General features: G+C 32.8%; 1 long non-coding RNA gene across 1 annotated transcript; it reads right to left on the bottom strand.

The window, feature by feature from the left end:
* Positions 1 to 17850: 17850 nt before the first annotated feature.
* On the bottom strand, positions 17851 to 43273 carry LOC142353298 (uncharacterized). Its single transcript, XR_012761041.1, has 2 exons — positions 42919 to 43273; positions 17851 to 18061 (listed from the first exon to the last, which is right to left on the bottom strand). It is a non-coding gene; the product is annotated as an uncharacterized LOC142353298 (long non-coding RNA).
* Between the last annotated feature and the right edge of the window lie 28816 nt (positions 43274 to 72089).

Genomic DNA, 72089 nt, shown 5'->3' with positions numbered 1-72089 from the left:
CTAACTATAGAGTATTTACAAAATGATGTGGAAATATTAGACTACTGCATGAATGAATATGTTAAACTAAGTATGAAAGAATTCAAGCTCAATCCCCTACACTATGTAAGTCTGCCAGGCTATAGTTTTGATTGTTGGTTAATGTCAAGCGGTGTAACGTTAGATACATTACAAGATAAACAAATTCTAGATGAGTTCGTTGAGGCAAAAAGAGGTGGTATATGTGGTATAATTGGTGATAGGATTGTCAACAATGGTGAAACAGGGATGAAGTCCCATAACAGAAGTATCTGGTACATTAATGCAAACAACCTATACGGCTATGCAATGATGAAAAAGCTACCTTATAGGGACTTCCAGTTTACTACTACTACTACTACTACTACTCTTGATACTATATTAAATTCTCCAGATGATAGTGATCATGGTTACTATATATTTTGCAATATTAATTATACTGATACATGTAAAGATAGAACAGAGCAGCTAGCATTAATGCCCGATAAAAGAAAGATAAATGATAATGAATTGGGATACCGAGAAAGAGATAAAGGCAAAACAAAAACAGAGAAATTAATCTTAGACCAAAACAACAAAACAGAAAACATGGTTCATTATAGGATGTTAAAGTTCTATGTCAAGATGGGAGTAAAAGTAAAAAAATACATAGAGAAATTAAATTTAAGCAAGATTATATATGTAGAGATTATATACAAAACAATACAAATAAAAGAGCAACAGCTAAAATTGAAGCAGAGAAGGATGTAAGGAAAATAATGAACAACTCCCTATATGGAAGAATGTGCATGAATCCCCTACACTTCCTTCAAAGTAAGTTCTTCCATGATGAAGAAAAGATAATGAAAAGTATAAGTAAACCAACATTTAGGAATATAGCTAGATATAAGGATTATAGCCAAATTGAATATATAGAGAAAAAAATAGAATATGATTCTCCAGTATATGTAGGTGTTGCTATCTTAGAATTAAGTAAATTACACATGTATGATGTATTTTATAATATTCTTCAACCATCTCTCAAAGATCTACAACTCCATTATATGGATACTGAGAGTTTTGTATTAAGTTTTGGCGAAGGTAATGCCGACATTAAACACATGGACCTATCTAATGATCCTCCAATTAAAACTAATAATAAAGTCCCTGATAAATTCAAACATGAATTGGGAAGTAGAATAAGAGAAGAGTTTGTGGCACTAACACCAAAGACATATAGCTTTAATGATTACCCCAATAAAACTAAAGAGAAAGGAATAAATAATTGTAACAATGCTAAACCTGAAGAATATTATAACGCACTAATGTATAACACAGAGAGAACTGTAGATGAATGTAGAATACAAAAAATTGGTGATAACATGAGAACAACAAAAACAAGTCAGATTAGTCTAAACACATTTGATGATAAAAGTTTTTATGTTAATAACCTTAAAAGCTCTTGATGAGAATCTATATCTATTCAAAAGAGATCTGGTAAATAAAATCGACGAACCGGGTTTCCCGATTAAGAATGCATCAGTGAAACTGCTTCGCAGATCATTAGATGGAGACAAAGACCTACTTATAAATAATATTAAAGAGCTAACCATTAATGATGATAGAAAGTTAATCCTTGCTGCAATTACACTATATAATAATTTTTTATAAATATAAAAAATGACTAAAATAGAAACACTTATAAAATTAAATAATCTAGAAAAACAAAACAGAAGAAATATACTAGAAGAAAAATTAAGACAACAAGAATATTTTGGTGACATAGAAGAATTATTTGATCCTTTATTTAAAACTTCAAATGCGAACAGTGAAACATGGCTAGCCCATAATGAACACAATCTAGCATTAAGTGAACAAACATTAAGAGCAATAGATTGGCAAAATCAAGAGTTAGATGAACAAACTAAGATGATACAGCCAGCTGGTTCCCAGATCAGTGAAAATGCTTTGCAGATGGGTGAAACCACTTCTCGGATTGGTGAAAACACTTCCAAGATTAGTGAAACGCTAAAGGGGACTATAAAGGAAACTCAAGATATAGCACCAGTTTTTGTTGATACAAAGACAGCCAAACGTCTTCATGACATGGGGGCTCAAACTAATCCTCAATTAAAATTAGAACTCGTAGATTTACCTACTAGAAGATATAAAATGAATGGTGTTAATATAACTCTAGAGCAGGCTGCATTTTTAGTTAGGGATAATGTATATGAGTTTTCAGAAGGATTTACTGATTTTCTTGCGAAATCAAGTGTAACATATTGTGGTAAAATTGAGGAAAATGAAAACAAAATTAAAAGGATTTTAAAGTATATTAGATGTGATGTAGGAAAAGGGGATAAGAAAAGCGCTAGATATAGAACAATAAAACGTATAATGGGGGTAAAAGATGATGTATTTGGCAGGGGTTTAAATAGCAACCCAACACAGATAACCAACGAACTTGCCTTTTAAATGGTTTATTAGAAAGATTAGAATTACTTATACTAGAAACAAAAGCTGGTCATGATGGATTATATGATGAAATGCTAGATATATCTAAGCAACTATTATCTATGAACATCATTAATCAAGAACAATTAGATAATTTTGTTTTAAACTATGGTAAATAAATAATGATTGAAAAACAACAACAACAACAACAACAACAACAACAACTATTAGCTAAAGAAGTATTCAGTCCTCAAATAACAAAGTTTAGAAGAGAAAGAATAATACCATTATATAAAGATGAAACATGGTCAGCTGATTTAATTGATAAGTCATCTCTAAGTAAATACAATAATACTTATAAGTTTATATTAACAGGTTTAGATATATTCACAAAATATGCATGGGTTATTCCATTAAAGAATAAATCTGGTTTATCTATAACCATTGGTTTTAAAATAGTATTAAGTGAATATCCACAGGGTGGCTCTGAAAGTCGAAAACCAGAAAAGTTATGGGTAGATAAAGGTAGTGAGTTTTACAATAAAACATTTAAAACTTTACTTAAAGAATATGAAACAAAACTATAATCTACTTATAGTGATTTAAAGGCTGTGCTTATAGAGAGATTTAATAGAACATTATTAAACATAATTAATAAACCAATGTTCATCAATGGTGATGGTAATTGGGTAAATACATTAAATGATGCGGTCATAACATATAACAATAACATTCATTCAACAATTAATATGACACCAGTTGATGCTTCTAATAATCCTGATAAAGTCAAACACTATGTTAAATCTACCAAAGCAACACCAAAATTTAAAGTTGGGGATTATGTTAGAAATGCAGATAATCATAATATCTTTTTTAAAGGTTACACTTCTAATTGGAATAGAGAACTATTTAAAGTTAATGAAGTTTTGAACACACAACCACTAACATATAAGATAGAAGATTTTGATGGTGAGATTATAGAAGGTAAATATTACGAACAAGAATTATTAAAATCCGAGTTTGAGTTTGAATCTAAATATAAAGTTTTATAATCAGCAAATATAGTTCTTTCTGTTAACAAATAAAAAGATGACAAGAAATAGATTTAACCAAGCAAATAGATCCACTGGGCGCTGGTATCATCAATCAACAAACAACTTAACACTAAGTAGGGCTCGTGGGTTAGTCCTAGAAGATAATGATAATATTGATTTGAAGGATAACTATAAAATTACAAATGTTCATTCCCCGACAGATGAAAAAGATGTTGTTAATAAAGAGTATTGTGACAATAACTTATTATCTTCTAATAATAAAATCGACATTTTAAGTAAAAACATAATTGAGCTAAGAAAAGGTGAATATGATAAAGTCACAACTAAAACATTACAACTAAATGAAACACAAGTTAATGATGAACTAAAAAATGAGTTTATTGAATCAGCAAATGAATTCACAAATACTGTTAAGTTTTGTAATAAAGTTGCTGCTGATACTATCTCTAAATAAAATCAATTAAAACAAGAATTTGATAATAATAAGTTTAATCAAAATATTACTAACATACATTTAGATGACATGTTTTCTAACGGTCTAAGAGAAATGTAAGAATACAATAAATCTCTTAGAAAAGTTATAGTACAATATATAATTGCTATACTTTTACAAAGTACGTTAGATGATAATAAAGAGAAAGCAAGACTTGAGATGCATTATGGTTTTAAACAAAAAGATATAATGAAAGAAATAGAAAGAATTTTCTGACGGAGTCCATGACCAATCCAACAGCACTGAGTGAGAGATTACTATATCCAGATTTGTCATCAGTATCAGAACGATTAAAAAACGGAAAGATTCAAGCTAATAACAAATTTAACAACAATATTAACATTATAAAAGATATTACAAATTATTATGAAACTGAAACTAATCACTATAGTAAGAAGTTAAGTAGATATAAAAATTATATTAACATAGCTGAGATAACAGAAATAGTATTATCATCAATAGCAACAACTGCAACAACAACATCAGTTTCATTAACAGGTATAGGATTAGCTTATTCTATACCAACAGCTTTTGCTACAGCAACTGTTTGTGGTTCATTATCAAAAACAATTAACACTAAAAGCAGAAATAAAATTATAAAGTATTCACAAATGTATATTTTAAGTAAACAGTTTAGCGACAAGTTTAATAAACTATATACTAAATCAATGAAAGATAATAAAATAGATAATGATGAATATAATGAATTAGTCAAGGTATATGAAGAATATGAAGAATTGGCGAAGCCGTAATTCCGTTGATAAAGAAAATAAGTTAAGTGTTTTTTTAGATTAAAGCTATTAGTGTTTAGTATTAACAATGTTTTTAGTAATAATAATGTTAGTATTAATATTTATCCGCGAAGCGGTTACACTGATCCGGGAGCCTGCTTCGCACATCGGTATTATTAAAGCTATAACTTAAAATATAGTCTTACTCTTAACCTTAGTCTGAGCCATAAGTAAATTATCTTTTCTTTGTACCTAAGTATAACCGTCTTCTTTTTTGTACTACCTTTATACCTTCACCAGTAGTTGAAAATTTAATTAAATCAGGTGTGGCTGATAAAGCAGCTCTAGGGTTTCTAGATGCAGCTGCACTTAGTATTTTACTTGCTATTTCTAATGCGCTTACAGGATTATTAGCACCTTTCTTTCCGAAGTTAACTGTAGCTTTACCAACACTTTTAAAGAAATCTTTCAATCCCTCCGCTTCTATTCTTGCATCAGATACTGTCATTGATTTATTCCTTCTACATTTAGTGCAGGATCCTCTTAACAATTTAGTACTTTTTGAAGTAATAGCTCCACTTATATTATTAGTACCACTATAATGTCTGCCACCAACACAATAAGAAATAGTTTTGAACTTATTTAAATGACTCATTTCTATTTATTAAAAATAATGGAAGTCAAAAAGTATAATTCTTTTGTTGTTATTAAATCTAAGCCTAAGGCTAAACCATTACCTAAGGCTAAGAATAAGCCAAAGCCTAAAACTGAACTTGAAGCTAAGGGATTGACTCCAGATAATAAATAGAAACTGGATACTATTTATGCTAAAGGTTTTGTTAAGACTAGTAGGAATTAGTTTGATTATCATTGACTTAGTCATTGATTTAGTCATTGATTTGTCATTGATTTAGTCATTGGTTTAGTCATTGATTAGGTCATCAACTATAATTATAATTATGATACAATATCAACCATCTTATTACCATCACTATTAACACTAATAAACTTTCTAGTTAATACTAATGCATGACATATAACATCTGCAACTGCAGCACTAAATTTAAAAGTAAGTTGTATTGGTTGTGGTCTTAAATTGATCACTTTGATATCTAGTATCAAATACATATATTCTATAACTACTTTTGAATGTTCTATGATTTATATATGGTTTTATATTATATGGTAGCCCATTATAATCTTTATTAAAGCTAACAATCTCTTTAAAAGCCTCATTATAATTATCAGTACCATAATAAATATTCATTCTATCCTCGGGATAAAACTCACTACCAATCTTACAATAATATTCAGTAACCTTCATTATATCAAATGTACTTGCATCATGAGTTTGTTCATTAACATTATTATTTTCAATACCAACTATTATATATTGTGGTCTTTCCATACCACTTTCCATACCTAGATCAAACAAGAAGTTAGTAGCATTGGGTACATTCTCATAAATTGTCTTTCTTTCATAATGCCTAAAGTCTATATTATTCTTTTTACTCAAACCCTTTTGCACAATAATTCTATTGTCATTACTAGGATCAATACTGGGCACACAACATGATATATCTCTAATATCTATATTACCATCATTACCAACTGCATCAGCACCAGCAATAACTCTAAATAGAGCTCTATCATTATTATTTCTTTTTAATATTAGTTTAAATCCTAAACCATATATAATCTTTGCTAAATCATTTACAAAACCAAATAGATCACTCATCTTAATCATCATATACATATGACCTCGTTCTGCAGCAATTTGGTCACCTTTAAGTTGATTATCTCTATTACCTTGATTTCTAACTAAACCCCTTTCATATTCATCATCAGTACTAGTTAATAACTTATACATCAATAGATTAGGATGACAATGATCTATATATTCAATAGTCCTACCACAACTAGTTTCAAGCTTAACTGAACTGAATAATGCCATCATACATAATTAACTAATCTGATATTATCATTATTAGCAAATACACCACCAGCATCATCTGATACAATAAACTCTATCTCTAGATATGAATCACGCAAAATTAAATGAATCTCTTCTCTATTGAGAATGATATTAATATTAGTATTAACCGTATTCATTGTTGCTAGACTATTAGGTTTATATTTTGTAATCTTACTTTTGTGTATATCATTATTATAACCACAAGTTGTATCCAAATTAAAGTTCATTTTTCTAAGTCAAGAAATGACTGACAACTTAAATCTATATGAACTACAAAAGATACATGAAACGCTAACTAAAACTGAAGAAGAGCATACACTTAAATTTAGAATGATAAAGCGAACAGAAAAGTTTAAATTTAGTGAACCTATAATTAACTCATCAAAATTAGGTTTAATTAGATTATCTGTTTATAACTCGCAGTTTAATGTGGATAGAAGGAACAATCAATTTTTATATGATACCCAAGGTGAAACATGGACAGATACCCGTATTTTAGCTGTTATACCAGGTGCATATGAATTAATCGAAATAGCAGAATTAATAAAAGAAGAAACTAATGGTAATGTTATAACAGATCCTGATAAGAAAACAAGGAAAAATTTAAAGGAAATAAAACAAGTTTCAATTAACTTTCACATAGAAAATTCAATAGCCCCATTACTAGGATTTAGAAAAATAGTTTATAAAAAAGGTAAATATACATCTCAGAAAATTGTTGATATTATGGGTTTTAGTACTATTAACCTTCATTGTAATGTGATATCTGGTGTTACAGATAATGGGAATAACACAGACATACTATATGCTTTTACTCTAACAGAACCACCGGGTTACTTGATAAATATTATACCAACTAATATCTTGTATCAAAATGTAACTAAAGATAGAATAGAATATATAGTGTTTCATATTAAAGATGAGCATGGAAGACCTACAGACTTTAATGGTGATGTATTAAGTTTTACTTTACATCTGGTGTAGATATAGATATAGATATAAACATAAACATAAACATGAACATTAACTTAATTACAAAACTCTCCAATCCCAATTAATTTTTAGTTTACCATTAATATTTTTATTTTTAGTTATATCAATGACAATATAATTATAAGGCTCTTTCCATACCTTATTACATATATTAGCAAAATCGCTATAACTAAGTTTAACATTATTAAAGAAATCTTGATATATAGATATGAGGACCTTACCTCTTTGTTCAAATAAAATAAATAGATTACAATTCTCTCTAACACTCTGTCTATCTATTGTGAACAGAGGTTGATTAACATATATCATATTGCTATTATTATGTCTACCTCTACAAAAGTATTCTTTAATAACTGGTTCTTTGGCTCTAACATCATCGAATATCATTAGTTTCTTTAAGTCTTTTGGTAGTTGATCGGGAGAGGGTAAATCTTTTATATCTTTAACAAACTCAACATCTGCTTTATCGTCAACAGAGTTGCGACTTCGTCGATTATAACTCTCTACACCTTCATATTGATCATCAGTAGGACCAATAATGTATAGCTTATCAAAGTAAATTCTAGGCAAAATTAGTTTTTTTTAAGAAGAATGTCTTGCCGCATTCACTTGGACCAGATATTATACATCTAATATTCTCTGGGAGTGTAGCTTCTGTAATTATATTATCATCATTTAGCCATGATTATAGATCTTCATTTATGTTCACAGAGATATTGTTACTAAGATCAACGAAGTTGCCACTACGTGAATCAGTATAACTGCTTGGTTTACCACAGACGGAGTCTGTTCGCAGAAATTTTTTGTTGTTAGGTTTACCCCTTTGATGTTTTTTCATCAAATAGATATATAAAATTATCATTAACGTTATCATTAACATTATCATTATCATTATCATTATCATTATCATTATCATTATCATTATCATTATCATTATCATTATCATTATCATTATCATTATCATTATCATTATCATTATCATTATCATTATCATTATCATTATCATTATCATTATCATTATCATTATTAGCAAAGCTACTTCGTAGATCATTAACATTATCATTAGCATTATAATTATCATTAACATTATCATTATCAATATTAGTAAAGCTACTTCGTAGATCATTATCATTAACATTATCATTAACCTTAACATTAACATTATCATTAACATTATCATTAACATTATCATTTTTAGCAAAGCTACTTCGTAGATCTTTACTACAACATAAACAAAAACACTCATTATATATTCCTGGATATTTACATTGATTAACTAGTATATTCAAAGCATTGTTAATTCTAAATCGTCTATCAATAAGATAGATCATTTATAGGCAATATGCACCACAAAAAAATTCGTCATTTTGTTGTATTCTCTCATTAGAGCCTAGATCAACATATTCTTCTAAAAATAGTGGAGGAGTTTCAACACCAAAATTATCAAAGGAATACGCAGGACCACCTTCTCTTCTTATAACTAAAACCCAATGCGTACCATCAGTTGGATGTAGATTCACAATAATGTTGACGTTAGGTTCACTTGTGTTATCTGGGATTTGGTCTCTCATTACAATTTCAATTGGCGTTAGACTTATATCTTTTCCTATATCTTTTTATTCTGATGTCACTCATGGCATTATTATCAGTATTAAATTTATTATTGAATTCCTCAAAAGTTAGGATAAGCATTTTTAATAGGTATAAAATTGGAGACAGGTAGCGCAGTTATAATTTTTATTTTTTTAATTAGAATTTGTTTTATTTTATATGATTCAATACCAAGTAAATATACAAAACTAGAAGAAAGCTTTGGTGGATTTATGAATAGGAGTCTAGGTAGATTTGAATATGAAAAGTCACCATTACATACTATTGTTTATGGTGGAACTGGTACAGGCAAAACATATTTTATTAGACAATACTTAAAGTTATACTTAGATCCAAACCAAAACCAGAACCAAAACCAAAACCAAGACCAAGATGAGGGAAGTAATTTGGTAAACCACGAACAAAGTTTGTTCACTGTTCGTCGAAGCAGTTTGCTAAACCACGAACAAAGTTCGTTCACCGATCAAGCTAAAAATATAATCAGAGTATGTAAAGATGATAGAAATTAGATAGATCTTGACACTGGTGAGTTTTATATTGGATTTAGTACTTGCGATATAAATATGATCACATCAAAAAATAAGTCTAATTTCAAAAATAGTGTATTAGTACTTGATGATATGGGTGATAAGTTAAATAAGGCTATAGTTTATTATTTCTCAGAAGGAAGACATTATAATATTCAAATGATTGTAATGTGTCATAAACCAGCTCAAATAATTAATACAGCAAGAGTTGTGATACTTTTTATTAAACAACTTATAATGGAGCTGATCTATTTAAAAATTTTAATGAAATATATAAATGTGAACATAACTTCAATAAAATAATTAGTGAGTTAAATAGTAACTATTATAATTGTACAGACGGAATGTCAGCTTAACTTCGTTATGGTATAATTAAGTATAATAGGAAAGAGAATACTTTTGTTATTATTGATAAAAATAGAAATATGACATATGACTCGAGAGTTGGTTTCCTTGATTTAAAAGCTCTTAGTTTGAAAGATAAATTAGAAAGTGAAGATAAAAATAAAATTATAGAAGATATGAAACCACTCATGATAAATGCTACAGACAGAAATACTATTAATCATGATAATTATCAGTTCTATTTTAATAAACTTCTTTCATTAAAAAGTATTAAAATACAGAATGATGTTTTAACACAAAAAAAGTTTAAAGCAAATGGTTTTAGGTTAAAATCAACTATTTTAGGAATTATAGGTCCGGGTTTTATGATATATAATTATATTTATCCTGATATGACAGTAATAAATGCTGGACTTGTAGCGATGGGTGGAAGTAGTATGTTAAGTAGAGCAAGTACATTAGTTAATTATGGTTATGGAGAAGATCTGCAAAGCATGTTGGGGAACCATGAGCAAAACTCGTTCGCAGATGATCTACGAAATAGCTTTGCTAATACAATAGAAAAGCTACAAGAAGAATATATAGATGAAGAGATGGGAACTTTAAATAGAAAGGGACAAAAATATTTAAACAGACTATATGGAAATAATGAAGAATTTAGAGAAGAAATGATAAATTTTGTTAGAGATAAAACGGAATTAGACCTTGAAGTGATTTTAAATAGAAGATATAAAACTGATACACTCAATACGCTAGGAAAGGAATATTTAGCTAAGTTTATCCGGTCTAAAAATAATACTAAAGATTTAATTGAAATCTTGGCTAAACTCGTGGATCAGTGAAACTGCTTGGCAGATTTTGACCAATTATAAATGATTATAAAATGTTTAGTGTGAAAACATAAATGTGGACTGCCTTTTAATTTAGCTTTTCTTTATTCAATATATCATGAAGATAAAATTAGTAAATGTGCATGTGGTGATAAAACATTAAGTGGTATTTGTAAGAAAACTGATTGTTCTTTTAAAGATGAATCTGGATATAACTCTAGCTCTAGTATTAACTCTAGCTCTAGTATTAACTCTAACTCTATCTCTAACTCTAACTCTAACTCTAGCTCTAACTCGAACTCTAGCTCTAACTCTAGCTCTAGCTCTAGCATTAACTCTAATTCTAGCATTAACTCTAACTATAACTCTAACTCTAACTCTAACTTTAACACGAAAGTCTTAACTAGAAATTGTAATAAATGTAATTCTGTAAAACCGCTAACTGATTTTGATGAGAGTAGGTATACTTGTAGAAATTGTACTTCAGCTAAAGTTAATTCTCTATGTTGTCCTTCTGTTGTGAGATATGATGGGATAAGAGCTCATGTAAAGAAACAACATCCAGATGTAGAATTAAATAGAGGATTCAGTAGAAATTTAACTGAGAGATCAGCGGATCCCAGATCAACAAAGTTGCGACTACGTGGATCAGTGGAACTGTTTCACAGATCTGTTATTGGCCAAACTGGGGAAAGTTGTTCGTGTAAATATTATAATTTTGTATCATTTCTTATTAGTAATGGAAAAATATAGAAAAAGTAAAAGAGAATATAAATTTATTGAAGATTATAGATAATTTAAAATATAAAATATAGAAAAGTAAAATAAATAAAAATTTATTAAAAAATTTAGATAATTTTGAAAAATAATTAAAAAAGAGGAATTTAACTCTTTAAGCGCGATAAATAGATAGTGATTTTGTATTGGGGCATCATTCCGATAGGGGCGATTTTGCTCTTAAAGAGTGATTCGCTCTTAAAAGAGGGATTTCACTCTCATTTTGAAATTTAATAATTTTTTTGTTTTTTGGAAAACAATTAATTTTTTAAAAAGAAAAAATATGTAAAATTAATTTTCTTTCATTTTTAGCAACCACTAATAGTACAAGAAGTCAGACTATAACTCAAATGTGAATTAGTTAGACTAAAACTCAAATATGTTGCAAATTATGCACAAAAAAACTGAAATAAATTTGTGAGAAATGCTTAAAATATCTTTAGTTTTTCTCGACGAATCTGGTGAATATTCAAAGGGGGATATTCGAGTTTACCATTCCGGCTTTTATGTTAATGACCATAACGCTGGAGTCGTAGAACTTATTTTTGAAGATTTTTTTGGAAGAGAAGATAACATTTATTACTAAACTTTGTTGCAATCTGAAATTTAAATCTAATTATCTCGAAAAGTATCCGTCCGATTTAGTTCCTTCCTCTAGTTCCTTCCCCTAGATTTAGTTCCTTCCCCTAGTTCCTTGCATGTCTTATAATATAGGCCTGTGGTAGTCACTGCCAAGTTTGCTCAATTTTGAACCAACAGTTTTGGAGCTATTTACATTTGAAAAATTCCCCCACCTATTAAGATTGGTTATAGAATTAAAAAGGTAGCCCCACTCCACCTCCTTGGCGTACAGACCTCATTCTCATACAGAGTGTGTATCCAACTAATACTTATCCATTCACAAAGCTTGAATTTGATACCTTGTTTAGCTCTCGAGATATTGCTAAAAATCCGTATATTTCATGTCCAAGTTTTGCTATTTAGTTCGTATGCCTTAATTATGCTTGTTTAATAAATGTTATTGTTCAAAAGAGCTGTATTTTGTGTAGCCAGGCGACAGCCAAAAAGTGCCGTGGAGATTAAAGGTCCCCACATGGAGAATTGTTCTAGAACATTCTTTGTGAAGTAACCTGTTACGCGTTACTGACTAGCCAATCAGAATGAAGATTAGTTACTGGAGTTACAAGCTAGTGGTTGTTTCAATGCTTTATTTTTGTTACGAGCTACTGGTTGTTACAAGCTACTGGTTGTTACCATGCTACTGGTTGTTACAAGCTACTGGTTGTTACAAGCTACTGGCTGTTACAAGCATAATTTACTCGATACTAAGTGAGACAGAAAATGATAGATTTTGAGTGAATATGTATCGGCGAATTTGCAAACGAGCCTATTATTATTTTCTAGAATTAAGCCATTTCATAATTTATTGTTAGACTTAGAGTGAATATGTAGTAGTGGATAAAAAAAGGAAACCAACAAAAAGTAAAATTTGGCCCTATTCGACATGCGCGATTAGCGTTAGGAGAAAGGGTCAAGTTTAACTTGTGGTTGGTTTCCTTGTTTTATCCACTACTTTTGTTGAATCAGAAATTTTCTTGCAAATAGGGTACCATTGTTTAGTTTTAAGAGAAACAAAAAAACCACAACAATCAGCTCGTTGTGAGATCTGATAAAAGGATTAAACGCGTTGCGTCAGTAATTTCGAACAATGTCTTTTTTGCTCGGCTTAAAATAATTTCACATCCAGAATTTTAATTAAATCACACACCAATGAAACATAAATCCTTGGTTTAATAAAACTGTTCGATTTGGCTTTGTTTTGAAAGAATTTGGTTCTTTTTGTCAACTGAAGTCAAATCAATTGCATCCTTGGTTCGTCTTGTTTTCAGTTGTCACGAATTTTTCTTTTCAGTGGCCCACCGACTCCTAATGTCATTGGATTGAACCTGAAACAAGACATAACCTTCATTTACAGAAAAATACCTTCATCGCATCATTCAATGTCATACAGACATCTCCGATTAAGTTTACATATACCAACTGTGATGACAATTATAGAAACAAGACTATGGCCGTACGAGTAACAATTTTGGGACAATCAATCGTTTTCAGAGAATCGGAAAAAATTCAACTTGTTCCGAGATTAAGTACTATTGGTTTTCAGTGCCGCTAAGCGACTTGAAGCAAGTTTTGCGTTACAACTTTGAGTGCGCCTTTTATGGTATTACACTCAGCCGAAGACTTGAAAACCATCTAATTGTTTTTACTGTATTTGATATGTATTGTTACTCATTTCTAAATAGAAAAAAACTTTTCATTATATGTTAGAAGTTTAAAACAAAAATGCATCAAATCTAAGCTGGAATACGACAAATCATCGAAATTCTTCTCATTGCTACCTTTTGAAGTGTATTAAAATCCGCTGATAAAGAATTTCAAAACTGGTTGCGAAGAAAATGTTAATAAAACAGAAGAAAAGAGCCGTCGTTTATGAATTTATCTTCCAGCTTTTACCCTTTCTTATGTTTAAAACTCCGAACTGCTTAAGTTTGTAAGGCTTCCGTAATACAACGCAATGTGGAATTGAATTAAACATTATTTTTCAGTTTTTTTCCAGTTATAATTTTTCTGTAATTCTTTTTCTTATTTTAAAAAATACCCTTGAATCGTTAACTGTTTTCCTCATTTATTCAAAGTAATCATTTTTCAGCGGCTTAAACGGGCTTTTCTTTTTTTGAAGAAATTAAATAACAAAAAATTGAAGTTGGCGAGCTATTTATGTCAGCATTTTAAACAGAAATTGGTCTTTTTTGGTTCTTCAGATGGGAAACTCACAACAAAAAAAAACGACAGAAAAATGTTTTCACCGACACAAAAGCCAATGTGGAATTGAATTAAACATTATTTTTCAGTTTTTTTCCAGTTATAATTTTTCTGTAGTTTTTGTTCTTATTTTAAAAAATACCCTTGAATCGTTAACTGTTTTCCTCATTTATTCAAAGTAATCATTTTGCAGCGGCTTAAACGGGCTTTTCTTTTTTTGAAGAAATTAAATAACAAAAATTGAAGTTGGCGAGCTATTTATGCCAGCATTTTAAACAGAAATTGGTCTTTTTTGGTTCTTCAGAAGGGAATCTCTCACAACAAAAAAATGTTTTCACCGACACAAAAGCCAATGAAATTGAACTATTTAGCTCAAGATGGTTCAAATCAAGGAAAACAATACTTGCGTCAAAAAGCTCTGCTGATCCACTTTTTTATGGTTTTCCACTAATAGTTTTTCTTTAGCCATAGTACTGTATACTATTGTAGTATTTAATTGTACTATTTAAAAAAATAGAAACCTGTTAACATAACGCTGCAATTCACTTTTGAGATTGAGGCCAATTTGCGCAAGATTGCCTTTAAAATTGTGCCAAAATTTATTTTACTTTTTTTTTCAAAATAATAAGTATTTACATCAATACTTCTTTTCTGATTGTTGCGCAGTTAGGTAAATTTTCTTTGCAACAGCTTTGGGAAGAAAAAAATGGCAGAAACGAAAGAAAAGTGAGCATAGTTTGAACTCACAAAAAATTTTGAAAATAATAATTGCTTCAATTTTAAGCTGAACACTTATATTGTTTTCAGCGCTGAATCATAATTACTTTTGCATTAGCTGGCCAATGAATGTCTCAGGACGATACTTTTTAGATAAGAATACGTTGTCATAGGGATATTTTGTTGCTAGTACTCACAAATAATTGTAACCCTGTTTCCATCAATTTTTTCCTTGTTTTTAGTTGAGACCTAACTCAAAGACTTAATTGTTCCTGTGAAAAAATAAGAGTCATTGCAAAATTTTTAATTGTCTTCTTAATACAAAATTAGAATCGGAAGGACGGTTTTATTGATTACCGTTAGGACTCTCTTTTATTTTGGCCAAACTGACACCAATTAAGTTTGTGGATCTGAATTACTTATAGCACGGAGAAAAAGTGACAAACTTGAGTAATTTTACTCCCGAACTCCAAAATAACTAACTTGTTGACACACTTAAAAATTACCTGAATTGAGGCACCAATTCTTGATAGCTGTTCGATCGGATAAGTAGAAAGGTTACAAACAATCAGACGCCTTTTGGGGTATTTTAAATTATCATACAAAGTAAAATCAAATAAAAATATATTTGTCTACAATTCGAAGCACGTTTTAGACCCAAAGAAGCTCGCTTTTGAGCAATTTTAGTACTGATCCTGGTCCCTTTAAATCAACATACAATAAGATGATTAGTTATTGTTTATATGAGTGAACTGTTTCTGATTTTACAACCTATTGGGCGAGAAGGGATGATATGACAACTGTAGTAGTAACGCGTTAATTGGAATTTTTTGAAGTCAAACTTTAAATGTCCAATTTAAATTGACTGATTCTGTATGGACATTTTGGCCGTCTCAATCCGCTAAATGAGAAATCGCTGGGAAATTGGGACAGGAAAGAATGAACTAATGACCTTGCATAACGAACCAAAGCGCAGTGGCAAACCCTAGTCGAGTGGTTGTTGGTTTCTATACATAAGGAATTGTCGGTATCGCCGTTTTTTCTAGCCGACAACGATGAAAGTTCCAACGACTTTGTCGTCGGTATCATCATCATCATTTTACTTCTGTATTTAACAAGAGAAAAATTCAGTATCGCCATTTTTAAACGTAAGAGAGATTCGGTATCGTCGTTTTTCAAACATTGTAAGGTTTCAAAATCGTCGTTTTTAAACATGAGAAATTTTTGGTATCGTTGTTTTTTCAAACATAAGAAAATTTCGGTAGCAGCGATCGCTTTCAAACGTAGGAGATATTCGAGATCGCTCTTTTTGAATGTAAGATTCGGTATTGTTGTTTTAAAATCGAACGAGACTCGGTATGGTCGTCTTCATACGCAATAGATATTTGGTTTCGTAGAAATTAATGTGAGAAAACTCAAGTTGATTCAAAAAACGAACTCTAGAATTTTTCCTGTATTTTTGGCGGTGTTTTCCTCCTCCTTCTCATCCGGACTCATTCCAGCCGAAGAAGTCTTTATCCTGGTGGAGACAATTTAGTTTAAGTTTACATTTTGTTTTTTTAATGATTTATTCAATTTAAAAAAAATGGTGGCATAATTAATTGGGTTTCCAAATTTACCTCAGTGTAACCCAGCTATACATTTTTTATTCATATACACAAACATCCAACCGAACATACCAGATTTACCGAACATTTCTTGCGTCATTTTTGTTCGATGTTCTGGACTAGGGAACAGTTCCAGCACCATTAGATCAGTTCATTGAAGCTTTCAAGTGGACGAAAAAGTACTCGGAGTGAATCAAGCCAGTTACTACAGATTTGCACAACAGCGACAATCAGCTATGAAATTCATGTCGCAAAATCTGATCATATTGCGGTTGAAAAATATAAAAAGTGATTGAAATTGGAGAAAATGATTGAATAGTTGTCACTCAAAAGTGTCCGAAAGGAACTGATTTTGATTGAGCAAAAAGCAAGAAATAACAAAATAAATTCGACAAAAAATGCAACAAGAATGATACTTTTTTACAGTCAATAATTGCAAAAAGAGTTGCGAAAAATTTTACAAACTTTGATCTTGAAAATTTTAGTCTGCAAAAACTGATCAAATTCATTCCATTCATGAATTGCTTGCCAATCCAATGACCAATTTTTGATTCAGTATTTAACTACCTACAATTTCACCTCAAAAATGAATAAAAAAATGAGTTTTTGTGGTCAAATTACAGTTACATCTTGAATAGAAAATTGTAAGAGCACTAATTGGAAGTTGCTGTAGAATTTTCTGTTATTTTTTTTCCTGGTCAACTAAATTTGCTTTCAATTAAAAAAATTATCAGATGAAATTGCACGTGCCTAATCATTTGATAAATCAGAATTTTTTTTGCAAATAGGGTGCAGTATTTGGTTTTAAGAGAAACAAAACACCACAACAGTCAGCTCGTTGTGAGATCTGGTAAATAGATTAAACGCGTTGCGTTAGTAATTTCGAACAATGCCTTTTTGTTCGGCTTAAAGTAATTTCACATCCAGAATTTTAATTAAATCACACACCAATGAAACATAAATCCTTGGTTTAATAAAACTGTTCGATTTGGCTTTGTTTTGAAAGAATTTGGTTCTTTTTGTCAACTTTAGTCAACTCAATTGCATCTTTGGTTCGTCTTGTTTTCAGTTGTCACGAATTTTTCTTTTCAGTGGCCCACCGACTCCCAATGTCATTGGATTGAACCTGAAAAAAGACATTACCTTCATTTACAGAAAAATACCTTCATCGCTTCATTCAATGTCATACAGACATCTCCGATTAAGTTTACATATACCAACTGTGATGACAATTATAGAAACAAGACTATGGCCGTACGAGTAACAATTTTGCGACAATCAACCGTTTTCAGAGAATCGAAAAATTTCAACTTGTTCCGAGATTAAGTACTATTGGGTTTCAGTGCCGCTAAGCGACTTGAAGCAAGTTTTGCGTAACACCTTTGAGTGCGTCTTTTATGGCATTACACTCAGCCGAAGATTTGAAAACCATCTAATTGTTTTTACTGTATTTGATATGTATTGTTACTCATTTCTAAATAGAAAAAAACTTTTGATTATATGTTAGAAGTTTAAAATAAAAATGCATCAAATCTAAGCTAGAATACAACAAATCATCGAAATTCTTCTCATTGCTACCTTTTGAAGTGTATTAAAATCCACTGATAAAGAATTTCAAAACTGGTTGCGAAGAAAATGTTAATAAAACAGATGAAAAGAGCCATCGTTTTGAATTTATCTTCCAGCTTTTACCCTTTCTTATGTTTAAAACTCCGAACTGCTTAAGTTTGTAAGGCTTCCGTAATACAACGAAATGTGGAATTGAATTAAACATTATTTTTCAGTTTTTTTCCAGTTATAATTTTTCTGTAGTTTTTGTTCTTATTTTAAAAAATACCCTTGAATCGTTAACTGTTTTCCTCATTTATTCAAAGTAATCATTTTGCAGCGGCTTAAACGGGCTTTTCTTTTTTTGAAGAAATTAAATAACAAAAATTGAAGTTGGCGAGCTATTTATGCCAGCATTTTAAACAGAAATTGGTCTTTTTTGGTTCTTCAGAAGGGAATCTCTCACAACAAAAAAATGTTTTCACCGACACAAAAGCCAATGAAATTGAACTATTTAGCTCAAGATGGTTCAAATCAAGGAAAACAATACTTGCGTCAAAAAGCTCTGCTGATCCACTTTTTTATGGTTTTCCACTAATAGTTTTTCTTTAGCCGTAGTACTGTATACTAATGTAGTATTAAAAAAAATTAGAAACCTGTTAACATAACGCTGCAATTCATTTTTGAGATTGAGGCTAATTTGCTCAAGATTGCCTTTAAAATTGTGCCAAAAGTTATTTTGCTTTTTTTTTTTCAAAATCATAAGTATTTGCATCAATATTTCTTTCCTGGTTGTTGCGCAGTAAAGTTAAATTTCTTTGCAACAGCTTTGGGAAGAAAAAAAGGCAGAAACAAAAGAAAGGTGAGCATAGTTTGAACTCACAAAAAAGTTTGAAAAAACTAATTGCTTCAATTTTAAGCTGAACACTTATATTTAATCTGACCCTTATTTTGTTTTCAGCGCTGAATCATATTTACATTTGCATCAGCTGGCCAATGTCTCAGGACGATAATTTTTAGATAAGAATACGTTGTCATAGGGATATTTTGTCGCTAGTACTCACAGATAAATGTAACCCTGTTTCCATCATTTTCATTTTGATAATTTATTTAGAATGAACCTGTAATGCTCATTTTTTTTATTTTTACTTGAGACCTAACTCAAAGACTTAATTGTTCCTGTGAAAAAAAAAGAGTCATTGCAGAACTTCTAATTGTCTTCTTAATACAAAAAAGGCGGCTCGTTAATGTGCGTTCGCACATGATGTTCCGACCCGAGCTCATCTACATTTTTGACTTAATTGTCAACCAAATGAAGAGATAACAAAAATAGATGTTTGAATTTTAAAAAAATGCTACATTTTAAGTTAATTAAACACACTAAATTCTGCCTCGATGAAATAGCAATCATAGGTTTCATTCATGTGACATCAATAACTCATCACAATAAGTCGTATGGCAAAGAAAAATACATCAAAACCACGAAATTTTTGAGAAAACTCATAGTATCAAAGTCAAAAAATTCTACAGCTTTCAACGGAAAGCATTTAATACGCTAATTTATGCCTAGATGATGTGACGACTAGGATGTTTGTCATTCAAAATTTATCAATAAGACTTTACAACAGGTCATTGACTATGAAAACAACAACAAAAACAGGCAAAATCCAAAAGTTCGGTAGAAAATTGAGAGAAGAAAGTGCCGAAGCTATTTAAACCATAAGCTTTTTTTCTCTGAAAACTTTCTCAACGATCCATTGAACGTCTTCATTAAGCCAATGGGAACTATTAATATTAGGATAATGTAATACGATTTCAAAAGGAACCAAAATTATTAAAAAAAATCCAAAAATTTTAAAAATTATGAAAACTCGTGCACCGAAGTAAAAATAACCAATAGTTAGAAGACAAAACCGCTAACTAGATAAATTGTTGCTGATGTAGAAAAAAAGCGGTTCTGTCATTACCGAGACTGACTTACAATCCACGAAAATAAGCTGAAGATTGATTTATGTTCAAAAAAAATAAAAAAAATATTTTTAAAGTCTTAACAGCCATTAAATTCAAAAGCTTTCATACGAATTCAATGAATACGCTCAGCTATGCCACGATGTGAATACAAGGATATTTATGATGCCTAGGTAATCAATAAGACAACACAATATTTCTTATGACTATGAAAAAAAAACAACAAATACAGGCAAAAACCAAAATTTCTTTACAAAAATGGGAGAAGAAAGTGTTGAAGCCATTTAAACCATTTTTTTTCTCAGAAAGTTTTATCTATGATCCTTTGGACGTCTTCACTAAAAGAAGATGTAGCCACCAATATTAGGATGACGTGATAAGATTTCAAAATGAACTAATAAAACGAAATGTCCAAAAAATTTTTTTTTAATTTTGAAATCTTGTGGCATTGAAGACGTATAACCAATAGTTATTTGATAAAGCCGCCAATGAGATTAACTTATGTTGCAGTGGTATGAAGGAGTTCAATCCTGTGTTTACTGAGACGAACTTACAGTTCACAAAAATAAGTTTATGATCTACTAATTTTAAAAAACTTTCGAAAATTTACTTTCAAAGTCTTAACAGCCATTAGCTGTCCACTCGCAGCACTAGATAGGTTCACTTAATGCTCATTAGCAAATCTATTGCACCTTTAGTCAACAAGTTTATGCCATAGGATTATAAAACTATAGAAAAACCTCAAAAAATAAATCAAAATTTCATTTGAAATTACGAAATTTGAGATACGAGTCCAAAAAAAACATGAGCGATCCCTTCGAAACAAATTTTTTGTTCATTGGGCTTCATTTGATCGTAGAAAGGGTTTGTCATTAACGGAACTTTGATATTAAAAGTGTCTAGTAGTCTCTAGGTGACTTGAAAAAACAAAAAAATTGCCAAATTTTCTAAAAAAAAGAGCTCCCAAACCTAATTCGAATACTTTTTATGTATTAAACTTCCCTCTAAGACTAGAACTAGTCTTTATTATCTACTTTCGTCTATTAAAAACCTAAAATTGATTTACTTTTTGGCGTGAAATCTAGTTTTGAATTAAATTTTTCGTAGAAAAAACGTTAATTCGAACGAAAATTACGGTAAAAGTGAACAAAAGTGAACCAAATATCCAGTGTTCACATGAAAATTTAAACCCCGATAACTCCTCGAAAAAAACGAAATTGAAAAAAATCTTTTAATTTCAAATTCTACGCCGGACGAGCTTTTTAATGATACCACGCACATTTCTCTACGATGAATATATCGGTCGGCCAAAATTCACGGAACAAAAAAAACCCATTTGAGTGTATAGTTCCTCCCCCCCACAAGTGGGGTCGGAACAATTAGAATTGGGAGGATGGTTTATTTGATTACCGTTAGGGCTCTCTTTTGTTTCGGCCAAACTGACACTAATTAAGTTTGTGGATCTGAATACTTATAGCACGGAGAAAAAGTGACAAACTTGAGTAATTTTACTCCCGAAATCCGAAATTGGCGACGTAATGCGTTTTGTATTTTGCATTGTCAAAATTCAGAATAACGTTGGATTCAAAAAATATGGACTGCACTGCATGAAAAATTCAGACGCTAGTTTGATTTGACAATAGTTAGATTTTCAAGCTTCGCATTTTTAGTTCAAATTGGGTTTTAATTTTGTGGCATTTACAAATCTTTGAAGTTTGTTCAGGTGTTTTCCATTGAAATATGAAAGAGTGCCAATATGTATTTCTACAGTTTTCAGGGTACCAAATTGCAAATTGTTGCCCAAAATTTGTTCAAGTTGTTAGTGTGATTAGGCGGTAAAAACGTGCCGTCAAAAATTCGGGCATCTGAAGCACAATATAAGGACTAATTAACAATTATGTAATTTAACTAGAATTTGCCCTGCCATTTTCAATTGAAAACTGAAAAAACTGAAAACAAGAGAACTAAAGTTACTAATTTTTCAGGTCAAAAAAGCATTTCAGATTAATTTTCAATTTAGTGTAAAAATAGAGAGACAATTTTTCTACTTCAAAACTGAAGGACATAAACTGAATAAAATAAAAGAATCATTGAGAAACACATCCCAACCGGCTCGATTACGAATGGTTAACTTGTACTTTATTGAAAGTTTCACACAAGATCTCACAATGCGATGCATCGTCTGACAATTCTCTCTACCAAAATTTACCAGGTTTGATTAAATTTCATTATGCAACTTAACAATTCTTGCAAGTTATCCATCCGGCATAAAATTTCTTATTAGTTTATATTTAACTTGAAAAAAGAAACGCTTTAATTTTGAAATGTAATGTTACATTTTAAAGTGCAATACGAATCCCCCAGGTGAACAAGTAAAACTGATCATTAAATTTTCTAGTTACAGTGTCTAGTTATGAAATTAATATGTTTGTCACTTCAAAAGAGGAACAACAATGAAATCTGAAAACTTAGAAGCTGATCCGAAATTGAAATGCAAGTAGTAGATAAAACAAGGATATCAACCACCAGTAAAATTTGTCCCTTTCTCCTAACGATAATCGCGCATGTCGAATCGGGCCAAATTTTACTGTTTGTTGAATCCCTTGTGTTATCCACTACTATATATTAGCTCTAAATTCAATAAAAAAATCAATTAAAATAAAAAAATCAATTAAAATCGATTCACTTTTATTCGGAGTGCTCCCCCCGTAGAAAGATCGCTCTTCTTCGCTCTTAAAGAGTGATTCCCTCTTTTTTGATATTTTTTATTTTTTTATACTTTTTATTTCAAATTATCCATACTCTTCACTAAATTTACATTTTCTTTTACTTTTTCTATATTTATTCCATTATTAATAGGAAATGATACAAAATTATAGTATTTACATGAACAACTTTCCTCTGATTGGACAATAACTAAAGGACTTACAGCTCTAGGACTTTCTCTTTTATCTATTAAGCTTCTACTAAATTCTCTAGTTAATTCTACATCTGGATGTTGTTCCTTTACATGAGCCCGTAACCCATCATATCTCACAACAGAACTACAATATGGACAATTAACTTTAGCTGAAGTACAACTTCTACATGTATACTTACTCTCATCAAAATCAGTTCGTGATTTTACATAATTACGTTTATTACAACTTCTAATTAAGACTTCTGGGTTAAAGTTGGGATTAAGGTTAGGGTTAGGGTTAGGGTTAGGGTTAATGTTAGGGTTAAGGTTAGGATCTGAGTTAGAGTTAGAGTCATAGTTAGAACCAGAACTAGAAACAGAACCAGAACCAGAACTAGAACCAGAATCAGAACTAGAACTAGAGCTAGAGCTAGAGCTAGAACTAGATTCATTTTTTAAAGAACAACCCCACGTGGAAAAATTATTAGCACAAATACCACTTAGTATTATATTACCACACATACATTTATCAGTTTTATCCTTATGACATGATTCGTAATGATATTTTAAAACAGCAATGTTTCCATATTTATAGTTACACTCTAAACATTTTAAAAGCATTTATAATAGGGTAAACTTTAATATTTACCTAATCATTTCGCGGAGTAATATTTAACCATGACTTCAATTAAATCTTTAGTATTATCGTTAGATGTGATAAATTCTGCTAAATATTTATTTCCTAACTTATTGAGTGTATTAGTTTTACATCTCTTATCTAAAATCAATTCAAGGTCTAATTCTTTTTTTAACTCTAACAAAATTTATAATCTCTTCTCTAAATTCTTCATTATTTCCATATAGTCTGGTTAAAAACGTTCCTCCTTTTCTATTCAAAATTCCCATCTCTTCATTGACGAAGTCACAGCTACACTGATTTATATATTCTTCTTATATTGCTTTTCGTAGATCAGTGAACGAACTTTGTTCGTGGTTCTCCAACGAGCTTTGCTCGTGTTTCTCCATTGAACTTTGCTTGCCAAGGACTTCGTCCGTTGGATAACCACAGACGGAGTCTGTTCGCAGATCATTATCAAACTCTTCTCCAGATCCAACATTAACCAATGTATTTACTCTACTCAACATTGTGCTTGCTCCCATTGCTACACTCCCATCATTTCTTGATATTATATCAGGATAAATATAACTAAATATAAATAAACCTGAGCTTATATTTCCAACAATAGTTGATAAACTTTTTATACCTTTTCCCATAATCATTTCTTTAGGTAAAACATCATTCTGTATTTTAATATTATTTATTTTAAGAAGTTTATTGAAATAGAATATATTGTTATCTTGATTAATAACATTTCTATCTGTAGCATTTATCATGAGTGGTTTCATATATGCTATAAGTTTATTTATATCTTCTCTTTCCAATTCATCTTTTAAACTAAGAGCTTTTAAATCAATGAAACCAACCCTTGAATCAGATATAATTGTTCTATTACTACAAACAATAATAAAATTATTTTCTTTCTTATTATGTTTAATTATACCATAACGAAGTTCATCTGTCATTCCATCTGTACGATTATAATGGTTACTATTTAACTCACTAATTTTTTTTTACTAAAGTCATGTTCACATTTATATATCTCATTAAAGTTTGTGAATAGATCAGGTCCATTATAAGTTGTTAAAAAAATTATCACAACTCATACTTGCTGTATTAATTATTTGAGCTGGCTTATGACACATTGCAATGATTTGAATATTATAATGTCTACCTTCAGTAAAATAAAAAGCTATATCCTTATTTAACCTATCACCCATATCATCAAGTACTATTACACAATTTTGAAATTTATGCATATTATTTTTTGTGATCATATTTATATCACATTTATTAAACCCAGTATAAAACATATTAGACGCAGGATCTATCCAGTCTCTGTCATCTTTACACACTATAACTATATTTTTAGCTTGGTCTTGGTTTTGGTCTTGGTTTTGGTCTTGGTTTTGGACTGAGTATAATTTTAAGTATTGTCTAATAAAATCTGTTTTCCCCGTACCAGTTCCACCATAAACAATAGTATGTAATAGTGATTTTTTATATTCAAATCTAACTAGATTCCTATTCATAAGTCCGCCAAAGCTTTCTTCTAGTTTTCTATATTTGCTTGGTATTGAATCATATAATAAATAACAAATTCCAATTATAATAATAATAGAAAAAAGTATATCGCCTTTATCCATTTTTATATATAAAAATTATTATATAAAAATGCTTATCCTAACTTTTGAGGAATTCAATAATAAAATTAATATTGATAATAATGCTATGAGTGATATCAGAATAAAAGATATAGGTAAAGATATAAGTCCAACACCAATTGAAATAGTAATGAGATATCAAAGTCCTAAAAAAATCAGGGAACCTGCTTCGCAGATCTATGAACATAACTTCAACATTATTGTCAATCTACATCCAACAGATGGTACACAGTGGATTTTAGTTATAAGAAGAGAAGATGGTACTGTGTATTACTTTGATAGTTTTGGTATAGAAACCCCACCATTATTTTTAGAAGAATAAGTAATGAGAGAATACAGCAATATGATGAATCCTATTGTGGGGTTTATTGTTTATATATGATCTATCTTATCGATAGAGGATTTAGAATTAAAAGTGCTTTAAATATTCTAGTTAATCAATGTAAATATCTAGGAATATATAATGAGTGTTTTTGTTTAGGTTGTAATGTTAATGATAATGTTAATGATAATGTTAATGATAATGATAATGATAATGATAATGATAATGATAATGATAATGATAATGATAATGATAATGATAATGATAATGATAATGACATTGATAATGATAATGATAATGTTAATGATAATGTTAATGATAATGATAATGTTAATGATCTACGAAGTAGCTTTGCTAATAATGTTAATGATAATGATAATGTTAATGATAATGTTAATGATAAAGATAATGACATTGATAATGATAATTTTAATGATATTGTTAATTATAATAATATTGTTAGTGATAATGTTAATGATAATGTTATATATCAGGGAACCTGCTTGGATAGCCACGAGCAAAGCTCGTTCGCAGATCTATTTGGTGAAAAACATGGTGAAACATGGCAAGCCATGCCCCATGGCGAAGCATGTATGAAAACCCATCAAAAGGGTAAACCTAATAACAATACTCCTACTAACATTATCTCTATAAACATAAATGATGATCTACAATCATGATTAAATGATGATGATATAATTACTGAAACTGAATTCCCAGATAACTTTAGATGTATAATATCTGGTCCTAGTGAATGTGGTAAGACATTCTTATTAGAAACCTAATTCTGGCTAGTATACATTTTGATAAGCTATACATCATTGGACCTACTGGTGATCAGCACAATGGATTAGAAAGAATGAAACCAAAAGCAATTATAGAATTTACTAAAGATATAAAAGATTTACCATCTCCTGATAAACTACCCAAAGACTTAAAGAAACTAATGATATTCGATTGATGTTAGAGCCAAAGAACCAGTTAATAATTAATACTTTTGTAGAGGTAGACACAATAATTGCAATATGATTTATCTTAATCAAAACCTGTTCTCTCTGGATAGACAGAGTGTTAGAGAGAACTGTAATCTAGTTATTTTATTTGAACAGAGAGGTAAAGTCCTCATATCTATATATCAAGATTTCTTTAATAATGTTGAACTTAGTCATAATGATTTTGCTAATATATGTAATAAGGTATAGAAAGAGCCTTATAACTATATTGTCATTGATATAACTAAAAATAAAAATATTAATGGTAAACTAAGAATTAATTGGGATCGGAGAGTTTTATAATTAGGTATGGTGAAGCATGATCGAAGACCCATAAGTAAAAGTATGAGTATCAGGGAACCCGCTTCGCAGATAAGTCTAAGTAAAGTGTAATTGTAGGTCTAAGTCTATGGTTATCAGGAACTGCTTCTGACCATGACTAAGACTATAACTATCAGGGAACCTGCTTCGCAGATAATTATATTCTAAATCAAACGTAAAGTAAAAATTAATACATCGCCATTAAAGTCTATAGGTCTTCCATGCTCATCTTTAATATGAAACTCTATATATTCTATTCTATCTTTAGTTACATTTTGATACAAGATATTAGTTGGTATAATATTTATCAAGTAACCTGGTGGTTCTGTTAGAGTAAAAGTATAGAGTATGTCTGTGTTATTCCCATTATCTTTAACACGAGATATCACACTACAATGAATGTTAATCGTACTAAAACCCATAATATCAACAATTTTCTGAGATGTATATTTACCTTTTTTATAATTTACTTTCCTAAATCCTTGTAATGAGGCTATTGAGTTTTCTACATCAAAGCTAAGTGCTCCTTGTTTGCTTTCCATACTAGATTTCATTGTATTTTCATCAGGTTCTATTATAACATTACCATCAGTTTCTTCTTATATTAATTCTGCTATGTCAGTTAACTCATATGCTCCCGGTGTAATAGTTGAATATAATAAAGGGATTCCTTTATAATTATAATTAAGAACTGATGTAATGTTAGAACTATTGATAGAGTTGGTGTTGGAATTAGAATTAGAATTACAATTAGAATTAGAGCTAAGATTTTCCATAGAAGTTTCTTCGCTATCTATAACCGCACTAGCATATAAAAATTGATTATTACTTCTATTCACATAAAACATTGAGTTATAGACTGATAATCTAATTAAACCTAATTTTGTTGTATTAAGTATAGGTTCACTAAAGTTGATGTTTTCTGTTGACTTTATCATTCTGAAGTTAAGTGTGTGTTCTTCTTTAGTTTTAATTAAAGCTTCATGTAAATTTTGCAGTTCTCTTAAGATTAAACTGTCAGTCAATTTTTTATCATAATTGACTATAAAATCAATTATGACTATAAAATCATAATCCAATAAAAATGGATTTTAATTTGATACAACTTATGGTTATAAAAATGATATACACAAAAGTAAGATTATAAAATATAAACCTAATAATCTAGCAACAAAGAATACGGTTAATACTAACATTAATATCATACTCAATAGAGGAGAGAATCATTAAAATTTACATGATTCATATCTAGAGATAGAGTTTGTTGTATCAGATGATGCTGGTGGTGTTTTTGCTAATGATGCTAATATCAGATTAGTTAATTATTGTATGATGGCATTGTTTAGTTCAATTAGGCTTGAAACTATTGGTGGTAGGACTATTGAATATATAGATCCTTGTCATCCTAATCTATTGATGTATGAGTTATTAACTAGTACTGATGATGAAAATGAGAGTGGTTTTGTTAGAGATCAAGGTAATAGAGATAGTCAACTTAAAGGTCACCATATTGCTGCACAACGAGGTCATTTGTATATGATGATTAAGATGAGTGATCTATTTGGTTTTGTAATTGACTTAGAAAAGATTATATATGGTTTAGGGTTTGAACTAGGATTAAAAAGAAATAATAATGATAGAGCTCTTTATAGAGTTAATGCTAATCCTGGTGCAGTTGCTAATGATGGTAATATAGAACTTAGAGATATATCATGGTGTGTGCCCAGTATTGATCCTAGTAATGACAATAGAATTATTAAACAGAAAGGATTAAATAAAAAGAATAATGTAGACTTTAGATATTATGAAAGAAAGACATTTTGTAAGAATGTGCCCAATGCTTCTAACTTCTTGTTTGATCTGGGTATGGAAAGTGGTATGGAAAGACCACAATATATAATAGTTGGTTTTGAAAATAATAATGTTAATGAACAAACTCATGATGCAAGTACATTTCATATAATGAATGTTACTGAATGTTATTGTAAGATAGGTAGTGAGCTTTATCCTGAGGATAGAATGAATATTAGTTATGGTTCTAATAATTATAATGAGGCTTTTAAAGAGATTGTTAATTTTAATAAAGATTATAATGGATTACCTCATAATATTACCATATATAAATCATAGAACATTCAAAAGTAATTATAGAATATATGTACTCGATACTAGATATCAAAGTGTTCATATAGGTCCACAACCAATACAGCTTAATTTTAAATTTAGTGCTGCAGTTGCAGATGTTATTTGTCATGCATTAGTTTTAACTAGAATGGTTATTAGTGTGAATAGTGATGGTAATAAGATGGTTGATTTAATCTCATAGACATATTCTTAGTTATAATTAAGTCGTAGTTATAGATAAGTCATAGTTATAATTATAACCATTGTCCTTGTCATTTTTTCCTACTAGTCCAAACAAAACCCTTAGCATAAATAATATCTACTTTCTTTTTATTCTCTAGAGCTAAGCCTCTAGCTTCAAGCATAATCTTAGCCTTGGGCCTAACCTTAGGCTTAGGCTTCGAGCTTCGCTCGCGGGTGGAACCCGTAGGTTTATTCATAACAACAAAAGGATTATACTTTTTAAATTCCATTATTTTTTATATATAGAAATGAGTCTTTTACAGAAATTTAAAACTAATTCATATCGTGTTGGAGGTAGACATTATAGTGGTACTAATAACATAAGAGGTTTTATTACTTCAAAAGGTACTAAAATGTTAAAGGGTAATTGTGTTAAGTGTAAGAGAAATAAGTCAATGACTGTTAGTGATGCAACAATAGAAGCTGAGGGATTGAAAGATTTCCTTAAAAGTGTTGGTAAAGCTACAGTTAACTTTTGAAAGAAGGTCGCTAATAATCCAGTAAGAGCATTAGAAATAGCAAGTAAAATAGGAAGTACAGCTGCATCTAGAAACCCTAGAGCTGCTTTATCAGCCACACCTGATTTAATTAAATTTGCAACTACTGGTGAAGGTATAAAGGTAGTACAAAAAGGAAGAGGGTTATACTTAGGTACTAAGAAGAGATAATTATTTGATTATGATTATGATTAAACTATGTTTACATTTATGTTTATGATTATGATTATATTATATTTATGATTATGATGATGATTATGATTATATTTATTTTATGTGGTATGATTATCGATAAATATTAATACTAATATTATTATTACTAAATACATTATTATAACTAAACACTAACAACTTCAGTTTAAAAAAACACTCAGCTTGTTTTTCTTGGTCTTCTTATTTTCTACATATAACTTGACTAATTCATTATACTCATCATTATCTATTTTATTATCATTCATTGATTTAGTTTATAGTCTATTAAACTTGTCGCTAAACTGTTTAGTTAAAAATTACATTTGTGAATACTTTATAATTCTATTTCTTAATTTAGTATTAATTATTTTTGATAATGAATCACAAACAGTTGCCGTAGCAAAAGCTGTTGGTATAGAATAAGGTAATCCTATACCTGTTAATGCAACTGATGTTGTTGTTGCAGTTGTTGCTATAGATGATAAAACTATTTCTGTTATTTCAGCTATGTTAATATAATTTTTATATCTACTTAACTTCTTTTTATAGTTATTAGTTTCAGTTTCATAATAATTTCTAATATCTTTTATAATGCTAATATTGTTGTTATATTTATTATTGGCTTGAATCTTTTCATTTATCAGTCTTTCTGATACTGATGACAAATCTGGATATAGTAATCTCTCACTCGGTGCTGTTGTATTGGACATAGTTTCGGTTATTAGTAAAAAACTTTCTATTTCGTTCATTATATCTTCTTGTTTAAATCCATAAAGCTTCTGTAGTTTTTCTTGTTTTTTATTATCAAGTAACGTACTTTTTTAAAGTGTAGCAATTATATATTGTACTATTTGTCCTTCTATTCTTTAAAAGGGCTTCATCTATAAAAGAATTAGTCTTTATATTAACTTTTTTAAATTCTTTGAGACCCGTAGTAAACGTTTCATCTAGTTGTATGTTAGTGATATTCTGACTAAACTTATTATTAACAAATTCTTGTTTTAATTGATTTTATTTAGAGATAGTATCAGCAGCGACTTTATTACAAAACTTAACAGTATTTGTGACTTCATTTGTTGATTCAATAAACTCATTAATTAATTCATCATTAACTTGTGTTTCATTTAGTTGTATTGTTTTAGTTTTGATTTTATCAAATTCACCTTTTCTTAGTTCAGTTATGTTTCTACGTAAAATGTCTATTTTATTAGAAGAGGTTAAGAAGTTATTGTCACAATACTCTTGTTTAACAACATGTTTTTCATCTATTGGTGGACGAACATCTGTAATTTTATAGGTATCCTTCATATCAATATTATCATTATCTTCTAGGAATAACCCACGAGCCTTACTTAGTGTTAAGTTGTTTCCATTCCCCATATGGTGCTTCGCTTGGTTAAATCTATTTCTTGTCATTATTTATATTAAGAAATAAATCAGGCTTGCCGGCTTAGGACCGTAGGTCTATCTGCGAAGCAGGTTCCCTGATCTACTTCGTAGCTGACCGTTGGTTTATATTTAGTGATTTTAAAACTTTATTATTAGATTCGGAGTCAAACTCGGATTTTAATAGTTCCTGTTCATAATAGTTACCTTCTATTATCTCACCATTATTATCTTCTATCTTATAAGTTGGTGTTTGTGTTAGAACTTCATTAACTTCAAACATTTCTCTACTCCAATTAGAAGTGTAACCTTTGGAGAAGATATTACATTTATCTGCATTTCTAACATAATCATCAACTTTAAGTTTAGGTTTAATACTCTTAAAACTAAAAGTGTATTTAACTTTATCAGGAATATTAGAAGCGTCAACTGGTGTCATATTAATTGTTGAGTGAATGTTATTGTTATATGTTATGAGTGCTTCATTTAATATATTTACCCAATTACCATCGCCATTGATGAACATATGTTTATTTATTATGTGTAATAATGTTCTATTAAATCTCTCTATAAACACAGCCTTTAAATCACTATAAGTAGAATATAGTTTTGTTTCATATTCTTTATGTAAAGATTTAAATGTTTTATTGTAAAACTCACTACCTCTATCTACCCATAACTTTTCTGGTTTTCTAGGTTCAGAGCCATCTTGTGGATGTTCACTTAATACTATTTTAAAACCATTAGTTATAGATAAAACAGATTTATTCTTTAATGGAATAGCCCATGCATATTTTGTGAATATATCTATAACAGTTAATATAAAGTTATAATTATTATTGTTTTTACTTAGAGATTATTTGTCTATCAAATCAGCTGCCATGTTTCATTTTTATATGATGGTATTATTCTTTGTCTTCTAAATTTTGTTATTTGAGGACTGAATACTTCTTTAACTAATAATGGTTGTTTAGTTTTAATTGTGTCTTGTTTACTTGTGGATATAGTCATCTGCGATGCTGGTTCCCTGATGGACGTAGTCATAGCTTTGCTCATCTGCGAAGCAGGTTCTCTGATCTGTGAAACAGCTTCCTTGATCTGCGAAGCAGGTTCCCTGATAGCTTTGTTCATTTTTGTGTATTTACCATAGTTAAAAACAAAATTATCTAGTTGCTCTTGGTTAATAATATTCATAGATAATAGTTGCCTAGATTTATCTAGCATTTCATCATATAATCCATCATAACCAGCTTTTGTTTCTAGTATTAATAATTCTAGTCTTTCTACTAAACCATTGACGAAGTCACAGCTACGCTGAATTAAATGGCAACTTCGTTGATTATTTGGGTTAGGGTTGCTATTTAAACCCCTGCCAAATACATCATCTTTTACACTTATACTTTTTATTGTTCTATATATAGCGCTTTTCTTATCCCCTTTTCCTAAATCATATCTAATATCCTTTAAAAACCTTTTAATTTTGTTTTCATCTTCCTCGATTTCACCATGTTTTATATTAGGGTTAGTAACAAAGTTTATAAACTCATCTGACGATTCATATATATTATCCTAAAATATAAATGCATTTTCTTGGTAAATTAGTTTAACACCGTTCATTTCAATTTCACCAATATCTAAATTTCCGAACTTTAACTTTAATTGGGGACTAGATTGAACTGACATTAAATTAATAATTTGAGCCGTGTCTTTATCTCCTAACATTCCTGGTTTATCTCGAGCTTCCTCTACAGCTTTGCCATTGGACTTCATTAATGCTTCATTAAACTGGGAGCCAGCTTGCTGGATCATCTTAATTTGTTTATCTAACTCTTGATTTTGCCAATCTATTGCTCTTAAAGTTTGTTCACTTAATGCTAGATTGTGTTCCTTGTTTGCGTTTAAAGTTTTAGTTAAAGGATCAAGTAACTCTTCTATTTCTCCATAATATTCTTGTTTTTTTAATTTATTTTCTAATCTATTCTTTCTGTTTTGTTGTTCTAGATAGTTTAGTTCTATAAGTTCATCTAGCTTAATCATTTTATATGTTTTGAAAAATTATAATAAGAGTAAAAAAATGGATAATGAAAATTCTATTGATGAGAAGTGCTCTGAGTTAAAAAAGAATGTTTCGCTTGTTGAAAACAATATCGGGCTATGGAAGAGTTTATTGACCATACTAGGGATCCCTGGCATGATGAATTAATATTTTCAAGTTATTCTAAATATTTAGATGAAAGGGAAACCAGTAAAATAAAAAAATTTATAGAATATAACAAATACAAATTAACTAGAGGAAATAGTGATTTGGAAATGGTGATTTGGAAGGATAATGATCTATAATGTACTAACTACTAAACCAGGAGATGCAATTGATCATTTTATAAAAGGAAGTATAGAATATTATTAACCAGTTTTATGTTTTTTATTTAGATTTATAAATCGATAAACCATAGATGGAGTCTTTTCATAGATCAGAGAAACTGCTTCATAGATGAGCGAAACTATCAGGGAACCTGCTTCGCAGATGACTACGTCCATCAGTGAGACTGCTTTACAGATCATTATATAATCTAATATGGCTTCAATTAACTTTCTATCATCATTAGTGGTTAGTTCAAAAATTTTATTTATTAACAAGTCTTTATTATATTTATTATCTAACTCTGTTGAAGTAGTATTAACCTTTTTTATTAAATCTCTTTTAAATAAATATAGTTTCTTATCATGTGGATAACTTTTCATATTATTTACATAAAACCTTTTATCATCAAATATATTTAAACTAATCTTACTTGTTTTTGTTGTCGTCATGTTATCGCCAACTTTTTTGTACTCTGCATTCATCTACTGTTCTCTGTGTATTATTCATTAATGCATAATAATAATCTTTGTGCCTAGCATTATTATGCTTCTTTATTCCTTTTTCTTTAGTGTTTTTAGGATAATTTTTGAAGCTATATGTTTTGGGGGATAATGATATAAATTCCATAATAATCCTACTCCCTAGTTTGTGCTTAAACTTGCCGGGGACTTTATTATTAGTTTTTATAGGTATGTCTAGATTACTTAAGTCCATATGCTCATCACTAGCTTTACCTTCACTATAACTTAATACGAAACTGTCCGTATCCATATAGTGAAGTGTCAGATCTTTGAGGGATGGTTGTAGAATATTAAAGAGTACATCAAACATATGTAATTTGCTAAGTTCGAGTATTATTACTCCTACATATATAGGTGAGCTATATTCTATTTTTTTTCTTTATATATTCTATTTGGCTTTAATCTCTATATCTAGTTATATTCTTAAATGTTGGTTTACTTACACTTTTCATTATCTTTTATTCATCATGCAAGAACTTGCTTTGAAAGTAGTGTAGTGGATTCATGCACATTCTTCCATATAGGGAGTTATTCATTAATTTCCTTGCATCCTTTTCTGCTTCAGTTTTAGCTATCGCTCTTTTGTTAGTATTGTTTTGTATATAATCTCTACATATATAATCTTGTTTAAATTTAATTACTCTGTATTTTTGTTACTTTTACTCCCATCTTTAGATAGAACTTTAACATCCAATCATGAACCATATATTCTGTTTTATTGTTTTGTTCCAAGATTAATTTCTCTGATCTTGCCTTGCCTCCATCTCTTTCTCTGTAACCTAATTCATTATCATTTATCTTTCTCTTATTAGGCATTAGAGCTAGTTGTTCTGTTCTCTCTTTATATTCATTAGTATAATCAATATCACAAACTATATAGTAACCATGATCACTATCATCTGGAGTATTCAATATTGCATCTAGAGTAGTAATAAACTCAAAATCCTTATAAGGTAACTTTTGCATCAGTGCATAACCATATAGGCTGTTTGCGTCTATGTACCAAATGGTCTTACCATCACTGTTATCTATATATCTATCACCCATTATTCCACATATACCACCTATCTTTGCTGCAACAAAATCATCTTGAATTTGTTTATCTTGCAATGTGTCTAATGTAACACCGCTTGACATTAACCAACAATCAAAACTATAACCGGGGAGACTAACGTAATGTAGTGGATTGAGCTTGAATTCTTTCATACTTAATTTAACATATTCATTCATGCAATAGTCTAATATTTCGACATCATTCTGTAAACACTCTATAGTTAGATCTTCACCAGTTTTATGACTGTTTTCACTATTAAAGTTATCTACTTCGACTTGTGTTGGTAAGTTATTATGTAGTGACGATTTGAAGTCTTCTATTTTTAGATTACCTATAGCTTCATCATAGGTAGCTTTGCTAGCACTGGAAGCTTCGCTGTCATAAGACTTCGTCGTGGTGCCCAATTTATACAAACCAAAGTTTTCATATGGATATAGTGTTTTAGTTTTACAACCGTATATCTTTGCCATTTGATCTAGAGGCTTAGCTAGGAAGTTATAACTATCTAAGAATTTGAGACAACCAATGCTAAACATCTTAGACTTACCAACAGCTAGTGGTATGTTTTATCTACTTTTCTTTTATCATTCTTCTGTTTAAAGAGTTCGCTGTATAGTAGGTTGAAGTCATAGCAGAGCCTTACAGGAATGAAGTTTTGTTGTTTATACCTCAAATTACATATCTTACATGCTGGTCCTCTATATTTACCAGTTTCATGACAATGATCTCTTACTTTATTAAAACATGTTTTGCTGCAGATATGACAAGTATAATTAGTTTCATGATATAATTTATCTTCTTCTGTGAATATCATCTTTTCATTATGTTTGAAATTATTCTCTGTTTTTATTTCTAATAGATCTCTAGCAAATCTTTTTATACAGCCTAGACCGAAGTAGTGCTTGAAGTTACCTTGCCAGGTGCAGCCCACAGCTATTGGAATATGTTCAGCTATCACATATTTACAATCATTGGTTGAGACTTCAACAATGCAACATTCTATATCGGCAGTTATAATATTTTTTATATTCTGTCGTTTGTGTTCATTTATAAAAGTAATATGTTGTTCTTAGGACAAACAATCTCTGGTTTGAATCAATTGTTGCATTCATGTTTATCATATTTAATTTGTGAGTTAAACCAATAGGTACACCTATCGCAATGATAATATTTAATGTTATTTTTATTTGGGCGATCTAACAGAGTTTCTATATTTTTTATTAGGGCACAGTGTTCTATTTGACCATTACTCCAAACTAGTATTCTTACATCTTTTCTATCTTTATTAAAATCATCCACCGGTTTGAACAATTCTACTTTGCCCCCACCACAAGGTGTGTATACCCAAATACTAATATTGTATAATTTCTGTATTCTTATTATATAAGCAAAATCATCTTCATGTTGTCGTCTTGGTTCATTTAGTTTATCTACATATTTACTTTTTCGAGTTGCATGGTGTGGGGCGGGATGTAGCCAAGCAGTTATATTTAGTTGTAAGCAATTATATTTATAACTACGTATATTTAATATCGATTTAGAGTTTTTGAGATCGGGAGGAAAATCTATATAACTACCAATAGATGCTTTAGTTGGTTCAATGTTTAACTGAATACTTCTCATTCCAAGAAAATTGAAATCATAACCATAACCTTCATAAATTTCCTTTTTGAAATCTAGCCACCGATTGAAGTCACCATATTCATATATTGCATTATTATTAATATAATCAATATTGAAAAATATTTTAGTAGTTTTAGCTTCATCTTTAGTTCTCTTCTTATAATCACATTCAGCCGTGATCTTAAATTTAAAACTATTAACTCTACGAAACTGGTAACAGTTTTTATTTTCTTCTAAAGAGTAATTAGTTGCTTCATCTATATCTTCAATGTAATTCCCACCTTTATCAGTAATATAAAACTCTCTCATGTTCTGACTGGAGTTTATATCAAAGTCTTCTGTGTTTTCTAGATACTTACGATTATGAGTATATGAGTGAGTAGTTAGAGCTATTTTATTCCTAAATTCTGCATGACATTCTTTCCATTCATACTTAATTTTACAGTAGATGCTGTCTTCGGTTTTGGCTTTAGTTTTAATAATATAATCATCTTCATCTGAATTATACACCTTCTCCAAGATTTCCTCTTCTTCAGACTCAAACATTTTCTCCAATAGTTCCTTATGTTTGAGATCATATGATTGATGCCTGTATAAAGCCTTCTTTGATTCAATGGATAAATTACAGACATCGCAGAAGTTTATGACATTATTATTAGTTGATTGAAACATGATGTATTTATTTAGGGAAATAATCAAAAAATATTTTTTCGAAAAATAAAAATGAAATGCAATAAGTGTATAGATAAACCTTGGAAAGAACGTTGTAGTAATTGTAAAGAATTAGAATATTCTTTTTACGCATGTAAAAATATGGTTAAAGTTAAAGATTATATAGAACATTTGGGATATCATTATTCTGATCCTGATCAATATCTAACATGAAGTATGTGTAATGTTTATAAACATATATCGTTATATAAATTTAGAAATAGGAAATGTAGACTATGTATTTATCTTCATAGATATAGATATGGTCATACTAAAAATCAATTCAGAGAGCATGTTTATAAGCATAATATTCAAGAAGACACTGAAAAACACTAATCACTTTGTTTCCACCGATCTCAGTGTTTTTTGACAGTGATCTTTTTGTTCAAGTTATCCACGAAGTGGTTACACAGATCCACGAAGTGGCTTCATCAATTTTTGCAAGTTTGGTTTTACGTGCTTGTTACACGATCTCACTAGTTATACTGAAAAACACTAATCACTGTGTTTCCACCAATCTCAGTGTTTTTGACTGTATACCCATCACAGTGTGTCCCATATACAGTCTCACAGCAGGGATCATCCTTTTTAAGAACTGTGAAATTGGTTTTTTTTTATCTCACTTAGTTTTATAGCAATTCATCAAAGTCGGGGGACGTTCACTGGAGTTAGTGAGGAAGGAACCCAAACCTTCCGTTTGCTAAAGCAACTTAGATAGACTCGCTGATTTAACCACTACACCAATTGAGAAAGAAAGTTTTACTGTTAGATTGGTTAAATTTTGATTAGGGGATATATGAAAATTTTTATTATTTTAATATTTCTTTCAATTTTCGTTCAAGTTTTCTTTTTTGTTCAAGTTTTTTCGCAAGTTTGTTTACGTGCTTGCTACACGGTCTCATCTGCGAAGCAATTTCACCGATTAATTTTACACTAGTATCTGGGGACGTCCACTGGAGTCAGTGGGGATAGAACCCTAACTATCCGTCTGATAACAGTTAATTACCAGCTTAACTCGACACTAGTGGTTTGCACCAAGTGAGACAAGAAATGATAGATTTTAAATATAAAAGAAGTGAATATAGAGAGAATGTATAGTAGTAGATAAAACAAGGATATCAACAAACAGTAAAATTTGGCCTGATTCGACATGCGCGATTAGCGTTAGGAGAAACGGACAAATTTTACTGGTGGTTGATATCCTTGTTTTATCTACTACTAATGCAAATTAGCTTACTGTGAAAACATATTTTTAACTGAGGTTTTTTAGGTTGATTTTTCTGAAGATTAGAAGCAGTGAAGGCAAATAAAAAGCTGAATAAATTGAAAAATGTATTGCCAAAATTAATTTTCTCTTTAAAAGTTTGTATAAAATGTTTAATTGAGGCACGCATCAGTTTATTGTCTGCATATGGCATTAATTAAAAAACGTAATGAACCAATGGAGTAAAGCTCGACAGGATCAAATTTGCAAAAGATCTTATATGTTACCCTCCGGCTTCAATTGTTTAAATTCTTACTAGTTGAACATTTAACCTGAAAGTTTTTACTAGTTTAACCAGCAACAAGTAAGTTCTTACAATTTAAACAATTTTTGCAGGAAATTTTATAAAAGAAAACATTGTTAATTCCTTTGAGTATGAACTGTAAAATACAGAACATGACTGAAAGGCAATGTAGTGTTATGAAGTATAAATGAAACAAACGTCGCAAATCGGGAAGTTTAAAATTGAATTAAGTATACAATATGTTAAAAGATCGATAAATTAGGAGATGAATTATAATTATGAGAAAAATTTAAAAAAAGAACGCTAAATCTACAATTAACACTTTCGAGAAAAAAGAAAAGAAAAAAAAGCGAATCCTACCAAAAACATTTTTTATTTCGCCCTAAAACTAAGTCAAACTCAGATTGAACTTGAAAGAATTGATATTAGAATTTAATTCAGAAACCGTTGGGTCTTTCACAAACTCATTCCAGAAAAGATTTGCTTTGTAGTTTTGAGAACCCGCTTTTTAGGAATATTCCGCCTCAAGGCGATAGTTAAATCGTTATACCAGTCAATTGCTTTTTTGAAAAGAAGTTTTGCATTGTATTTGTTTTTTGGTTTGCTCCAAAGGACAGCTTGTTTGTACGGTCATTCATTTTAGCACTTAGGGAGGCTAACTTGAGCTCAGCGAAAGCTGGTAGAACTAATTTTAAAAGCTTTATAAAATATATAATAACACGATACTTTATGAGGTACTCTACTGGTAAGATTTTGTGTTTGATCTTGAGATCAGCGATCCTGTAAAATTTAATCTCGGTGGAGAAAATAACCATTATGCCAACAGCCATTTTTCTTAGTTAATTTTTTATTTCTTCATTGAAAGAAAGATTACAGTCAGTAAGAACTCCCAAGTTTTTCGCAAAGTTTTTCTCGAGAACTGTACATCCGTTAACAACATTTTTTTCGATTTCTTTCCATTTAAGGGCTCCAAAAACGGTTTTGCTTTCATTTACAATTAGCTCATTTCTCTTGAAAAAGAAAATGAGATTGGTAATACTTTTTTCAAGATGTAATTTTGATTCAGAAATTGTTCTTCCACTGCAACAGATAAAAGTGTCATCAGCGTACAGGATTATATCAGAATTCAAATCAGTATCATCTTTCATATCATTTACATAAATGTTGAAAAGCTGTGGGCATAGCACAATACCTTGTGGTTCGCCACGGTTAAGTGCTATCCAGTTTTTTTCATGCTTCGAGAATTTGACTTTTTGAACAGGGTTTTCTAGTTTAGTTTTGTGTAAAAGAATAGGATCAAAAGAATAGAAAATCGAATCAAAAGCTTTTGATAGGTCTAAAAAAGTTCCTGTAACGATGTTTTTTGTTGATGTCATGTCTGATCTTTTCAGTGCAATATAAAAGAGCATCTGTAGAAGACACTTTTCTGCTATATCCCAACTGTGTTGTTGCAAGGAACTTATTCTTCTCTAAATAGACTAATACTTGATTTCGAGGAAGGATTTCGAAAATTTGAGCCAGAGCTTCAGTAAGCAAAATTGTTCAATAATTTATCGGGTCTTCGAGATCATCTTTTTTTGAAAAGAGGCAACACGTGGACAGGCTTAAGGTTGTTAGGAAAAAGTTGTTCAGAGGCTCAGTATTGTGTTCTTTTGCATCTTTTAAAGCCCAAGCTGGAATAGGTGGTGGACCCAACGGTTTTTTTTATAATTTGAATTGTTGAGTATATCAAACATCTCCTTGCTTGTCGTAAACCTAAATTTAAATTTGTTACTCTGGCGTAGCGCATTATTACAGGATTGATACTGTTCTTTTTTACCAAAATATTCACCTAACGCTGAAAATTTATAGTTGAGAAGATTGGCAATGTCATTTCCATTGGTCAAAACCGTTCCAAAACTGTTTTTGAGTCTTGTTATTTCTGTCTGCGTTTTTTCACTGCTTCTGATTTTGTTGATAAATTTCCACCTTTCTCGCACTTTTTCTTTTTCCTGCTTCAAAACATTTTTTGTTATTATTTGATGTCTTTGCAAACTTTTTTACTCAATTTTTTGATATCCATTGTTGATGTAGCTTTAGTTTATGCCTGTCATGGCGTATGAACACGGTCTTTTGTGAAGCATGCTTTTTAATTACCGTTCCCAAAGACGAACAAAATATTTTAATACATGATTTAAGGATTTTCAGATAAATAAAATGATATCCAGTTTATCTTTCTAACAGCTAGGGGAAAAGCATTTTTTTGAGGATTTTGTTTTATCAAACTTGTTTTTTTTGATAGCTTCTTTTTTTATTTTTAACGGTTTCACCAGTTAAAGTAAGTGTGGCTATGTGATCACTTTTGAGATTGGAGTCTAGTGTCTGAGAACTTAAGAAATTTTCGCATATAACATAGTCTATTAGAGACTTGATGTTTCTCTTGTTGATAAAGTTGTATTTGAATTCAGTAAACCGTAGGGCAAGGTCAGAGTTTCTAGAAGATTTCTTTCATTGCAATTAAAGTAATTAAGGTTGTAGTCATCTATACTAGAAATTGTTTTTATTTTCAGTCGCTAATCTATCTCAACCCAGGGCTGCTCTAACAATCCCGTCTCGACCCAGGTAATCAAGCCTGGAACCGTATGAAAAGACTAAATAACTCAGACTGAGTGTCTAATTTCCTCCTTTATTTACATGGTCGGAGGCTATCTATAAATTTCTTTTTGCTTCTTTTTATAGGCGCAAGAACAAACCTCTCCTAATTCGAAGAAGGATGGTCGGTTATCTTCCAAGATGGTACGAAAGTGGGCGCATAATCAGGTGTGTCATTCATTTACATTTGCAAGTAGGGATAATTGTCTTAAAAGACCTTAAAACAACTCTTATGAGACTGCATGTTATTTCACAAGAACCATTACAAGATATTGCAAATTTTCAGCAAGACAATTGTCAAAAGAAAAAGAGAGACAGGGGGGGGGGGGGGTACTCAGATTAGATTGAGCCATCATCGGGTAGAATGTTTGATTTTGATTCTCGCCCAAAACAGACAGCAATTTGAGATCCATCCAGACTGGTGGGCAGCTAATGAACCAATCGTTAAAACTAAATATAGCATTACTAAATACAATTAATTTCGCAGCGCGAATCGATTTTATGTTTACGGGAATAAGAGAAATTAGGAAACCATGTGTTAACATATAAAACATGGATTTCGCTTTCGCACTATCGAGCTATTTCGCTAAAAATTGGAGGATTTATGGGGTCTGCTCTATCTGATCGGGCGCTCGAGGAAGGTCGTTGCATACCCAGATTGAGGTTCACTACCGAAAGCCGATAAGTTCAGACTAAAATGACGCAACTAAAGGAGGCCAAAGACTTTTAATAGCAGAGGCCTCAAGGGGGGGGGGGGTGGGGGAGGGCTAAGTTGTCGATATTAACAAATGTTCAAACCTTTGGCTCAAACGATCAGCCATAAATGGCACACCCGGAGACTGTCTTTCGGCCAGATCTCGTCTAATCCAATCCAAAGACGTCGAGGGAAAAGATTCGGATCCGAGAATTAACGATAGCAAAATCACAGGGATGATAGAAATCATGTTGATCAACTTTTTTCTAGACTTGTTTTTGTCAAGATTGAGCCTTGAATTGTTCATAAAGTATATCAACTGTTTAATTTCAGATGATGCTATTTTTTCAGCTGGGTGAATTAGATATCCAGATTTTTCAGCAGCGCTGGAGATGCGGAATTATGAATATCAAAGGAACTAGAGCGAGCATTTGTGCTTTTTCGATTTCAATAGGAAAACTAAACATGAGTAAACAAGAATAACATGTGAAAACTGAAAATTGTTTTCTATAGTTTAAGAAAGGCTAGAAAGCGCTTGAAAGCTGTATGGCTTAGACTTAGTGTTGTTAGGATCTATTGAATTGCAGTGAAAAATTTCAACTCTGAAAGGCGAGTAAATGCAATATTCATACAATTTAACAAAGCAACTGCCAAGCAAAAGAAAAATGTTTAATGTCATTAGATCTTCTGTACATGGAAAATGCTCTAGAGCATATGTTTTGAGTTTTCTCCTGTTCAGTTGATTTTGCAAGTCGAGAATGAATGATGGATGGTTATCCAGAATGAACCAGGCAGAATTTTGATAGAATGTTACAAGACAATTCAACAAGACAATTTCGGATCAAATGTGTTGGCGCCACTTCAAATCAGCTAATAAAAAAGCCATCAGACAGCGAGAAATAACTTTTGAAATTGAAAAAACTTAGAATTCGTCAAAACTCAAAAATGGTCAAAACTGAAAACTTTTACTAGTTGGGATCCAAAGTTAGTAAACCCCCCTGATTTTTGGAACTGAAAACATGAACAACCCGAGGTTATGGTACACGGTTAGGGTTACCTCTTAACTACTCATTGACCCGGCGAACGTTATTGAATCAGACCCAAAAGTGTGGCCATTAGCACTTATATGGTGCAAAATTGGCATTTTTCGATATTTTGTTATTTATTGTTAAATTTCATAAGTTGTTTATTTTATGATACTTTAGTTGATCATTAAAGGTCAAATACTGTACATTCAAGGCGTTTAGAGCCACGTAATAACCATCCGTGCTTATGTCAATAAAGGTCAATATTGCAGTAATTTGAAATTTACTATGTAAACAATGACCTAAATCACTTTCTTGGTTAACCAATCAGAAACAAGTAACGATGATTTTATGAATGATAAATAATTGGTTATTTACTTTCACCCAATTGTTTGAACAGTGAAATCGAATTGTATTTAGAAGCATTAGAAACTGTTATACAAAGCAGTTGGATCTCAGATTGACTAAAGTTTGATTCTTTATCAACTTTAGTATTTTTTGCTAAGTTTTGCTAGATCAAAAGATCTTGCGCGTTTTGAGTTAGTTGAGCTCACTTGACAAGAAGTTAGCAACAATACTAGCTACTGGCTGAAACCTTACAAACTCCAGCACAAGATTGAACATAGATTATCACTAAGGATTTTCTTAACTTCAATCAACGATATTAAATTTACAGTCCTTTAATACGTCCGAGCGGCTAATTATTTCTGCGAGATCATTATGCAATCGCATTCAGTGAAGAACCAGGCCGGCTTAAAACTCGAGAACCCGCCTGTGATATTCGATTCCACTGAGATTTTTGAGCAGCCGCAGCATTTGGTCCGCCGACCCGGACAACAACACGAACAGCAACGAATCTTCATTTCAGTTTGATGGACCAGAAAGAAATCCTAACGATGGCTGGAAGGAGTCCCGATAGACAGTGGAAAACAGTTGATTGGAAGAATAGCGGTCAACTGAAGACGCTAGAGAATGAGCAAGCTGTCCTACTCAAATTGTTCTCCAGACGCCTCACCGAGCTAGAAGCCTACATGACACAAAACAAAACAATGACTGTCGAAAGCGCATATCGAGTCTTCTTCGAGACGTACGACAACTTAGAAGCCAACAAAAAAGCAGCGAAGGTTACTATTGAAACCAAAGTGTTTAGAAGATTTCGACAATGACACCAAGCGTATGTTAGAAGAAAAGAGCAAGGGTTTGAGATGGGTAGTTGACATAGTACCATTTCTCCGAGACATCGAAGGGTTTCGCACAAAATTCGTCGCCTATTATGGACATTTTTCGAGCATGCAAAACAGTGAAAGCTGCTCATCCAATTTCGAGTGATTTATCAAACTTGGAGGAAACAAACTGAAAACAAAAGAAGTTACAAACTGAAAACTTAAGCGCCTCCGAAAAACAGACATTGTGTAATCAGGAGGAACTGTGATTCGAAAAACTTGACGAAATCTAGGCAGAAGTGATTCGAATGATAAAACCAGAAAACTACATCCGACAGCTTGCGGATTTCAGTAAAAATAGGAGTTACTATCAGGATCTGAGCAAGCAGTACGGGCGCAGCAAGGATTGTGGAAACTAAACATTGTTAGTGTTTTCCACATCGGCTGGTGATAAAGACCCTAACAAGACCGTAATTGATACAGGAAGTGGAGCAGAAGAGGACGCCGAAGAGAACGTCGAGGTCTCTTCAAGGCATTCTGCTGCACAAGGAAACAGAAAGCAAGCCATCATCACCATCTCAAGATCAACGAGAAGACGACAGATCGAAGAAGTGGAGCTCTAAGAAAGAAACAAAGCAACGAATGCGAGAGCAGCAGTTGGAGTTAGAGCAGGAGCGTGACAAAATAGAACTTCGCCTCAGAAAGAAGAATTACGTTTACAACAGCAACAACAACGAGAACAAGAGTTAAAACAACAGCAACAACAACAGCAAGAGTTACGTCTAAAGAGGCAACAACAAAAAGACGAACTGTGTGTTTGAGAGCTTGATCAAGCCCTTGAAAACAAAAGAAGGAAAGCAGAGGCCGACGAACAGCAAAGACGTCTGAAACTTGAGCTGACCAAATGAAGCTCAAGGACATCTGGATCAGTGGCGGATGAGATAGAAAGTGTTGGATCAAGACACAATCATGAAAGAACAGCCGGGTGGGCAGAATCAGTGGTTCAACAGTCTGTCCGTAGACGGCAACTATCTCCAAACGTTGTTATCAACCCTCTAGCGAATGTCACACAAGATAGAGTTGACAAAGGTTTCAGGATCTACCCGAAAGCCACCCTGCTGTTCCAACCGGGTGAAGGATTTTTCTCAACGCAACTAACGGAACCGAGCATTCTCAAGAACGGCGATCTAGCAGCAGGGAACGTCAGCAGTTCAAGACAGAAACAGAAGTCAGGGTCCCATTAACAACTCTCAAAACAGGTCACCTGAGAGCAAAAACTGAAGCAAAATGAATCAAATCACTCCCCAAGTCTTTTACCAACCAGTACAGAGCAGTGGTGCCAGTAGCTTGCCAAAACTAAAACCGACTGTGTTTTCAGGAGATCCTCTTGAATGGCCATTGTGGTCAGGTCTTTTTGATGTTGTTGTTCAGCAATGCAGAGAAGATGCAATACCTGACGATCAGTCTAACGGGTCAAGCAAAAGCAGCAATATTGGTAATGGGATTCAGCTCACAATCTTAATATCATGCTTCGGATAAACTCTGTGAGAAGTATGGCTGATCAGATGTCATAGTCAACGCGCAATTCAAGAACATACAAACTCATCCTCCAGTTTGGCACGACGATTCTACGAGAATAGTCAAGTTTGCATATGTGGTTACAATTGTGGTGAACACCTTGACTCAACTTTGATACACATCAGACCTAGAAGCAGAAGCAGGGCTAAGTTCAAAAATAAGAAAACTTTCTTCTCAACTGAGAGAGCAGTGGTTGCTGTATATGCAAGATCGTCGACTACCGAGAGGCACCCTGATTGTTTTTAAAGAGTGGATTCCCTCCAAAGCGATAACTCATGAAAACTTGTTAGCACAGGCAGGCTCGTCGTTTGACAGAAACAAATTTCAAAGCCGTGATAAAACGAAGACGAGTACCTTTGCTTCAAACGCTGAAGAGTCAAGCGAAACAAAGAATCTCGAATATCCCTTCAAAGATGAACAACACCCTATTTGGACTAGTGAAAAATTGAAATCAATGAAAGTAAATGAACGACGAGAGCATGTCCGGAAGTTTCGACTGTGTTTCAGTTGTTTGAGACCAGGTCACATGTCTGCAAAATCAGGACACGCAGTGTGCCCAATTGTGAACAAGAACACAACACGCTTGAGCACAGCGGCTTCTCAAAAAAAAGAGGCTACAATTGTTGCCTCAGATGCTACGACAGCAGTAGCAACAATGATCACACACGGAGGACTCCCTGTAGTGCGTACAAAACTGATGAATGGAAATCACAGCCTGAGTTTACTGCCAATTTGTGATACGGGATCCTCAATCTCATTCGTGGTCAAGTCAATTATATCTTCACTGCAGCCTCAAGACCGAAAAGCGTCTTTGTCAGTAGCAGGAATCCACGGATCAAAGATTTCAAGACTGAAATAGTGCCGATAACGGTTTCCGCGCACTAGAAGTCTGGACCATTGACGACAGTGCAATTCTATGTTCACGAGAAACTGAAGTTGGATGACCAGATTGTAGATCTACAGGGTTTGAAAGATCGCTACCCACATCTGAATAACTTGCCAAATCAGAGCTACAATCTAAACGAAGTTCAAGTAATTCTTGGACAAGACTGCTACTACCTCCACCACCCATTAGAATTCAAGAAGTCAGACAACAAAACTGCACCGTGGGCAGTGAAATCCTAAACAGGATGGGCTTTAAGTGTTCCCCTATCAGCGAAACAGGCAGCATTTTTTGCTACCACAGCATCCTCAGTATCAGAGCACAAGTTAGTAAACCAGTTAAATAAATGATGGGTTATTGAATCCTACGCCTCAAACTGTGATGTCAACGGTCAATCGAAAGACGAACAGCAGAGAGCAATCAAAACATTGGAACGAACAACATGATTCACCGGTGAAAGATACGGAGTTGGACTTCTGTAGCGAGAGGACGGAATGAAGTTACCGAACAACTTCTACTCTGCTATGGGGCAACTGAAGTTTCTAAAACGGCGCCTACAGAAAGACGAAACGCTAAAGAAGCGATACCAAGAAACAATTGATACGGACGTCAAAGCAGGTTCCGTTCGGAAAGATGACCCAACCGAACTGAATGAAACCAAAGACAAATTGCAGTGGCATTTACCGCATCATTCCGTCAGAAACTCGCACAAACCTGAGAAACTCAGAAGAGTGTGCAACGCAGCAACAAAGTACGTAGGTGTAACCCTAAAAGACAAACTTTTATCTGAACCGGACTTGCAGCAGAGTATGATCGAATTATATTTCGCTTCCACGAACACCAAATAGCACTTTCAGCCGACATAGAAGCGATGTTTTTTCAATTTGCTGTCCCAAGCGATGACAGCCGATGCTTACGATTTCTCTGGCGAGAAGATCCAGAGCAGAGGACAGAAGTCTACGAGTGTACACAACACGTGTATGGGAAGAGGAACTCGCCGAATTGAGCAAATTACGCTTTGCATCATCTGGCGAAAAATAACGGGAAAGACGACCAAATCTTGTCAAACTGTTCAGCGAAACTTCTACATGGACGACTTCCTCAAGTCAGTCAGAACACCCCAAGAAGCAATCAAAATCTACCTGAAAGTCAGGGAATTCCTCGGCAAAGCTGTAATCAATTTGACGAAATAGACAACGAGTGACGAAGAAGTCAAGTCAGAAATCCCAGAGGTAGACAGATCAACGAAAGTTGTGAAAACTTTCGAGGCCGAGCGAAAATCTTCATCATCAATCCTTGGACTGAACTGGAATGTAGACACAGACAGTCTCATAGTCTATCGTAGAATTGAGCAGTAAGTTCCAGCAAAAATAACTCAGAGAGCTGTCCTATCCTTTGTCTCAGCAATAATCGACCTACTTTGAATATGCTCACCTTTCACGATAAGAGAGCGGATTCTACTCAAAAGCATTTGGGCAGCATTGGGACAAGCGTTGGACAAAGAGTTATTAGCAGAACACTAAAAACTTTTGAGTGATTGGTGCTCTGAGTTAAGAGAAATAAGGACGATGTCAATAAACCAACTTCAATTCGAAAACGGATATACAAACCTGAGACTACACATTTTCACAGACGCGTCAGAAGAAACGATGTGCGTCGTGGCATATCTACAAGGCGAAGTAACGTTGAAACTCACCTATAATATAGAAAAATGCCGTGTAGTACCTATCAGACACACGATGATTCCGAAGGTAGAACTTCAAGCCGCTGTATCCGGAGTTCGTCTCAGAAAGCAGATATTGAGAGAATGTGATGTCAGAATTGACAAAATCTATCTTTGGACAGATTCATCTACAGTCTTACAGTGGTTACAGTCAGCTCACAAGAAACAGCACGTGTTTGTTGCCAACAGGGCGGCAGAAATTCAGGCAAACTCTTCCATGGATCAATGGAGACTTGTCAAAGGCATCGAAAACGCCTCAGATATTGGCACAAGAGGGATGTCCATCGAAGGCCTCAAGGAGTACCGTTGGTTAAATGGGCCGGCATGGCTCCAAACGGATGAAGAAAAGTCGGCACAGCTGTGGTGGCAAGTGAACGAGCTGAAGCTGATCAAGTTACCAGTACTGTAGCCACAGAAACTAAACTAGACCGACTAATCGATTGGAGACGATACAGTACCTTCAACAGAATTAGAAACCTCGTTGCCTATTGCATGAGGTTCAAGACGAAGCGGAAGGAACCCATCAAAGCAGACGAAATTCATCAAGAAGAACAAATACTATTTGTTCAAAACGATAGCTTCTCGAAACTATTTGTTCAAAACGAGCTTCAAAGTCGATAGCAAACAGTAAAGAAATCTCCAAAACTTTAAACAACGCCAAATTGTCACACTTCAAAGAGGAAGATGGAAAAATTAGAGTGAAAGGTCGACTGAAGCATTCCAATTTTGATTACAATGCAAAACACCCAATATTGTTAACCGCGAAACATCAAGTTGTACAACTTCTGTTGTAGAAAGCACATCGGGACAATTTACATGAGGGCAAAGAATACGTGAGAAACATGCTCCAACAAAAAAACTGGACCATCGGGTTAACAAATGCGTTGAGGAAAATCAAGTCGGGACGTATCAAATGCATACACAGGAACGCCAATCCAAATCATCCACCGATGGCGGATCTACCCCGAGAACGACTTGATGAACATATGTTCCCATTGACTCATACCGGAGTCGATTATTTCGGAACCTTTGAAGCGATGTTCCCGCGAAGTATTTTGAAGAGATGTTGCTGCCTCCTCACTTGCCTGGCAACCAGAGCAGTGCACATCAAAGTCGCACTGCCATTGGACACCGAGTAAATTCTAGCTGCAGTGAAAAGATTCATCGCAAGACGTGGCTACGCATGTACAATCATCAGCTACAACGGAAAAAAATTCGTTGGTGCAACCACCGAACTGAAGGCTTTCATGAACAAGTTGCACAAAGCAAAGTTTGAGAGTGACTTAGCAAAGAAAAAAATTGTTTGGAAATTCGATCCATATGGAGCCCCGCACTTTGGTTGACTCTGGGAAAGACTGGTTCAAAGTTGCAGGAAAGTCATGGTTGCAATCTTGCAAGACCGAATCTTGCAATCTTAACGACGAGGTGCTGAGCACCACAATGTGTCTTGTGGAACAGACTCTCAACGCAAGACCACAGAGTAAGTGGCGACCCTGAAGATTTAACAGCACTCCTACTAAATCATTTCTTGCTAGGACGAGAGAACGCGAGTGCACCATTAATACCATCCAGTGAACGCTACCATGATCAGAAAAAAATCCTTCAAAACGGCCCAAGCATATGCCGATAAAATAGGGAAAAGATGGACTCGTGAATACTTTCCACAATGGAACCAGAGATCGAAGTGGTCAAAAGAACATGTGCGAAACCTGAAAGAAGGCGAGCGATTATGGCTGATAGATGACTCTGTGAAACGCTGTGAGTACAAACTGGGATAAATCTTTAAGATATTCATTGGCAATGACTGGCAACGAAATGTTGTGAGGTCAGCGAGAGTCAAAATGGCACATGGAGAGCTCAACCTGCCAGTCGTGAAGTTAGCGCCAGTATTCTACAATGGTGTTTCCGAGATCGAAAACAGGGCCGGCGATGTTGGTGCCACTTCAAATCAGCTAATAAAAAAGCCATCAGACAGCGAGAAATAACTTTTGAAATTGAAAAAACTTAGAATTCGTCAAAACTCAAAAATGGTCAAAACTGAAAATTTTTACAAGTTGGGATCCAATCAGAGTAACTCCCCCTGATTTTTGGAAGGGAAAACATGAACAACCCGAAGATATGGTACACGGTTACGGTTACCTCTAAACTACTCATTGACTCAGCGAAAGTTATTGAATCAGACCCAAAAGTGTGGCCATTAGCACTTATATGGTGCAAAATTGGCATTTTTCGATATTTTGTTATTTATTGTTAAATTTCATAAGTTGTTTATTTTATGATACTTTAGTTGATCATTAAAGGTCAAATACTGTACATTCAAGGCGTTTAGAGCCACGTAATAACCATCCGTGCTAATGTCAATAAAAGTAAATATTTCAGTAATTTGACATTTACTTTGTAAACAATGACCTAAATCACTTTCTTGATTAACCAATCAGAAACAAGTAACGATGATGTTATAAATGATAATTATTTGATTATTTACTTTAACCCAATTGTTTGAATATTGAAAGAGATTTGTGTTTAGAACCATTAAAAACTGTTATAAAGAGCAGTTGGCTCTCATCAAAAGTTCTTAAAGCAGTTGACTCTCATCCCAAAGTTCTTAGAGATTATTGAAAGATAACATCTTCTCCGCTAGATTCCTAATATTTGACCGTTTTTCTCACAAGAAAACCAGTTTTCTGTCAGATTCTTACGAGATTAACATCGGTTGTTCTATGTTTATGCAAAAGGTTTATCTGGGTTTATACAACTTCATTTTGATAAAATGTTCTTACAGCAAAAAAGAACATAAAAACCATTCTAGGTTCTGGAGAAGCTCGTTAAAAAATCAATGCGCTGCAATTTCCTTGCTTCAAAACATATTTGAGCAGAACAGAGAGAAAAACCAGGAAAAAACCTGATTTATCTAACGTATCGGAAAATGAGTCCTTAGGTCTCTGAGTCATCATTTTCCTTTCTCAATTTTATTTGATAATCTTTTGAACTTACGTTAAAAAATTTTTTAGGATCTTATCCTCCAGCATGATAAAGCTCTTATGAATAAATAAAAAAAATCACAGCATTTTTTTCCAATTAAATGTGTGTATTACTAAAGTTGTGTGTAAATGGATCTGAAAAGGAATTCAATTGGAAACTTATAAGCTTTTTTGAGGCAGTGATTTACGAAAAAGGTCAGTTGTTTGCAAAAGCTTAAAGGAAAAAAAGTCTTCAAAAACTGGAACATTGTCAGATACTTGCATGAAGTCTTCAACTAGACTTCAACCAGATTTTAAGAAAACTAAAATCGTCTTGACCTAATACTGCATTACGAGATAACTAATATGAACTCTAATTGTTGCTTTTATCCTGATTCAGAAAATCTTCACAATATGGAGTTTACTCTTGTGTTTCTCTATAAACTCTTAGGACAAGGAAAACACCGCAAATTCTCTCTCAACAAATCAATTGAAGAGAAAATTTCACGTGTCTAACGGACTTCGACTCTCTAAGCAAACTTGCTCACAAAATATTTCTTTTGCAAAACGAAAGACTCTTATAAAGTCCAAAATGCAATCTAAAATTTCTGTAGTGTGAATCAAACAAAAATCGTGTATTATTTAACCGATTTCTCATGTAAAAAGGAACACTAAGAACAGATGCATAAAAATGGATATTTAGCTCCTTTACACGAGAAATTGAGTAAATTCATAGGAGTTTCTTGGGCTTAACCATACCTTTAAGGTTTGAATCAAGTGATAAATCATATAAAAAACGCATTAATTTCACATAAAAACCTGCATGCAGATAACACGATTTATTGTGTGATTCACATGAACACTTGTATTGTTAGGCAAGAAATAATTTGGTTGAATTTACACAATTCCTCGTGTAAATGGGCCTAAATTTATGTGTCTATTTTTGGAAAATCAGTTGAAAATAGGCATTTATTTTTTTAATATTCACGTTTTCTCATGTAAATATTCTTTCTAGTCGGCAGCGAAAATTATCTCTTTTTTGCATTGAAACGGGCTTTTGCAAACGCCGCTTACCCTCTCTTAGCTCTAAAATCGAGAAGTAACACAGTCAGTAAGTGAGATCTAAAACCGGTCAAATTTAATCTAGGTTGATATTAACTGGGTTTCAACACTTAAACCGGAGCACATTACGTCGCCTAAATCTGGAGCAAGCAACACTGGTTGCTTACGTTAGAATCATCAGCCCTCCCATAGTTTAAGATCGAGCTTTATAGGGTTTCGCTGACAAAAGCGACAGTAACGGAATGTGGTTTAAATTTGCTGAAAATTAAAAGACTTTGTCGCAGAAGTCCGTGATTTCGGACACGCGAGAAAGGCGGACAATTTTTTGTCTATAAGAGAAAAATAACTACTAAATGACTTATTAACAAGGAGTGATGAACGCTGAATGATGAACTATATGGCGGTTTTTTGTTTTAAAAATTGGTAGTAAATATTTTCTTTCAAATCAATAACAGCCGTGATTAAATATATCCACTTGTTTCCATTTCAATAGGCTGGATCTGAGAAAAACCATCGGAGAAATCAGATTCTATATAAAGGCGTGTTAGTTATGATTTAATAAGTGGCGGATTTATCTAGAGGTGAGGGATTTTTTTAAAATCAAATAAGGGTTATTTAAATAAAAATTGAAGTTTAAGTAAAGAGAGATTAAGAAAAAATTAATCAATAAATCAAAATTTGAATAGAATCAATAACATATGATCAGAAGCACAAATAAAAAATATAAACTTTCAGTTAATTTTTAGTTTAGTTCAAGATTTTTTCTTCTTCTTTGACCGACCACCTTTTTTTAGCTTTCTTCGGACTACCGACTGGAGCAATTTTTATCAATTATCTGATGGTCTTCGGTAATAAGGTCTCATTCCTTGCCTCAGATCGGACACTTTCGAATTGAACAATTGCAGCATCGGATGTCTCTTAGAAGTCACTAAAAATTGACTGCTCCGTTGAAACAAAGAGTCCAACAAATAGTCAAGACATCAGTTTAAAGGACTGTTGAAAACTCGTTCCACGTCATCATTCAACTTCTTATCTCTCAGCTTGCTAAAAATCATGTCTTTAAAAAACCATTACCCAGTTTTCAATATCAATTCTAACGACTGCACAAAGAGAGCACCTATTCTCTGAAGAGCAGACTTTTTTTAAAACAAATCCATTAGCTCGAAATTTAAAAATTAATGAAATGCCGCAAACAAAAACCAGGCGCAACGTATAATTGAAATAGAATAAAATCAGGCCCAAAACTGCGCATATTGAGAACAATTTCCTTACCCACAAATTGCACACATTTGTGACATAGAAACGTGATTTTTGGTGAACAGTGACGGAATTTTAAAACAACTGTCCGGAGCATTTCCTGTCACTGTTTTCCACAATTTAACCATTTTTATCCCAAGCAAGATGGGTGAAAAAATAATGTCACCCGTGTTCGCAAACGCTGCGAACTACCGAACTACCTTCATTGATGAGAGAAGTGGGGACTCAATTACAAGCTCACAGTCTTGGCGCCTTAAAAATTCTCCCTTGATACCCTCCTTTGTCAACAAATACAGCTGAACATGGATTAGAACTACAAATCCCTGTGCGTTAGCACAATCCGAGAGCGAAACCAATGTACGATATGCAGAACTGAAGTTGATTTATTGGTCAAACTTAACTTGAAATCTGCACCATGTGCGGCGATAAATCTTGGATTCAAGATAACAGAAGAACTGTTTACATAAAATGACAAAAAGTTTTATCCTAATATGCCGACAAAAATCGGCAATGCAAAAATTGTTTTTATCTCTTTGGTAAATATAACAGTGTCTAAAAATAATGTCACCCGTGTTCGCAAACGCTGCGAACTACCGAACTACCTTCATTGATGAGAGAAGTGGGGACTCAATTACAAGCTCACAGTCTTGGCGCCTTAAAAATTCTCCCTTGATACCCTCCTTTGTCAACAAATTGAGGAAATACAGCTGAACATGGATTAGATCTACAAATCCCTGTGCGTTAGCACAATCCGAGAGCGAAACCAATGTACGATATGCAGAACTGAAGTTGATTTATTGGTCAAACTTAACTTGAAATCTGCACCATGTGCGGCGATAAATCTTGGATTCAAGATGACAGAGAACTGTTTCCATAAAATGACAAAAAGTTTTATCCTAATATGACGACAAAAATCGGCAATGCAAAAATTGTTTTTATCTCTTTGGTAAATATAACAGTGTCTATATTATAGACAAAATCATCCTAGCAAGTCCAATTGTCAACAACTCCAATATAAATCTGAGGAACCAAATTTTTGAAGTCAATGTTCTAGAGTCGACTCTTGGAGTTGATCACTTCACAATAGTATGTCAGTAATCACTAAAGATAGATCACAGTGAGAAAAAAAGCAGTTTTTGATACGTAATACCAAGAAATAATCAAGGTCAAATTTCAATGGTGACAATTCGCTGCAAGATTGGTCGCCTTGTACCAGATAAATGAGCCTAACGAAATGTTTCTGAAATCTAACGACATTTTGAAAATATACTGAGTTGTCATGCACCCTTGAAGTTGATAGAAAGTAGTACGAAGAAACAACAAAAGCAATGGTTGACAAAGGGATTACGTGGTCTCATAAATGAAAAATACCCTCTCTTTAATGGAAGAAAAGCCAAAAACCTGAGATTTTTAAAATTTACAAATCTTTACGCAATTCAGTGGATAGAAAACTGAAAAAGCTGCAGATGATTATACAAATAATTTTCTCCAGTAGTTACCAACTTCAAGAAAACAATAGAAATTCATCGAAAACAGGATCAACTCCAACAGTCAAATAGACAAAAATCAAAAATTAAGGGAAGGTAGTCATTTTGTTGAGGATGACAGAAAGATCGCCAATATTCTTAATAACTGTTTTGCGAGGCTCGAATTATAAAAAGGCAAAGGTGTTTCTCCAAATAATTCTTCCCTAACATTTGAAGAGCCGGAAATTAGCTTCCGACCAGTCGCCAGAAAAGAATTGTATAATGTTATTGATAATCTACCTAAGCATAAATCGCCCGGACTGGGCTATATATCAGCATGGGCGCTAAAAATAAAGAATTTTCTATTGAAACTCATTTACAATTCGTCGTCAATGAATGTATAATCAAAAACACGATTCATAATTTTTTGAAAACAGCCCATATTACACCTGTTTATCAGAAAAGAGACCAACAAGAACCAGAAAACTATCGACCCATATCAGTCACGCCAACTCTAGCAAAAATTTATGAGCGATTACTACTTGAACAACTACCTCACCACCTAAGTCTTAATTGTCTGATTAACCGGAACCACTTCGGATTTCAAAAGCAAAAATCTTTTCTCGAAATTATCATTTCATTAACTTAAAAAATAAACCAATGCGTTGACGAAAACGAAATTGTTGTCACACTTTTTTGGAGGCTTTCAACTCAATATCTATAGATGTTTTCATGAACAGAAAATGTATGGATTTGGAGAGAATGCAAGAATCTTATTAAACTCCTTCCTTTGTGATAGAAAGCAGTGTGTAAAAAATGGGATCGCAAAATCAGATTAGGTTGTCATAAATCACGGTGTTCCCCAAGGAACTGTCTAAAGGCCTGTAATTTTTATACTTAATGTCAACAACTTCAGTGAAACTGTATCAACGAATTGTGATGTATTACAGTTTGCCAATTCTATGTCATGCAAAGAATGAATCAAATTTGCAGCTAATAACTGTAGATACATTAAACAAGACAGATCAATATATGAAAAAAACAGGTTAACCTTGAATGAGGAAAAAACGGAGTTAATGGTGTTCAGGAATGAAAAATTTCCCATCATTGGAACGGTCGATTTCAAGGGACACCGATTGGAAGCAAAGATGTAGGATTTGCGGTGAAAATGAAAAAAAGTGTAAGTTTTGCGCTCAATGCGGTAAAACACTTTTTAGTGGTAATTTGTTTTTCACCGCTTATGCGGTGAAAAAAAACATTCACAGTTAAATATCGCAATTCTTACACCTCCTAAACTTGTTTTTCTTAAAACTCCGCGGTAGCCGGCTCCCAGCCCGGATGAGAAAGGAGGAGAGAAACACCACAACTCAGAAATTGGTTTTTTGAATCACTTTGAGATAATTTTTCGACAGTATTTTATATTTTCATCATTGTTCTAAAAACAACTGGATATAACCTCGATATTGATGCTTTCCTTATAAAAAAAACGAAACCGGATCTTCTTTGCATTTAAAAGACGACAATGCAGGTGTTCTATGTTTGAAAAAGACGATATTGATGCTTTCTTACGTTTGAGAACGACGATACCGATCCTCTCTTACGTTTAAAAGGCCGAGGATACCGATGATTTCTTACGTTTAAAAACCAAAGAAACTAATGTCTTCTTACATTTAATAAATAGTGATATCGAATCTCCCTTGCGATGAACAAACAACGATAAAGAATCTGTCTTACGTATAAAAACGACGATACCGAGTCTTTCTTATGTTTATTACCGAACGAAAACGACGATATTCGTCGTTTTTGGCTAGAAAAAAGACGATACCGACGTTTTCTTACGTTTTCTAGCCCAAGAATTCTCAGATAGGATCTTGATTATTTTGATATCAACCAACCTGCAACTGGATCAAATATATTCGAATTTTTTAAGATTGGTAAACCAAACATTATTGAAGTGAGGACCCATGATTTTTTGATATTCACCAATGTGCAACTGGACCAAACATATTCAAAGTTTCAAGATTAGCATCGGCACAGTAAGCTCTAGCTTACGAGGTGGATCAGTTCAAGAAGTTTTTCCGAGTAAATGTCTGATAAAAATCTGCAGAGAATAGACAATTCCCCAATTCAAGAGCAGGTTTGAAAGGTTTTTTTTCTAAAAAAAACCAAAAGCTCTACAAATTCCTTTGTTAGACATCTCTTATTGGAATCTTAGTTAATCATAAGTTTTCATCAGCTCAACTATTGAACAAATCAATTTTCCAGTTGAACACAGCAAGAGATTTTTACCCACACAATCGGGTTCCCATTGTAGCAGTACAATACTCTTGACCAACCTGATCCTGTCAGTTTAGAAAACGACGATACCGGTGCTCTCTTACGTTTGAAAAAGACAAAAATTGATGCTTTCTTACATTTGAAAACGACGATACCGGTCCTCTCTTAGATTTAAAAATTGACGATGCCGATGCTTTCTTATGTTTGAAAACGACGATAACGATGCTCTTTTACGTCTAAAAACCGAAGAAAATGATGCTTTTATACATTTATTAAACAACGATACCGAATCTCCCTTGCGATGAAAAAACAACGATACCGAGTCTGTCTTACGTATAAAAACGACGTAAAAAATCTCTTATTTTTATTACCGAACAAAAACGACGATACCGACAAAAAATTTGTAAGGGCTTTCGTCGTCAATAGCTAGAAAAAACGAAGATACAGACGTTTTCTTACGTTTTCTAACCGAAGGTTTCTCAGCACAGTAAACTCTAGCTTACAAGGTGGATCAGTTCAAGAAGAAGGGCGATTATTATTTTGATATTCACCAACCTGCAACTGGTCCAGATATACTGCAAATTTTAAGAATGATAAACCGAACATTGTTGATATGAACACCCATGATTATTTTGATATTCACCAACGTACAACTGGAACAGACATATTCGAAGTTTCAAGATTAGCATCGGCACAAAAAGCCCCGGCTTACAAGGCGGATCAGTTCAAAAACATTTCCGAAGTAATTGTCTAATAAGATTCTGCAGAGCAGAATCAATTCCTCAGTTCAATAGCCGGTTTGAAAGGTATATTTTTTTTCGAAAAAATCCAAAAACTTTATAAATTCCTTGTTTGACATCTCTTAATGGAATCTTTGTTAATCATAAGTTCTCATCGGCTCAAATATTGAACAAATCAGTTTGCCCGTTAGACACAGCAAGAAACTTTTACCCACACAATCGGGCTACCAATGTAGCAGTAAATTAAAAACAAAAATAAATGCCCAAATTTGATATGCTTGTCGATTCAATCTCTGAGAAGTGGATTGATTCCATTTCGCAGATTATTTTTGTTCCAACAAAGGATCTCAAAGTTGCTTACTCAATCTTCATCTGGAAACTGCCAAACATTGTTACTTCATATTTTTTGAGATTTTGCAAGAATTTACAGATTTAAAACTGATTTTTAAAGCTTAATGATATGTATATTATATAAAAAGGGGTCCACTACACATCACATTTGTAATAGAGGTGGAATTCTCTGTTTGACACGTTAAATGTGATCAGAGTAAGTGAAGAGGAACAATCGGACATTTAAACTACATTGAATGACTGAAAAAATACAGATTGACTATCTTGGTACATTTTTTTTTCAAAATGCCGCTTTTTCGAGACAAAATTTGTGCGGCTGGGCTTCAATATTTTTTGAAGAGATCTTTCCATCGTCCGTGCTACAGCTTCTGTCTTATTTGCATTGACTCGGCCTAATTTATTGAAAAAAAATTATTTTTTTTTGGGCGCGTTCACCAACTAAGTAAATAGCTCCAGTAAATGGTATCATCTCTGTCACCCAAAACGTTCCATCTTCAGAAGTCTGGCATACTCAAATGGAATGAAACACTACTTTAGAGCTAATAAATAGTTAACTGAGTATCGACAGCGCAATGAGTTCACGTGGTGCGAAAATGGGTAAATTTCACTTCCCAGGTTTAGGTGCGCGACCCTAGACCGCTCTGATCAGACCATTTCCCAGACTTTACTCTCTTATCAGATCATCGTGCAACCCAAAGCCCTCTGATCAGACCGTAGTGCGACTCAAGAAATTGTGCGAACCAAAAGACCTCTGATCAGACTATCGTGCGTTTCAAATTTTTCGTGCGACTCTGGTGCGACCCAAATTTTGTGCGAATTTAGTGCAACCAACGCTCCCGCTGATCAGACCATTTCTGAATACATGATAAAATCCGTTGTTATTTGTATAAATTCAACTCAAAATTTAATAATTGGGTATATCTTGTTAAGACTTGCATCCCACTTCATCAATCCAAAAATAACCCGGTTCATGGCGAACATTACATTGCATCAACATTAGATATCAAAAAAACGCAATCTACAAATTTGCTCAAATTGAACTAATTTAGAGTTTTGAGGACATCACTTAATAAATGTTACGGTGAACCATTCTATACAAACAATTTTTGGTTTACTAGATAAAAAATGTTTGCACTTGTGATATGAGCAGTCAATCCAAAAAATGTTTCACAAAAAATCTGATAAAACAATGATTTGTCAAGTGTTTTTAACGTGTTTTGAAAGGAGCTCTGACAGAGAGGACGAAAGCATTTTCCACCAAATGAATTGAGATATGAATTAAGTTCTCATCAAACTGTTACAGGTTTTGTTAGAAAGTCTTGAAGTTTCTCCTGCAAGGGAATCCCTATATCAACTTTAGGAGAAATTGTCAACAATTGAGCATATAAAATGATTCATCTGATCTGATTTTTTCGTGGACAAATATTATTGATAGAGTTCTATGACCCATTCTATAGTTTAGGCTATCTGAAAAAATACAGATTGGTTATCATTTCTGTCAACCAATACGTTCCATCTTCAGAAATCTGGCATACTCAATTAGAATGAAACACTAATTTAGATCTATTAAGTAGCTAACTGATTATCGACTGCGCAATGAGTGCAAGTGGTGCGAAAATGGGTAAATTTCACTTCCCACGTTTAAGTGCGCGACCAAAGACCGCTCTGATCAGACCATTTCTCAGACTTTGCTCTCTTATCAGATCATCGTGCGACCCAAAGCCCTCTGATCAGACCGTAGTGCGACTCAAGAAATTGTGCGACTTTAGTGCGACCCAAAAGACCTCGGATCAGTCTGTCGTGCGACACAAATATTTCGTGCGAATCTGGTGCGATCTAAAATTTTGTGCAACTTTAGTGCGACAAGCGCTCCTGCTGATCAGACCATTTCTGAATTCATGATATAATCCGTTGTTATTTGCTTGATTTATTCAATTCAAACTTGTGTACTAGTCAACGTAAATTTTAATTATTAAGTATATCTTGTTAAGACTTGCATCCCACTTCATCAATCGAAAAAGAACTCGGTTCGTGGCGAACATTACATTGCATCAACATTAGATATCAAAAAATGCAAGCTACAAATATGCTCAAATTGATATAACTTAGAGTTTTGAGGACATCAATCCGTAATAAATGTTACGGTGAACCATTCTATACAAACAAATTTTGGTTTACTAGATAAAAAATATTTGCACTTGTGATATGAACAGTCAATCCAAAAGTATGTCTCACAAAAAATCTGATAAAACAATGATTTGTCACGTGTTTTTTAACGTGTTTTGAATGGAGATCTGACCCGGGTTGAGGTGTCACCGCTAAAAATCGCCAAAATATGTAAGATTTGCGGTGAATTTGAGTAAAAGTGTAAGATTTGCGTTCAATGCGATGAATGCGGTGAATAAAAACTTTTAAGCGGTGAAAATTTTTTTTCAGCGCTTAAGCGGTGAAAGAAAATTTTTCACCGCTACAAGCAGGATGCGGTGGAAAAAAATTTTCACCGCTACCAACAGAATGTGGTGAAAAAATTTTTTCACCGCTACCAGCAGAATGCGGTGAAAAAAAAAATTTTACCGCTAAAATTGCAAATCTTACAAATATTTACCGCACTAATTTCAACGCTTATCTTATATTCACAGGAAATATAATTGAAGTAAGTGACAGATGGCGCAGTGGATTACGAATTGGTGACACGCATGAGGTAGAGGTTCGAACCCTTGTACGGCAGTTTCTTTTTTGTAAGAATTCCGGTGAATGCGGTGGAAAAAATTTTCACCGCAAAATTCAACGCAATTCCTACAAAAATTCAGCGCTTTCAGCGCATTCAATGCTAAAAGATGCGGGCGCTTTGCGGTGAAAAAAGTTTTTTTTCACCGCTATTCACCGCTAATCTTACATTAATTTTTGACAAAACATCGACCCGGTGACAGAGAGGACGAAAGCATATTCCACGAAATTAATTGAGATATGAATTTAAGATCTCATCAAACTGTTACAAGTTTTGTTAGAAAGTCTTGAAGCTTCTCCTGCAAGGGAATCCCTATATCAACGTTAGGAGAAATTGTCCACAATTGAGAGTATAAAATGATTTATTTGATCTAATTTTTTTGTGGACAAATATTATTGATAGTGTTTTATGACCCATTCTGTAATTTAGGCTATCTTATTATGAATCTTATGTTCTATGGAGCTTGAACCTCAAGTCCTTTTATGTTTTTGTTCGTAATATATCTACAATTTGGGACGTTTTAAAGAATTATACGTTTTCAAATTTGTTTCGACTTTCTTTTCTTTTGCCAATTAGAAATCTTTTTTTAAAAAAATATGTTACTCTTACTGTTCTTCAACAGAAAAACAAGTATAAGAAAAAACGATTTTTTATTGTACGAATATTCTACGTAGCTTAGGGTGTCTCAATTTGATATTAAAAGAGCGTAGACACTAGGTGATTTCAAGCTAATTCGTGGTCGTCTTTTTTGCAGAAATTGAGAAATCAATCAAATTTTTTTTAAAATTAAGCGACAAAACAAGATTTCTTCTTTCAAGAAAAAACGAGATTTTGATGTCAAAGCAGAAATCTCTTGAAAAATCACACTGATGCTGACATCATTTTTAGCGTATTTTTTCTGGCTAAGTATCTTAACAAGATCTCTTCCTAATGCGGCATGTAACTGAAATTTGAAATATTACGAAATGTGTTGTCAGTATAAAAAATAATTTAGCAATTGAGTTACGCGGATAGTAATAAACAAAGAAGACAGAAGAAAACTTCCGAAGATCCCTCAACCTTGATTTAAATCATTTTGACAATTTTGATCTACAAACCTGCTCTTCATTATCAGATCTTTGTTGATGAATCGTTCTTCAACCTCTAATAAAAAGAAAAAACCCAAAAAGCAATTGCAGTATTACTTTCTTTGCCTTTGTGTATGACTTTCATAGAGATTTCAAAACAGAGTGACAAAGGTAGAATTTGTCAAAAAGATACATTGGTTGATATCGTCAAACCAAAAAGTTGAAAGCAGAACAACCGGCTGAGTAGCCGAAAAGCATGTAGAACTTGTTTAGTTTGGCCAATAAGTTGTTGGGCGTTCTTTGCAGCTCTATTAGAACTCTTTCAAATTCTTTGTGTTGTGATTTTCAAGAATTATTGGTCTTTTTAATCTAGCTTAGTATATCCTTACAATGAGAACCTTCAATGGCAAAGTAATATTCCTCAAAACTAAAAGTGACACGAAGGCATGATAAACAAATATAAGTAGGTCAGAAAATTGAGTTGAATGACTATCGACATTTTCATGGTAAAAGCACCTATTTTGCTTTCCCGGGCCGAGTTGTCCACCCGTATTCCCCGGGTCGAGGTGTAACCGCTAAAAATCGCTAAAAGATGTAGAATTTGCGAAGAATCTATATAATAATCGCGTGAACACATAAGGTGGCATGATTTAGAGGGATCACTGAGCAACATGTTTTAACAGTTCTACCGACGAGCACGGTTATGTGGTTGCTTAATTTGGGTTAATGACCAAAAAAGTGTGCTTTAAGGTCATTGACAGATTAAAATTTCTAAAGGGTCATTGACAGATTAATGTTTCTAAAAGGTCGTTGACAGAAAAATGTTACAAAAACTGCTAAGAGGTCGGGTCATCTACCAAAAAATGCTTGAAAAAGCATTTTCTACCAAAAATGCGAAAAAGACTGTTGCCGAAATTTTTTGTTAAAGAAAAAGACAATAACCGGTGTTTCAATAAACAATAACAATAGTGCCGGAAAAATCTTTGGCATATTAAACTTCTGATATTGAATTGGTAAATGATCCAAATTGTGTCAAGACAAAGAGTGTTTATGACAGAAAAAACAGTGTTTTTTGTAATTCATTGTCAAAAATTGTTTTTGATGAAAAAGGTTGTCTTGAAAATTTATGAAGGAAAAGACACTAACCGATAACGTCAAAGATTAAAAAAAGATGCTCGAAATTTGTTTTGTGAAAGTATCACTGTACGAAAGTTTTTTAATACAGAAGAATTCAGGGAACAAAATTTGCAAAGTGTAAGAAACCCAATAGGTGCCAATGCAAAAACCAAAGATAGGTGCAAAAAAACTATTTATATGACAAAACTGATGTCTTAAAAAATGCAAAATTTTAGCGCTCAGTAGAGGACTTTTTCATATAAAGCGCTGTTACTAATAAATTATTGCATAGAAAACATGATAGGTATAAAATTTTCCTGCTTTAAATCTTTGGAGGAAAATTTTGTTGGTGGCATTAGAGCCAGCCCTGTAACTCGGTTCTAAGTTTGTTGACTTCGTGAAAGCATTCGCAAAGGCTTGCCAACAATTCCTTTTTATTAGCATATTCCTCGTTTTGGGCACATCCATCGTTTTCTCTTCAGTACAATCATCTTTTTTTATGAGAACCGGATTTAACTGTGTTACCCAGGTTCTTTATTCTCTCCTCTTTTGAACTGTTGTTTATCTCCCTCTCTTCAAGTTTTTCTCTATCTTTCTTCTTTTCTAATGTACTTTTTCTCTAATGATTTTTCTTTTTGCTGCCCATTTTTCTTCATTCTATCGCTTTCGTTTTTTCTTGCGTTCTTTCCATAGCCAACTTTCCTTTTTCCCCCTTTCTGACTCTCTCTCTCTCTCTCTCTCTCTCTCTCTCTCTCTTTCTTTCTTTTCTTTCCTCGGTTGTTTATTAACTTCTTCTTTTCTTTTTGTTTGTCTGTTTTTGATTCAATTTTTTGTGTCGTCTCGTTTTTCGTACGGTGAGGTCTAAGACTTGTGCTGAGGTAGGTTTACCTTGAGAGGTTACTCTACTTCTGTCTTATGGTGTTTCAAGAATATAGTCAAATCTTAAGGCTTACCTGACTAACTAAAGTTCCAAATCTCTAGTCAGTTACTCTTCTATCTGAGCTTCAGTAGACAGTGCACCGGCCGCAATGCTAAAAACCTAACGTATATCTCATTACTAAAACAAGAGCGGAGTAGAGAGAGAGAGAGAAATATACTTTATTATTATATCAGGTGTGACTGGTACCGACTAAAGGGGTAGCGTGTTGTGTTACGAACGGGTAAACAGATAAACATTTAAAGGAAAGATATTTCCATATTTTTAACCAATCAGGGTTGAGTATTTTAGTTTATATTTATTAACATAAATAAAGTCTCTAAGTCTTTTTTGTTGAAAGTCAACACTGACTCCATCTTTCCGGGTTTAAGAGCTTTTTGAAAGTCTTCTGTACTATAATACAATTTCTCTTTATTCTCTCTGAAGGATTTTTTCTTTCTTTTTGAATTTGTTGCTTGGTAATCCTTTTCGTCAAAGGATAGAGTCCCAGACATAGGTTGCCCACAGAGCAAGGAATGAACATCAATAACCACAAAAGTATCTATTCCAGTACCACTTCCAGTGGATGAAGATCCTTTTGGGTAGCTCCAGTGTTGGTGTGTGTGGTGCTCCTGATGTCCGGTGACTTACCTGACTTACCTGATTTATTTTTGATAGCTGTTAAAGTGTTTACTATTTTTCTCTATGTTTATGTATTTGTTAGTGTTCTGTGTTAACACGTAGTATCCCTTCCTGTTGGAAGAGTTTTTTGAAACTGTAATTATGTAATTCGACGAAGAAATTGGGGGCAGTGAGTTTATTTGTCAATCGAAGTCTCTGTTGACAATCATGGAAATTGTTAGTGACATGTGACTTTTTGGCCATTTTATATTTTGTTACTGAAGATGAACAAGTATTATTACTTTTGATGTCTCCCGAAATAAGGGGTTGTTCTGATGCTATTAGTTTTTACAAATTGTTTTTCCATACTTCTACTGGTGTGGGGTAACTATTGTTCAATGTTATTTTTCGCGTTCGTCGTATCTGTAAATTTGTTGAAGGTTACAGATCTCGCTTATTTTCTTTATAATGGGTAAGCGCAAAAATGTCCCATTGCTTTATTTCCATTAACAGTTATTTCATCATTGTGTGAAAAGTTCGCCGGATACGATACAGTCTTCAATCTTCCAAATAATTCCTCTTTTCCTTTTGAAGGAAAAGTATTTGAGTATTTGTTACAAACATAGTTGTCAGTTATTACTAATGTATTACATATGATTGCATAGTATGTGTTATTGTTAGTGATATTTATGTTAGTTACATATAAATGTACTTTGTTTTGAATGTGAAAATTTCCAATTGTGAACATTCTCAATGTTTCCTCTGTTCTACCTTTTTTGTATTTGTCTGTAAAGTATTGGTAACTACTGTCAAATACTTTTTGTACGGTATGTTATGTTATGTATGAAAGATTCTACATGTACTACATGATGAAACTAATAATTATGTTAACAGGGTTGTCATGTTATGACTCATGTTGTTAGTTAGCAAGCATGCAATCTAAGTTAGAATTGTGCATATTTGTTAGTGCACATTACTATAGTGTATTATTATACACTTTTTTACTCATTCCTCTTATTACTAATACCTTGTTCTATTTTTGTTTTCTTTTTATTTACAAAATTGCATATATCTAACTATGGAAAACTTTGCATATATACATGTATACAACCAAAGATAGGTGCAAAAAAACTATATATATGACAAAACTGATGTCTTGAACAAAATGCAAAATTTTAGCGCTCAGTAGAGGACTTTTTCATATAAAGCGCTGTTACTAATAAATTATTGCATAAAAAACATGATAGGTATAAAATTTTCCGGCTTTAATTCTTTGGAGCAAAATTTTGTTGGTGGCATTAGAGCCAGCCCTGTAACTCAGTTCTAAGTTTGTTGACTTCGTAAAAGCATTCGCAAAGGCTTGCCAACAATTCCTTTTTATTAGCATATTCCTCGTTTTGGGCACATCCATCGTTTTCTCTTCAGTACAATCATCTTTTTTTATGAGAACCGGATTTAACTGTGTTACCCAGGTTCTTTATTCTCTCCTCTTTTGAACTGTTGTTTATCTCCCTCTCTTCAAGTTTTTCTCTATCTTTCTTCTTTTCTAATGTACTTTTTCTCTAATGATTTTTCTTTTTGCTGCCCATTTTTCTTCATTCTATCGCTTTCGTTTTTTCTTGCGTTCTTTCTATTGCCAACTTTCCTTTTTCCCCCTTTCTGACTCTCTTTCTCTCTCTCTCTCTCTCTCTCTCTCTCTCTCTCTCTTTCTTTCTTTTCTTTCCTTGGTTGTTTATTAACTTCTTCTTTTCTTTTTGTTCGTCTGTTTTTGATTCAATTTTTTGTGTCGTGTCGTTTCTCTTACGGTGAGGTCTAAGACGTGTGCTGAGGTAGGTTTACCTTGAGAAGTTACTCTACTTCTGTCTTATGGTGTCTCAAGAATATAGTCAAATCTTAAGGTTTACCTGACTAACTAAAGTTCTAGATCTCTAGTGTGTTACTCTTCTATCTGAGCTTCAGTAGACAGTGCACCGGCCGCAATGCTAAAAACCTAACGTATATCTCAATACTAAATCAAGAACGGAGTAGAGAGAGAGAGAGAGAGAGAGAGAGAGAGAGAGAGAGAGAGAATTTACTTTATTATTATATCAGGTATGACTGGTACCGACTAAAGGGGTAGCGTGTTGTGTTACGAAAGGGTAAACAGATAAACATTTAAAGGAAAGATATTTCCATATTTTTAACCAATCATGGTTGAGTATTTTAGTTTATATTTATTAACAAAAATAGTCTCTAAATCTTTTTTTTTGGAAGTCAACACTGACTCCATCTTTCCGGGTTTTAGAGTTTTTTGAAAGTCTTCTGTACTATAGTACAAAATCTCTTTATTCTCTCTGAAGGTTTTTTTCTTTCTTTTTGAATGTGTTGCTTGGTAATCGTTTTCGTCAAAGGATAGAGTCCTAGACATAGGTTGCCCACAGAGCAAGGAATGAACATCAATAACCACAAAAGTATCTATTCCAGTACCACTTCCAGTGGATGACGATCCTTTTGGGTAGCTCCAGTGTTGATATGTGTGGTGCTCCTGATGTCCGGTGACTTACCTGACATACCTAATTTATTTTTGTTAGCTGTTAAAATGTTTACTATTTTTCTCTATGTTTATGTATTTGTAAGTGTTCTGTGTTAATACGTAGTATCCCTTCCGGTTGGAAGAGTTTTTTGAAACTGTAATTATGTAATTCGACGAAGAAATCGGGGGCAGTGAGTTTATTTGTCAATCGAAGTCTCTGTTGACAATCATGGAAATTGTTAGTGACATGTGACTTTTTGGCCATTTTATATTTTGTTACTGAAGATGAACAAGTATTATTACTTTTGATGTCTCCCGAAATCAGGGGTTATTCTGATGCTATTAGTTTTTACGAATTGTTTTTCCATACTTCTACTGGTGTGGGGTAACAATTGTTCAATGTTATTTTTCGCGTTCGTCGTATCTGTAAATTTGTTGAAGGTTACAGATCTCGCTTATTTTCGTTATAATGGGTAAGCGCAAAAATGTCCCTTTGCTTTATTTCCATTAACAGTTATTTCATCATTGTGTGAAAGGTTCGCCGGATACGATACAGTCTTCAATCTTCCAAATAATTCCTCTTTTCCTTTTGAAGGAAAAGTATTTGAGTATTTGTTACAAACATAGTTGTCAGTTGTTACTAATGTATTACATATGATTGCATAGTATGAGTTATTGTTAGTGATATTTATGTTAGTTACATATAAATGTACTTTGTCTTGAATGTGAAAATTTCGAATTGTGAACATTCTCAATGTTTCGTCTGTTCTACCTTTTTTTGTATTTGTCTGTAAAGTATTGGTAACTACTGTCAAATACTTTTTGTACGGTATGTTATGTTATGTATGAAAGATTCTACATGTACTACATGATGAAACTAATAATTATGTTAACAGGGTTGTCATGTTATGACTCATGTTGTTAGTTAGCAAGCATGCAATCTAAGTTAGAATTGTGCATATTTTACACTGTGTTACTCATTCCTCTTATTACTAATACCTTGTTCTATTTTTGTTTTCTTTTTATTTACAAAATTGCATATATCTAACTATGGAAAACTTTGCATATATACATGTATACAAGTAACTAAGAATAGGGGTTAGTGAGAAAGTTAAAAAAATTATTGTGTTTATTAGATTCTATTACACATTAAGTGTCATATTAGCATAAATGGGGTCAATCACATTTAAGGATTGTTTGCAAAAAGGGGTTTTGTTACTAGCATTTATAAAATATTTATTGCACGGGAAATATGCAGAGTAACATCTATAGTTAGATGTATAACAATAAATATTATATAACAATGTTACAATGATATTGTTCTGAGTATTACGAAACTTGTTACGACATCAAAACTTGTTACAGAATATTCCTTGTTAAAATTTCTCTGTCGGTTTAGGGTGATTTGTTCGATCCCTATATGGTCGATATTCCTTGATGAAGTGATCATCTTTTGAAAGAAAATATGCCACGAGATCAGTTATTTCATCTAGTGATACTTCTGTTTTTGATGCTTTTACCGAGTTTCGTATTTCTTTCTCGATATCCGAGGTCTTGCGTTCATTGATAATTTGTATCCGCTTTAGGACAGCTCTGTTTGTTACGCTGCCTTCCAAATGGTAAGTGTGATATTCCTCACACGGTTCTAACGCTTCTATGGGTACAATGAGCGGTCGTTCGGGCGCTTCTTTGGGTTGGAAGATATAGTAATTCTTTACAGGGTCGAAATTACGTAGTGTTCCAATTGTGTATTCCCATTTTCGTCTGTATCCGTAATTAGAAAATATGGTGAAGTTAATTGATCGTTTATATGTATATAACTTTTTGTAGTATTCTTGTTCTTATCGCGTAAAAACGTATAGTATATTAAGTTGTGGCCCAGCTTCGTTTCATGTACTCTATAATTTTGTTCTGAACATCCTTTGGTGTCGGATGTAGGAAATTGCAGCTGAGTTAAAAAGTCTGGTGGTCAAAAACGCTGTATGCGGAAAGGTCTTGTGATGCCTTTGCTACGAGGTTATCAAATGTACATGTTATAGGTATTTTAAATTCGTAGTCGTAGTCGTATAAAAAGTGTTCTGTTAGACTATAGAACTGTTTTAAATTGAGTATGCTGTTTGATGGTATTTATCGCGTCCCATATTTTTAGTACTACGTTTTACTGTGTTCGTGTTCTCAGAAGGTAATGGTGGAAAATATTCTGAGACACGATCTTTTAGGTTGTGTAGCGGTTCCATTACAAATTTATAGTCCCGTGAATCGATTTTCAGACCAATTTCGATAACTTAATAATGGATTATAGTTACTGTTATGTGGGTTATTCAGTGTTCGGGGATCTTTGTCCTGAAACCATATTGATTCCATTACTGTTGTTGTTGGGGATTGTTCGTTAGTGGATTGGTGGAAAAATGATTTCCTACTGTTGCTTCGGGGCCTTACGGCGTACGGGAATCGTCGATTGTTCGGTCTTATATGTAATGGATATCTATGTGATGGATATCTATTTGATAAACGTTGTTGAACGTGATATTGCGGTAATTCATGTTCGTTATCGTTAGGTGGAGGTGGTCGTACTGGTGGTGGATAGTTAGGTAGAGGTGGCGATTGGTATACTGTATTTGGCGTGTTATTTATGCCATCGTTACGTGGTCTGTTATTCTGGTAACTATGTACGTTAGTACTAGATCCTTGTTCTGTTACGTTATTATTTGTTCTGTTATAAAAGGAATCTTGATTGCGTTTGTTTTCTGTTTGGTTTTTCCTAGTAACTTGTTCCTTTATAACCTGTGCGATCTCTTTCGGTGTTGGCTGGTTCAACGCTGTTTGTGTGTGATGATCGGAAGTGGCACATTCCACTTCGACTCTCATAGTTGTTATCCGGTCCTGTGGGTTATCAGAACGATCGTCTGTCTGCGTGCTGCAATCAGAGGCGTTATCGCGTGTTGTTCCTGGACTTGAACGTCCTGATCCTGAACTGAGCTCTCCCTCCTCAACGTCGTAGCTGAGGGGCGAATCTGCTTGGTATGGAGTCTCGGACTCATAGTCCATTTTGTTTGCCATATCGTTTCTTGTTTGCTGAAAGATAATTCAATTTGTTACATATTCTTGACTTTGTATTAATTACAATTGATTGTTACAGGTTTATTTATGAAACGTTGTTAATTTAGTTTGTTATAAACACACTTGTTATCAGTGGTATCTTTGTTACTGTCTGTTATACAATTGTTATTATTCATTTGTCGGTATTATGATTTATGAATACAATGTTCATTCATATTCGTACAGGAATTTGTTTCTCTAGTGAATTGGTTAGTACCATTGTGTTACTTATATATGTATGTTATATTGCAAGGAATAGGAAGTTTACATGTATTTCTCGAATGTATCAGATGTGTTATGTATAAATATAGGAAAATACATGAAATATGGGTGGTGGGTGTATTGGAATTTAAATTAGGATAAGTTGGGGAATATCTGGCAAGTAAAAATGTCTTTGAAATAGTATAAAGCATGTTAGTTGTTCATGGCTGAGTACAGGTTTATGCTTCATATGTATCTGCCGAATGAGTGTCAAAATATGTTACTTCATTCGTATGGGGTTGGTCATAATTTTTTAGGATGTCTAAACTATGGCTGCGGTTATGCATTTCATTAGCTGCTAGTTTTAACTGATTGAAATCTATTGGTGGGGGTTTTGTATTTCCATTAGTTTTACTGATGGTATGAGGTTTTGTTGGTTTGTCGATGTAGGTGATGGTTGTGGGATTTCGTATGGTGTTGATTTACTAATACCCAAAGGAGGTTCATGTGAACTTCCCTGAAATGTTGAT

This window comes from Convolutriloba macropyga, chromosome 14 (assembly GCF_964194025.1).
Source record: "Convolutriloba macropyga chromosome 14, txConMacr16.3, whole genome shotgun sequence".
In the NCBI taxonomy this organism is placed as follows: Eukaryota; Metazoa; Xenacoelomorpha; order Acoela; family Convolutidae; genus Convolutriloba; species Convolutriloba macropyga.
This window is presented reverse-complemented; position numbering and strand designations above follow the sequence as displayed.